This window comes from Vigna umbellata, chromosome 5 (assembly GCF_029865625.1).
Source record: "Vigna umbellata cultivar VRB3 chromosome 5, Vumbellata_1.0, whole genome shotgun sequence".
Classification (NCBI taxonomy): Eukaryota; Viridiplantae; Streptophyta; class Magnoliopsida; order Fabales; family Fabaceae; genus Vigna; species Vigna umbellata.
The window spans coordinates 50,911,436-50,983,524 of NC_142169.1; the positions used below are offsets into that span (position 1 = coordinate 50,911,436).

General features: G+C 33.9%; 5 protein-coding genes and 1 pseudogene across 6 annotated transcripts; 2 read left to right on the top strand and 4 right to left on the bottom strand.

The window, feature by feature from the left end:
* Positions 1-11,374: 11,374 nt before the first annotated feature.
* Positions 11,375-21,150, top strand: LOC124828668 (uncharacterized). Of its 2 annotated transcripts, none has more exons than XM_088116709.1 (14): positions 11,375-11,691; positions 11,852-11,922; positions 12,863-13,063; positions 13,371-13,447; positions 13,732-13,925; positions 14,046-14,224; positions 14,911-15,255; positions 15,346-15,410; positions 15,753-15,801; positions 15,909-16,062; positions 19,149-19,233; positions 19,319-19,388; positions 19,809-19,949; positions 20,557-21,150. In XM_088116709.1, the coding sequence occupies exons 1-14, from the start codon at positions 11,589-11,591 to the stop codon at positions 20,908-20,910; spliced, it is 2,088 nt and encodes a 695-aa protein (XP_087972835.1). In that variant the 5' UTR covers positions 11,375-11,588; the 3' UTR covers positions 20,911-21,150. The 2 variants fall into 2 exon arrangements, with proteins under 2 accessions (XP_087972835.1, XP_047157980.1); XM_047302024.2 differs by having other exon boundaries at positions 11,376-11,691; positions 11,846-11,922.
* Positions 21,151-29,313: 8,163 nt separating this feature from the next.
* On the top strand, positions 29,314-30,156 carry GRP5 (glycine-rich protein 5). Its single transcript, XM_047302029.2, has one exon. The coding sequence runs from the start codon at positions 29,505-29,507 to the stop codon at positions 29,988-29,990; it is 486 nt and encodes a 161-aa protein (XP_047157985.1). The 5' UTR covers positions 29,314-29,504; the 3' UTR covers positions 29,991-30,156.
* A 4,401-nt stretch (positions 30,157-34,557) lies between these two features.
* Positions 34,558-42,544, bottom strand: AT-HF (HIS HF). The gene is made up of 19 exons (XM_047302025.2): positions 42,267-42,544; positions 42,066-42,148; positions 41,884-41,978; positions 41,235-41,338; positions 39,436-39,605; positions 39,214-39,328; positions 38,584-38,639; positions 38,440-38,478; positions 38,234-38,332; positions 37,943-38,005; positions 37,808-37,870; positions 37,628-37,710; positions 37,388-37,496; positions 37,251-37,304; positions 36,571-36,658; positions 36,009-36,046; positions 35,606-35,711; positions 35,194-35,360; positions 34,558-34,801 (listed from the first exon to the last, which is right to left on the bottom strand). Exons 1-19 carry the CDS (start codon positions 42,412-42,414, stop codon positions 34,742-34,744), a joined length of 1,740 nt encoding a protein of 579 aa, XP_047157981.1. The 5' UTR covers positions 42,415-42,544; the 3' UTR covers positions 34,558-34,741.
* A 10,796-nt stretch (positions 42,545-53,340) lies between these two features.
* On the bottom strand, positions 53,341-57,226 carry LOC124828671 (Pentatricopeptide repeat (PPR) superfamily protein). The gene has a single exon (XM_047302027.2). The coding sequence runs from the start codon at positions 57,040-57,042 to the stop codon at positions 53,473-53,475; it is 3,570 nt and encodes a 1,189-aa protein (XP_047157983.1). The 5' UTR covers positions 57,043-57,226; the 3' UTR covers positions 53,341-53,472.
* Positions 57,227-59,466: 2,240 nt separating this feature from the next.
* On the bottom strand, positions 59,467-62,974 carry LOC148198541 (GDP-L-galactose phosphorylase 1-like). The gene is made up of 7 exons (XM_088116110.1): positions 62,239-62,974; positions 61,876-61,997; positions 61,402-61,461; positions 61,058-61,300; positions 60,789-60,974; positions 60,411-60,659; positions 59,467-60,068 (listed from the first exon to the last, which is right to left on the bottom strand). Exons 1-7 carry the CDS (start codon positions 62,351-62,353, stop codon positions 59,739-59,741), a joined length of 1,305 nt encoding a protein of 434 aa, XP_087972236.1. The 5' UTR covers positions 62,354-62,974; the 3' UTR covers positions 59,467-59,738.
* Positions 62,975-69,070: 6,096 nt separating this feature from the next.
* Positions 69,071-69,829, bottom strand: LOC148198542 (secreted RxLR effector protein 161 pseudogene; annotated as a pseudogene).
* Positions 69,830-72,089: the final 2,260 nt, after the last annotated feature.

The window sequence follows — 72,089 nt, forward strand, 5'->3', positions numbered from 1 at the left end:
CATAACTAATTATAAATGACGAGAAAAATACACTTTATATATATATTTTCTTAAAAAAGATGACTTCAATGGTTTGATGATTATAAATTTGGGTAAGTTGATTAAGAACGAGTGAATTATTATAATTATATATATATATATATATATATATATATATATATAATATAATATGTAAAGATTTAAAATATATATTGGTTTAAAAATAATAAGACTCAATTATTTTAATATTAATTTTTTTTAATATAAATGATTTTATAGGAACGAGTTTTATTATTTTAAAACACTAAATCTTTCTAGAAAATTATTTTTTTAGAATTCTCTGAGTTCTTTGTAAGAGTTATCATCTCTTGTTCATCTGTTTGAAGATTTGAGACAGTCTAAGTGATCATCGCGACAAGATCTTTAAGTCTAACTGATTAGTTTCTCAGATAAAGTAAGTTGGTTTTTTACTTCTTTTTTTACTCAATTTTGTTTTCTTTACATGTCAGCTCTCTTTATTTTGCATGTGAAGTTTGAGTCTTCTATAAGACTTTGCTGATTAGTGTTCCTAACGGTATACCCTGATCGTGTTTATGAGGTTCGTAGGAGCATATAAGAATTTATGTACGTTGGAGTTGTTTTAATCTTTCTAAGAGCGATTTTGTCTTCTGTCAGGTAAGGGAAGCTGACATTTGTCTTAATTTTATGTTAATAAGTATGTAAGTATGTTTGATAGAGTATGAGATGTATACTTGGTTGAATATATTACAATTTGAATGAATATTTGCCTATTGATGAATATTGTGGTGTATGATTATGATATATTGCTTGCTTGAACATGTGATGTTGTTGTCTTGAAGATATGCGTGGAATAAATCTGTTATAGAGTTGGAAGTAATGAAATGGAAGAATAATTAACTGGATTTTCGGTCTAAATTGAGGTATTGGTAGGTGAGTTTCTTAAAGAGTGATCTTGGAACTAAAATTGATGTTAGGGAGTTGTTTCTATATCATTTTAAACTTGTCTAGAACTTCAAATAATCAGAAATCTGATGTTGAGTTGATAAGTAGTTAGTATGTCAAGTTTAGGTTGCTTTTGGTCCGCTTTTAGGGGTTTTAATAGGTGAAAATCTAAAGGAGCAAGTTTAAGTTAAAAATGAAGGTTTATGGTCTATTTTTAAGTTAATTATAACTTGTTTAGACCCTTAGTTTGCAAATTTCTGGTTTATAATGTGTAGCATTGATTATAGGTGTTTTTTAGTGGTTGAGTTTATCTAATGTATCTTGTTTTTCACTAAATGAGCAAAGTAGTCTTCAATTTCATCCACAAACATGCTTTTGCATCAATCCTAGTGTCAAGGAAGTCAGTTTCGCCATTTGGATAGGTTCAAGGTGCATATAAATCAATATAGAAAGTTGTTGTTATTTGCTATGGCGTTGAGTAGTCTTATGTGACACTCAATGCTGTCAAACCCGAGAGCCTCTAGACTCCAAGACGCGGAGTGCCACTCTGGGCGCTGAGTGTCACGTAGTTAGTGAACTCTCTGACTTATGGGCATTGAGTGGTGCATTTGGGAATTGATCGTTGGTGTTCTGGTGCTGGGCTCCTTATTTGTAGTTTGGGTTTTTACTTTCTTTTCTTTTATTTCTAATGGATAGGAGGTATATTGATACTTTAAGGTTTGTTTGGTAATATATATTGAATACTATGATGGTTTATGCATGAGGTTATGTATGAAGTATGGTTTGAAAAAAGTTTCTAAGGTGAAATTCTTGATGGTTGTTCCAAGTAGAGTAATGTATTGATGTAGGGACTCAATCTTGGAAGTTATCTTGACGCTCCAATAATCACTCCATCTCAGGTAGAGAAGGAGATTATGTGGTGAGGAGTAGCAGAAAGTCCTAGTCTATGGTCTGACATTCTTTGTCCATAGACCGCTAATGGACTAATATTGTGTCGTAGGCTAAAGGGTGGCAATTTTTCTACCATTACAAGTGTATAACTTGCCATAGTCTGACATAAATACATATATTCGGATTGGTCAAGTCTAGAATTTATCTGTATCCTTAGGTTTGATTTGGTTTGAAAATAAATTGTGTTATATGATGTTTTATAATTGCATGATTTGATTCTTTTATAATATTAACTTACCCTTTTGTCTTTGTCTGTTTGTGAGTATTTGTTTTCTCTTTTACAATGATCACCTTAAATTGGATGAGCTTAGGAGGATGTTTTTCCCGTTGATCCAGCGCGGGGTAAGGGTGAAGCAGGGATGCAATTATGTTTTCGTTAATCAAGTTTAAACCTTTTCTACAAGAAATCTCTAGATTTTCTTGTTAGTTATCATCTTTGTAACATTTTATTTAGTATTTTTGTACTATTAAAATTGGATGTTACATAATCTCTAAGAAAGTTCTCATCAATAATACTATTTTAATTAAAAATTTACAAATGAACTATTTACAAGTTTATATTTTACCAAACCATGTGAGAATTCGAATCTCCAAAAATTGAATTTCTATCTTAATTTTTTAATGACAATTAACAATAAGAAAATCACTTAGAATTCGAATTTTGAAAAGATTTTGATTTTCTTTTATTTATATTATTTGTTCGAAACATTTTATGGATAAAGGGCCAAATTATATTTCAGGAAAGTCTAATTTTAACTTTCTACCAACTTTTTATGCGACGTCTTAGATGGTTGAATTTTTATTTGAATTTAGTTTCTTGAATTATAAATGAATTTTCTGTTATAATATATTAATATTATATTATTGCAAAAGTTAATGTGTGCTTTAAAACCATTAAATGGTGAGCTTTATTGTTTGGAACGTTGCCACCCAACGTTCATTTTCTTTCAAATGTTAAAAATTGTTTTAATTAAATCATTTATGGGTTTTAATTTCCTTTTATTTTATTGATTCTTTCCAGCTCTATAAATAGGGAGCTCCTCCTCCATTCCAAGACACACCAAAATTCATTCTCTCTCATTTTCTTTTTTCTGAATTTCTTTCTTCGGCTCTTTCTCTCTTCTAAAATTATTCTGGGTTATTCTTGTACTCTGTTAAAGAGTTACTTGCTAGTTCTGAGATCCTCAGACATTCTGAGAAGTTCCTGTTGTATCATGGGGGACTTGCGCAACACTCCGCGGATAAGTCCTTAAGGACAGTGACTCTACACGCCTCAGGAAATACTATTTTGTCAGCTTTTCCAACAATCTTAAGGACTTATGGCTGACATCAACAACATGCCTTCAGAGAGCCAAACCATTGCTTCCGGAACCCAGACGGTCTTCGCAAAATCTCTTCCGGACGTGTCAAAGATCGAGATTTTCTCTGGACAGAACTTCCGACGTTGGCAAGAACGCGTTTCCACCCTTTTAGACATGTATGGAGTTGTTGCTGCTCTTTCATCTCCAAAGCCCGACTCCACTATTCCTTCAAACTCAAAACTAGTTGAAGAGTGGACTTACGCGAACAAGGTATGCCGACACACTTTGCTTAGTGCACTTTCTAATGATTTGTTCGACGTGTATTGTTCCTACAAGGAAGCAAAGGATATTTGGGACTCGTTGATTCTCAAATACACTGCCGAAGATGTCGTCAGACAAAGATTCGTCATAGGAAATTACTATCGTTGGGAAATGATTGAAGACAAGGACATAAAAACTCAAATCAATGAATACCACAAGTTGCTCGAAGACATCAAAGCAGAAAACATTCTACTGCCGGATGAATTTGTTTCAGAACTTCTGATCGAGAAATTGCCGCCATCCTGGACAGATTACAAACAACAGTTGAAACACAGGCACAAGCAAATGTCTCTACCAGAACTCATTACACACATAATAATTGAAGATACCAACAGGAAGGAGTCTGCTACTACAAGGGCCAAAGCTTTATCTGCGAAAGCAAATATGGTAGAAGTAAAAACCTACTCCAAAAAGGTACGAATACAAACCTGATCACAAAAAGAAAAATAATTTTCTTAAATCTCGTCCCCATGAATCTAAACCCACTTTTAAAAAGAAAGGAAATTGCTTCGTATGTGGGAAGCCAGGCCATCATGCACCACAGTGCAGGCGTAGAGTGAGAAACGACAATCCTCCTAGGGCCAATATAGCCGAAGGAGATGACATTATTGCTGCGGTCGTTTCTCAAGTGAATCTGATGACCAATGTGAGCAAGTGGGTAGTAGACTCTGGTGCTACTAGGCATATCTGTGCGAACAGAAGTGCTTTTACCTCTTACACTAGTGTAGGGGATGGAGAAGAACACGTCTACCTCGGTGATTCCAGGACCACTCCTGTTCTGGGAAAAGGAAAAGTTCTTCTCAAACTCACATCTGGAAAGACTCTGGCCTTGAGTGATGTGCTACATGTGCCATCAATCAGAGTTAATTTAATCTCTGTAGCACTATTGGGAAAAGGTGGGGGTTAAAGTGTCATTTGAGTCTGACAAGATCATCATGACAAAAAAATAATCGTGTTCGTGGGGAAGGGATATTGTGATCAAGGGACTCTTCATTCTAAATGTTTCTGAAAATATTAATGAATCAAGTTCTTCTGCTTATATTGTTGACTCGTATGATATATGGCATGCTAGATTAGGACATGTGAATTCCTCGTATGTTTGAAATTACAACTACTAGGATTGATTAATATGCATGATAAACAGAGTAGAAAATGTGATATATGTGTAGAATCTAAATTAACTAAAGAAAACCTGTTTTTCTGTAGAACGCCAAACTGAATTGTTAGGGTTAATTCATACTGATCTAGCTGATTATGAAACAAACAATGTCTAGAGGAGGTAAAAATTATTTTGTGACTTTTATAGATGATTATTCTAGATACACCAAAGTATACTTAATCAAACATAAAGATGAAGCCTTTGATGTCTTTCTTACCTATAAAGCAGAAGTAGAAAATCAATTAAATAAGAAAATTAAGAGGATTAGATCAGATAGAGGTGGTGAGTATGTGTTATTTAATGACTATTGTGTTAAAGAAGGTATCATCCATGAAGTAACCCCACCATATTCACCTGAGTCTAATGGAGTAGTTGAGAGAAAGAATAGAACTCTTAAGGAGATGATGAATGATATGCTTATTAGTTCTAATGCACCTGATAACCTTTTGGGAGAAGCCTTGCTTACTGCGTGTTTTTTACAAAATAGAATACCTCATAAGAAAACTGGTAAAACTCCGTATGAGCTGTGGAGAGGTTATCAACCTAACCTTAAATATTTAAGATTGTGGGGGTGCCTAGCTAAGGTGATGTTACCCGATCCTAAGAAAAGGAAAATAGGCTCTAAAACCTCTGATTGTATGTTCTTAGGCTATGCTGAACATAGTGCTGCCTATAGGTTTCTAGTTCTTAATAGTGATACACTTGAAAGAAATTCTATAATGGAGACGAAAAATGCTGAGTTTTTTGAACATGTTTTTCCTTTAAAGATTAGTGAGACGTCTCAACCTATAGAAAATAATAATAATAGTGATGCCATGTGTGAGGAATTAAGAAGAAGTAAAAGACAGAGGAAGGAAACTTCATTTGGTAATGATTTCTATACCTATCTAGTTGATAATGATCCAAGTAACTTTGTAGAGGCCATTAGTGCTCATGATCCAAAACAGTGGGATAAAGCCATTAAGACTGAAATTGAATCAATTCAGAAAAATAATACTTGGACCTTAGTAGATTTGCCTAAAGGAGCAAAACCCATTGGTTGTAAGTGGATCTTTAAGAAAAAGTATCATCCTGATGGATCTATAGAGAAGTATAAGGCAAGATTAGTAGCAAAAGGTTTTACTCAAAAACCCAACATAGATTACTTTGATACGTTTGCCCCTGTGACTAGGATTTCCTCTATTCGAGTTCTGTTAGCCTTAGCAGCAATCCATAAGCTAGTGATACACCAGATGGATGTTAAAACTGCCTTTCTAAATGGTGATTTAGAAGAGGAAATTTATATGACTCAACTTGAAGGGTGTGTTGTACCTGGTCAAGAGAATAAGGTATGTAAACTTTTAAAATCTTTGTATGGATTGAAACAAGCACCAAAACAGTGGCATGAAAAACTAGATAATGTATTGTTATGGTTTTTCACCTAATGATGCTGATAAATGTGTGTACTCTAAATTTGAAAATGGTGATTGTGTCATTATATGTTTGTATGTGGATGACATGTTAATTTTTGGTACATGCAATGAGATTGTTAGCTAGAACTAAATTATTTCTAGGATCGAAACTTTGAAATGAAAGACATGGGTGAAGCCAATGTGATTTTAGGTATTAGAATCATAAGGAAGGGAGATAGTATATTACTATCCCAAGAACAATATATTGAGAAACTTCTTAAGAAGTTTAGACCAGTGAGTACCCCTTATGATGCTAACTCTAAATTAATGAAAAATAGAGGAGAATCATTATCTCAGCCTCAGTATGCCCAGATAATTGGGAGCTTACTGCACTTGATGAGCTTTTCTAGACCCGATATTGCTTATGCAGTAGGTAGACTAAGTAGGTACACTCAATGTCCAAATCAAGAACATTGGGATGCACTTTCCAGGCTTATGAGATACTTAAGAGGTTCAATGGATTATGCCATTAAATATAGTGGATTTCCGGCTGTACTAGAAGGGTATAGTGATGCTAACTGGATCTCTGATTCAGATGAGACAAAATCCACTAGTGGTTATGTATTCACACTTGGGGGTGGTGCGATTACATGGAGATCTTCCAGACAAACTATTATTGCAAGATCAACAATGGAATTTGAGTTTGTCGCTCTTGAGATGACTGGCAGTGAGGCTGAGTGGTTGAAAAACTTCTTAGCAAACATTCCACTAGGAATGAAACCAACCCCATCGGTGTCAATACATTGTGATTGCCAATCGGCAATAGCTATAGCTAAAAACAAGAATTACAATGGAAAGAATAGACATATTCAATTGAGACATAATTTGGTGAAGCAGCTGCTAAAGAGTGGAACTATTTCCATTGACTATGTGAAGTCAGAACGGAATCTAGCAGATCCTCTGACAAAACCCTTGGGAAGAAATATGATCTTAGAAACATCGAGGGGAATGGGACTTAAGCCACTTGCAAACAAACAAGTGATGGTAACCCAACCTTTGTGATTGGAGATCCCATGAATAAGGTTCATATGGGTAAAAACAAGTCACTTGTTAGTTCTGATAGCACTAAATTGATTTTAATCAATTATGTCCCTTCCTATGGTGTGTGTGAAAGTGTTAGAGACTGCAATATTGAGAGGTTAAACTTTGTCATTAAAATTCTATACGGTGATAGAATTTTGTCTGAAACAAAGTTTTAATGATTTTCATATCCCTTATGGGTGGTGTATGATTTGCAGCATACACTTGATGAAATCACCTATATGAGTGTCAAGTGGGGCCGCTTGCATGAGATCTTGGCATGATCTCTAGAGCACTCATGAATACCGGGCACGCGCATGGCCTAGTAAGCGCAAGACAGCGATAACAGCAAGGATTGTGGGGGTGTATTGTGATTGATAAACCTCTAACACACGTCAAATGTCTTTGGTTCATATAGCTTGCTATACCAACTACATTGTGTGTTAAGTTTCTAAATCTAAGACTGGTTCATATAGCTTGCTATACCAGCTCTGATGCATTACATCCTATGAGACCCAGAATAAAAGTTTCTTATTTTTCTTTAGTGTTTGAACTATTTGAGTCAAAGACTATTTTCTTTGAATTAGTTCTTGAATATAATGAATTTTCTCTGTTATAATATATTAATATTATATTATTGCAAAAGTTAATGTGTGCTTTAAAACCATTAAATGGTGAGCTTTATTGTTTGGAACGTTGCCACCCAACGTTCATTTTCTTTCAAATGTTAAAAATTGTTTTAATTAAATCATTTATGGGTTTTAATTTCCTTTTATTTTATTGATTCTTTCCAGCTCTATAAATAGGGAGCTCCTCCTCCATTCCAAGACACACCAAAATTCATTCTCTCTCATTTTCTTTTTTCTGAATTTCTTTCTTCGGCTCTTTCTCTCTTCTAAAATTATTCTGGGTTATTCTTGTACTCTGTTAAAGAGTTACTTGCTAGTTCTGAGATCCTCAGACATTCTGAGAAGTTCCTGTTGTATCATGGGGGACTTGCGCAACACTCCGCGGATAAGTCCTTAAGGACAGTGACTCTACACGCCTCAGGAAATACTATTTTGTCAGCTTTTCCAACATTTTCTCATTGCTGACCCATATAATAAACAAATTTTTTGTTGAATGGATGAAAATAATACATTTTAGAAAGTCTAATATCATTAATGATAAGTTATGGAATAAGTATTAGTGACTATATAATGAACTTTAAATTCATAGTTTTAATTATCTCAAGACTAAGAACTTCAAGCTTATGTTTGATTTTCTTATACTCTCTTAGTAGAATATTGTGAGAGTTAAATTTTGGTTATGCGTTGAATTGATGAAATAATACATTTTAGAAAGTCTCACATAATTAATGATAAGTTATGGAGTGAGTGTCAGTAACTAGGCTAAGACACTTCAAGCTTGTGTTAGATTTGCTCGAACTATTGTAGTAGAATATTGTGAGAGTTAAATTTTTGTTATGGAGAGTGTAAATGTATTTGAGATCTTAAGGTATAAAAGAGTTGTTTGTGTTGTACACTTTTTCATATAGTATTTGTTCTTGTTAGGTCCAGATGTACCTAGAAGCACATGTGTCTACTCGACTTTTTGCTCTTCAGATCAATGTGTCATCTATTACTGATGTCGATATGTTCTCTATTGGTAAGGGTTGGATGAAAGAGAGCTTGCAAAGATATTCCGATGCTTAAATAAGTTACTAGCAGTGAATGTTGAAATAAATGATTCTATTGATATACTTTATGAATAATGACTATATATAGTTTTTGCATGGGCATGTTTGTTGGGCTAGGTTTCATAGGTTTACTTAGTTTTAGGGTTTCCTAATGCTTAATTATCCTATAATTTATATTTATTTAGTTGTGATCTATCATGTTGTTTATATAATGATAAGTTATGGAGTGAGTGTAAGTAATTATATAATAGACTTTAAATTCATAGTTTTAGTCATCATGACTAAGACACTTCAAGCTTGTGTTAGATTTTCTCGTACTCTTGCAGTAGAATATTGTGAGAGATAATTTTTTGTTATGGAGAGTGTAAGTGTATTTGAGATCTTAAGGTATAAAAGAGTTGTTTATGTGTTGTACACTTTTTCATCTAGTATTTGTTTTTGCTAGGTCGAGATGTACCTAGAAACACATGTGTCTACTCGACTTCTTGCTCTTCAGGTCAATGTGTCATCTATCACTGATGTCGATATGTTCTCTGTTGATAAGTGTTGGATGAAGAGAGCTTACAAAGATATTCCGATGCTCAAATAAGTTACTAACCGTGAATGTTGAAATAAATGATTCTATTGATATACCTTATGAATAATGACTATATATAATTTTTGCATGGACATGTTTGTTGGGCTAGGTTTCATAGGTTTACTTAGTTTTAGGATTTCCTAATATGCTTAATTATCCTATAATTTATATTTATTTACTTGTGATCTATCATGTTGTTTATATAGGTATTTGAGTGTCTCATCTCTTGAGATATTGACTGATGTGTCTTCGAAATGTAGGCTGATATATTATTATTTGATTATCATTAGACAATAATAATATTTTTTCTATGATTTTAAAGTATTAACGTTATATTTTTGGGTTGATTGTTTTTACCTTTATTTAACATTCGACAAAAAAAGTTATTTTCTATTTTATATTTATTTCTTTTTAAATTATTTTATATTTAAAAATAAAAAATATATAATTTTATTAGTATTAAGTAGGTATAGAATACAAACTTGAGTATTCATATATCATCACCCTAAAAAAATTATTTATATCTTCTTTGGAAGCATTAATGCACACGTGTCTACAGTAAATTTATAATTCGATTGGGTAAGAGTATATAAGCAAAGTGGTCTTAAATTGTCCACAGTAAAAAAATGTAACTTATTATTGCTGATTAGACATTTGACACAAAATTTAACTCCTTAATTAGTAATTCTCTTAAATCAAGCAAATTACTTTTTTAGTTATAATTACGTTTATCTATAAAATATATCTTCTCATTGTCTTCTTGGACAATCTATATTCTTTATTGTAAGTAAATTCGTTATATAATATAATAATGTGGGTAAGATTAACTGACACCAAATACTGACTTTTGTAAAATTAAATATTTAATTTTTGTCATCCTAATGAAGGGTATACAATTTTATTTCAATATGTGTAAAATAATATTTACCATATAAAAAAATATATTACTCAATATATATGTATATATAATTATTAAAACAATAGAGTTCCATCCATATTTTATTGTCTGCACACAAAAGTTCACAATATTGCAAATAATTTTCATACTATTAATCAATCACAAAATATTAAACAATTTTTAAAATAAATATTATAAATCCAGTAATTATTTATTCGTACTAATAACGCTAAATTTAACATTTAATTTTACACATTCTATTATTATTTTTAAATATTAAAAAGATATAAATTTACCGTACATACTCTATTCCTAATGGCTATTGTCACTATATTCCAATAATGATAATAAAAATAAAATAAAATATAACATAATGACTTTTATATTAATAATAATGCATTAAAATTAAACTTGTTCAATCAAGAAAAGTCATTGAATAATTCCATTAGTTAAAGACTGTGTCCATGGGCTAATACAATTTCTTCTCAACATATTTGAAGTTATTTAAATGTCACTTACCACGTTGTTAATAAGTTACACAAAATTTAATCATTTTATTAATCACCGTCTTAATCAACATAATTTATAGCTAGCAAATAGCAAATCACAACAAAGAAAAATAGTATAATTATTTTTTCTCCATATATATCATTTACCATTTAACGTTTTGTGCTGCTTTATCCGATTTCGCTTTTCTATATAAATAAGCAATTAAAAGTCTCTGACTTTTTGGTGCTCAAAACCAGGATCAATAAGTAAAAACAATATCTATATTTTCCAAATATAAAAAACAAAAATATCATAAAAAATATTGCCACCATAATTATATTAAGCGAGTTTTTCAAATAATACTTCTATATATGATTATTAATATTAATTAATAATGTCGTACCATTAACATCATAAATAAATCAAAATAGTTAACAAATCTCTTAGGTAACGTATGAAAACTTTAAAATACTATTATTTTAAAATAAAATAAATATTTTATGACATTTTATGTTCCTGAATAAAAAATTGAAAGTTTTGAAAAAGTTTATGCATTAACCTGGTCATCACCATCACCACACTTTCTTCTTATTCTTGTACTTAGTCTTCTTATTCTTCTTTATCTTTATCTTTGTATTGGAGTTAGACTTGTTCTGTTTGTTTCAGAATTCACTCTACAATTTGCACTCTCTTTCTCGATCTATTTAACTATTTATCTATGCTTCTTCTTGTGTTAGCTGAGAAGAAAAAAACCGTGTTGTGTTGTGCTGTAACTTAGCGTGCGCACCCCTGGTGTAGGAAATGGAGCCCCACGCTACTTCCTTTGTGTCCAAGGCGCGCATCGCGATCCATTCCGCTGCTGCGAAGGCGGAGCGTGTTCTGTTGGACTTCAAAACCGATCGAGGTGAGTGCGTGTGGTATGTTGTTTTCTCTTTCGTTATTGCGTTGGAATGCGATTCGTTTTTTTTTTCTTTTTCTGTTTTGGAATTTTCGATTGTTCTGTTATTTTGTTTGAATTTTGCTGAATTAGCATTGACGCGGTATTTTGATCGGTGAAGATTCAGATAAGCAGTTTCACGACGAGTTAAGGAGGCGACAGGGCGATGAATCTGCTCAGAGCGAACACGAGTCCAAGGTTTGGAGATGAGTTCCCTTGCCCTAATGCGTGGATTGAGTATTTGTGTGTGTGTAATTAGTGTTTTTGGAAACATAGATTTTGAGTTTAATTTTATTTTTTTAATCTAATTTGTATATTTGCGTTTATGGGATGACATTGTGGAAATGTGTGTGGTACTGATTTATTCCACTTCTGTGGGTGCTTGATTTTTCCTCCTTAAATTATGAAATGGAACTATACTTGTTATATATATATATGTGTGTGTATATATATATGTGTATATATATATATGTGTATATATATATGTGTATATGTATATATGTATATGTATATATGTATATGTATATAGATATATGTATATGTGTATATATATATATATGTGTGTGTATATATATATATATATGTGTATATATATATATATATATATATATATATATATATATATATATATATATATATTTTGTAATTATGAAATGGGATTAGATTTATTTTGTTTTAATTGAAGCTAAAGTTTGGAATGAAAATTAAGATACTGTGTTTCTTTGGATTAGCTTATTTTAGAGGTACTTGTTGGTTGGAATTCTGATTTATTTTTGGGCTGAAAAATAAGTTAGTCCAAGTGTACACGTATACTAGGTTCTACGTTTGATATGTGGAAGTTTGTCACTTTATGTATCAAATGAAAATTTGCAATAGTTATTTGTGAAAGCATTTTAATTTTAATTACTTTTTGATAACTGTTTGAAAATAGGAAATAGAATAAAACATAAAGTGATGTTTTTGTAATTATTTGTGAAAGATAGGATCTGTTTTGTCCTGAAACCATACAGGTGTTATGGTTCTAAGTATCTCTTTGCGTTGGGATGATCGGCGCAAGATCTCTTGTTTGCTTGTGTTATGTCTGGGATGACTGTATAATTACTTGCATAACTGATACTTTTGTAATTGAATGATGTAGTTTCTCAATGAACTGAAGCATATGAAGTGGAGACCTCCGCATATAGGAACAAAGCAGGATTGGCAAGAAAGAATAAACAACATTCGAAAAGGGAGAAAAGAAGTTGAAGTAACAGATAAAGTTGGCGACATAAACATGGCCTCCGATCCATTTTATGAACATTCGTACATTCTGAATGAGCAGAATGATCTTGATGCCAAGGTAAGAAGATTTGGGTTATTCGATGATTTTATCTTCCACCTGAAGTTTCCAAGCAGTTGTCCAATATATTAGGAAAATCTGATAATGTATACCAGTTGTCAGCCACGAACATTTTCGACCGCATCACTGTCATTGCTCATAAGCTAGGAAAAAATTTAATGCATGCATGGTATATAGTTGTGACAAATTACTAGATGCTTGACAATGTCATGGTTAACTGCCCGATAACTGTTTCCAGTAAACTCAACATATTCTTAATGACGTCTGATGAAAAAACTTACTTTAGGCTTCTGAATCAATTCCCTAGGTTGAAGGCTTAGCTGCTGCGACTGAACACCTCATCCCTCCGTCGTCTGTCCTGAAGCAGTTGGCTATAGCTTTTGAGTAAGTTATGCTCACCTTTTTCTTGGCAATCCAATGATTGCTTTAAGATGGTTTGTTTTTAATATGGCTAACCTAATTTTGGAACTGAAAGCCCTATTTCTTACTCTCAGTTGTTTAATGCATTTTTTTAAGTCTAACAGTAATAGCTGTTAAAATTTTCTTCATAATGGCTAAAGCAAGAGTAGCATAAATATTAAGATTCTTGTTTTTGTTATTCAGAAAGATTTTCAGCTTAATGAATAACTATTCGAGTAGCTTCTTAAAGTTTTGGGCCTTTTAACTAGGGCTGGAAAGAGAACAAACTCAATGAAAGATTTTGTAGCTTCATCAAGAGGCTCATCACCTGCCAGAGAGAGGGCAGGCTTAAGTCTCTCTTCAATGAAGGCTTTAGTGTTGCGTGAAAAGGAGGCCAAACTTACCTCTGAGTTCAGTAGCGATGAAAAAGTTCTGTATTTGATTAATTCATTGTTTGATCCAGGTATATGAAATTTAGATTGCTCAGTGATGATATAATTTCACGAACAAACCTTTTTTATGTCTATACTTTTATTTTTTGGGTGCATTATTCTGTGATGACCTTCCACATCCTTTGTTGCAGAAGGAAGGTTCCTTAGAAGGAAGATCAACTCTGATCCAGAGGAAACTTCCATATCATCTTTGTCAAGAGATATTCATGGTGCTCCTCCTGAAAGCTTAGTTGCTAAGCTAGCTGAAGTAATTGGAAACTTCAAGACGCTCCAAGAAATGGCTCTTTTTTGGTGCAGGGTTGTTGCTGAAGTAAGTCTAACTCGATAAGAATTTCTATTTTAATATTGTGCAATTTCTTTTATTGAGGACCTAGAAGCTTAGATTTCATTTAATCTCTAGATTGTTTCTAGTTTGTATAATCTGTAAGATATTTGCTCAAATTACTGTTTGTTTGATGGCTGATGTTGTCGAGGATTGAACTATCTTAACCAGTATAATATTTTTATTCAATTTGATACGATTTTGTCCATTATTAGTAAATACATGAGCTGACATGATGCCATATTGAGAAAGAGAAAAGTAGTTTTTCTTTGTATTGATCACCTTTTTTTTTGCTTTTCCGGTGATTTTTTCCCCTTGTTGATCTTCGACTTTAGAGTTTGGTATAATGAATTGTCTTCCAACTGATACTTCCTCGATTTCCCTTTGCAAATAATTTAAAAGAACTAAAAAAGAAAAAGGATAGAAAAGCTGTAAACTACTCATACGCTTTAGTGTTTGATACTTTTAGAGTCCTTCAAAACTTATGAATTATCGTCATGTTATTTGCCTAAGTTTATAATGTTACGACTACTTGTCCATGGAACGAAATCCTACTTAAATTTCCATTCAAGAATTTGTAACCAGGACTGAAGTGCCCAGAGTAATGTCAGCAAGCTATGTTCTTTCCTAATATCAAGCTAAACGAGTGTGCATTGAATTTTTTACTTATGCAGCTGAGAAAACATTGGTCCAAAGGGAAATATTTACCTGGAGTCCCGCAAGATGACATTCCAGATCTGAAATATTGTCTTCTGTATCAAAAATTTCAAGTAATTAATTGTTGCATTTCTCGGAAAAGGCGCAATATTATTGCTACTGAATCACTAAATTCTATGATGGCGGAAGCCAATTTAAATACACTAGAACCAGCAAAGTACACGGACAATATTCCTGCAATTCCTTTATTACATGCAAGGTTAAGGACTGGAGAGCTTGTTCTTCGACTCGGGGCTGATTGCCCATCTGGAGATCTGATGTTACTTGAAACAGGCGAGCCTGCATTCTCTCCTGTGACCCAGGTTTGATAGCTATTTCTCCTGTAGTGTTACATATTTGAATTTGCTTCAGTATTAGATGTGTCATAAATAATTTTGACAATTTTCTTTTAGGAGGGACCCTTGCTTACAGAAGATTTGATCAAAGAGACAGAGGAGTTTGTGCTCCGGACAGGAAGGTGTGTAAACGATCTGGATATAATTGCTTTTGTAGTGAGCTTTCTGAGAGCTTTTATTTCCCCGGAATGAATAATTTCCTAACGTGTACTAGTGGTGTAGATGTTTACTGTGGTCTTCCTCCCCTGCCCCTCTTTCTTGATCTTGAGCTAATGGACTAGTTGATCAACAAATATTCACTAAATTTATCTTTGCTATATGTTGATGACTGTGTCTTCTTCTTATGAAAATGGCATCTTCATTTTACTGCATATATGCATCTATGATCTAATAGATTCTAGACTTATTATAGTTACTATTGGGTGGGCGTTTCTTGATAATTTTCTTTACCTTTGTATGGTCAGTGTTGGTGCTGGATGCTCTCAACTCCTTTCTGACATGCAGGCATTCAAGGTCAGACTTTCCCTTCAAGAGAACTTTCCTTACTGGTGTTTTTAATTCTTGAAATTCGTCTAATGTAATGGTCTTCTAAGTCAGTTCGGTTTGTGATAATGTTTTAGGCTGCAAATCCTGGTTGCATTTTGGAAGATTTTGTGAGATGGTACTCTCCCCCTGACTGGACTGAAAGTGAGGGAACTGAGGATAGAGACTCTTCTTATTGCGATGAGTCAATGTCTACCAGAGGTCAACTAAGTCTACGTATGCAAAAGGAAGGTAGGTGTACTAACATCTTACCCGTGGTCATTGATAATCCATCTCATTTTTGTGGTCAGTATGTATGTTATCTGGCCATATGGATCTGATTTGGCTTGGAACAAAAATAATTGATTCCTTGTATCTCATAACCAGTTGTGATAAACTTTTGGTACATTTTAAATGCCAATCATTTATGTTTATTCACTTTTGAGGTTGTAGTTTGCTGAGGTGTGTGGAAGGAATGAATAAAATCCAAACTGTATATAGTAGAAATTATTCAAGCACAGACTAGTGAGGGAATTTTTGTGATTTAGAAGATCCTATAAAGAAAAAAATAATCTCTCTCATACCCCAGGATCTATAGTGAAGCATATGTATTGTTATATGTAATCACAATATACTGTTGAGCATTTATGAATAGGGCTGAGGTCTGATTAAGCCACTGTTGAACTCTTCCTCATCTAAATGAAACAGAGGCTTCTTTAGTCAAGAAGCCGATCAACACTCTCCTCTCAAGAACACACGAAAAGACACAAAACAGTGTGTATATTATTGAGGTATGAATGAAACAATGTACAAAGAATCACACCAAGGAAGCCTCTCTCCCTTCACTGGAACAAATTTCTAGTCTATACCCAAATGAATACAAAAAATGAATAATCCCCCTGTACAGAATACACACCCTATTTATAAAGTCTCTCTTCCCCTTCCCACTAACTAACTGTCAAACAACTCTTCCCTCCTCCTAACTGCCCTCTCATTTCCTCTTCCTTCTATCCTAAACCCATTATATCCTATCACCCTATATATATCATTACACCCTGCTGCAGAACAACCTTGTCCTCAAGGTTGAAACCGGGAAGCTCGATCTCATGGCTCCTCTTCATCATCGTGTTATCATATGAAGGGAACCCACTGGCTAATACCCTCTAATTCAGGTCTGGAGGCTTGGGTTGTGGCAAATCCTCCTCAAATGACTTCCACTCTTCCTGAATTCTTTTAGCCCAACTTTTGTGAAATCCTCAAAATCTCATCTTTGACTTCATCGACTCTTATAATAACAACACTTTCGGCAGCTGTTTCATCTACTTGCAAACTCTCATGTAAAATTTCCACACTCCCCATCTATGTTACTGCTGCCCAACTCTCACATAGAATGCTTCTCCTGTTCCCTTCAACTATCTTTAGTAGAGTTGTGGCCAGATTTTTCCAAGAAAGGTTCTTGGATTTTTGATGCCAGGTCTTGAACCCCTAGACTACATTTTCTTTGCTATTTGGGTGTGCTTTTGTTGATCCTTTGGTGTTTTAAACTTCAGAAGCATTTGTTGCCCCTGTTGTTTGACCTTGGGTGTCAATCCCTTCATAAGTGGTCAACTCTTCTCTTTTCACCTACGAAAAAACTGGTTTTTCCTTACCCTTCCTAGCTCCATTATTGTCAATGGCATCCTCTTCTCCTTTTTGCTCCCAATTGCTTGAATTTTCTCCTCCACCTGAGTGTTTCTTTCCTTTCTTGATGTCTTGCAGAAGTTCCTCTCTTGCTCTGTAAACAGACTCAACTGGATTGCCTCTAACACCACTGTTATAACCCCAGGCCTCAACAATTCTTCCCCTTTCATTACTGTTTTGACATTCACACCACAACCTACCACTCTATCTCCACTAAAAACAACAACTTTTGCAACTTTACTTGGGGAAGCAAGAGTCACAACCTTCCCATCATGGTCTTCACCTGATGTATTTTCCCTACCAACATTTGTCACGTTATCCACCTTTACAGCAGTAACTTCTGCAACTTTCTCAGCTGCTGCCACACTAACGTCTCTATCACAGTTTTCGTCATTGCCTTCTTCTTCACATATATTTTCTTCTCTCCTCTCTTGCCCTCTAATTCTTGCAAAGAAATCAACACTCAAAACAACAGTTTTTGACCATCTACTCCCTGATGTGATGGTAACAACATCCCCCCATAGTATTGGACAACCCCGTCTTTTTCGCTGTTATTCGTTTCTCTTTTCTTCTCCCCATCGGTTGAATTTTCTCCTTCATCTGAAAGTTTCTTAGCTTTCTTGATGTCTAGCAGACTATCTTGCACAACATCTTGCACAACATCCCTACCTGTTTCTCCCACTTTCTTTCCTTTCCTGACAAATTTCTTACTTATTTCTGAGTCCTTTATGTGATTCTTGGATTTCTGCAGCATTTCTTTTATTTCTTGGACATTTCTTCTCCATTCTGCTGGCACCCTTTTCTGTTCGCTGGCCCACCTCTCCACAGTATCACACCTTCCTTCCAGTGCATTCATTCTTGCTTCCATCTCGCTCCTCTCCCAAGGATCCGGCAGGTCAGACCAAATTGTTAGGTTTTTTTAGTCAAGAAGCCGATCAACACTCTCGTCCTCTCAAGCAACACATGAAAAGACACAAAACAATGTGTATATTATTGATGTATGAATGAAACAATGTACAAAGAATCACACCAAGGAAGCCTCTCTCCCTCCACTGGAACAAATTTCCAGTCTATACCCAAATGAATAATCCCATTGTATAGAATACACACCTTATTTATAAAGTCTCTCTTCTCCTTCCCACTAACTAACTAACTGTCAAACAACTCTTCCCTCCTAACTGCCCTCTCATTTCCTCTTCCTTCTATCCTAAACTCATTATATCCTATCACCCTATATCCTATCAGTAGTTCTCTAAGGCTATGCAATCCTGTTTATTTTTTTGCTTCACTTCTAATTTCTCTTCTTGGACTTCTTTTTGCCTTCATGCTTATCATGATTACAAGGTTCAAAAACTTTTAGTGTTTGTGCCATGTTTTATAATTTTAAAAAGTTGTTTGATGTATAGTATTTTATACCGTCATTACATTTATATGGATTGTCACGTTTATGTCTCTCAATCTTTATAGCGTTTATAATGCTTATGTTGAATATCGTATATATTGGGTAAAAGATGGTATAGATAAGTGAATCCTGACCGTTAACGCAGTTGCATTATGACCCGTTTTGTAAGAAACATGGACATTTTTTGGGCCCCTTTATTTCTTTTTGTATGTTCTACAGAAACTTTGCTGAATTCTCCATTACATGTTGATGGCAGGTAATTTGTGGCGTGAATTATGGGAAACGTCTAAACCAGTTCCAGCTGTTAAACAGGCACCTCTCTATGATGAGGATTTGGCAGTGTAAGTCTAAATAAACCATTTTTATAACCTGGATACCCCCCTTGTGAAGCCGTCTCACTCAATTGTGATTTTTATTCATTTGTAGGGAGGGTATTCTAGATGCATTTGAGGACATCCCGCCTTCGGAGCTTTTTGAACAACTGTTTGTTTCTCTTGTTAGTTCTCTCTCACTCTCCCTTCTTTTTATCCCACGTGAGTTGTTTTTGTTATGTACAAATGATGAAAAATGGACCAACATTTAGTAGAACCTTTTTTCTGATTAAAGTAAGAAATAATTGCTTCTTATTATGGACTTGGATGGTCCCATTTGAGGTGCATGAAAAGATGAAACCATTTGCTCTTATCTTTATCATAACTTTTTGTTATAATTATTTAATTGCTCTTAACTTGTACATTATTTAAAAAAAAATGTAGTATATATCAGCTAATTGATTAAAAGAAAAATTATACAGTTCAGCTTGTGTTTCGTTGACTAGATATCAAGGGCAGATGGTAGTGAAAAAGTAAACTATTAATCAATGATTGCAACATTGGCATGCCTTTCTGATAATAATTTTCTGGTCTTAACTCTACAGCTCGGTTCAGGATTTTCAATTGCTGAAAATATGCTATCTGGTGATGTTGATATTTCAAAATCGTTAAATGACTGCAAGGACTACATAGTTACCGCTTGTCAAAGCAACAGATTCAATGAGAAACTCGATGAGCTTATTCAGGTTGGTACTCATACACTAAAGTGACTAATTTATGAAGTTTCATTGTAGCTCCTGATATCCTTGAGAGTCTCTAATATTTAAAAGGGAATTTTTGTAGTCTTCCTGTAGTACATACTCCTCCCACCCACTTCATATGGTTAATTTTTGCGTGTTATATTTTAAAATAAAAATAAAGAAAATTTCTAAACTTATAAATTAGATGCAAGAGTAGGTGGTACTGGTAATTTCTGACGCAATAAGGAGTACTGAAAATTTACCCCACAAGGGAATTGTGAAAATGTATCCGGTGAGTTAACTCGAATATTGCCACATCCATCAATTTGAAGGAGTCGTTAACTATAAAAAGGTGAAACTTCGGACTGATAAAGTTCTGTAAGACTTTACACCCTTTACTTTTAACCTAATGGGAATATTTAATTTGCCTCTTTAGTGTTTGGGTTCAATGTCTTACTCAACGCGGACCTGTTCACCAGAGGATGAAACAGTAGTTATTTGGAATGTAGACTGATAAATATTGAAAGTGGGGTTTTGATAATATTCATTGGCAACTGTTTAATAGTAACTTGAGTCCAAGAAACTAAAAAATAATAGTTACGTTCCTCTGTAGATGTATGAAATGGTGGAGAAAATGATGGTGAATCCAGATGAGGCACTGAAGATAGTAAAGGTGATGGAAGAATTAGGTATGAGTGGTAGTGTACCAAAACGCCGGATATCTACTGGTGAACCAAAGCACCGGTTAAAGCAACTTAGCCATATGTTTGGTGGCAAAGATAAACCATCGAGCAAGTGTGTATGGAAAGAAGAGGTAAACGATGAAAAAAAGCTGGTTCGACATTCTTTCTCAAGTTTCTTTGACAACAGCAAGTCATCTTTATTTTCAAAAAAGCCTCCTAAGCCTGGAAATCTATACCCCGTCGAACAACCTCTCTCTCTGGAAAGTGATTGGACAGTTGTTTAGACCAAGTTCAGCTTTTCTTCTTCTTTTCTCTCCCCTTTCCTCCTGCCGGATAACTGTAAATTAATTAATTTATTCTTTTTCCATGTCTTTATTAGTAAATAGCAAATTTTTATGTATTATGAAATGCCCCAATTATATTCCCACAGTCAATTTCTTGTTCAGCTTTGCTTGTTGGGTTGGGCTTGTACAAGGATGATCAGTCAAAATAATGAAAGTTTTATTCATTGTTGCATTTGCAAATGATGTTTGTGTTAGTTGCTGAACTGAATATAACTGTAGTTGATTCTAGAGATTAAATGGCCATTACCTTTGAATTGGATGGATGATAAACACAATGAAATTTTACTTCAACATCTTCAATTTCTTCAATTCATTTTTGTCCAAAGTAAAAACACTCTTTGTTCTGGGTTTTTGTCTCAACTATTAAGGCCATTTCAACCTTCACTCCCATAAATTTAAATTTTTGTATTTCTACAATTTGAAATATAATTTTTTTTATATTCTAAACTATACATTCTATGATGCAAAATAAAAAATGCATTTTGGATTATTTAGGATTGTTTTCTGGAATTCAAAAAATTGTATTTTAAATTATACATCATAGAATACAAAATAAAAAATACACTTTAGATTATATATTCTAAAATATAAAATTGATATGAAAGACAAATTTATGGAGGAGGCGGAAGAAATTTATGAAGGTGCAGGAAGGAACTGCGGAATACTAATATATGAGCCTGCTGACAAAAAATGTTGGAGCCCAAAAATGAAGTTTAATTCAGACTTTCTTTCTTTCGGAATGAAAGGTTAATGTGGAACGTAGAATGAAGATTCCGAATGAAAGGGAATGAGTTGATTTTTTAGGATTACAAGAGTAAATTCCTCAGATACATTTTTCTAAATTATAAGTAAAAGATACATTTTTTTTCTAAATCCTGGGTTCAAAGATGCATTTTTCCTTTTCAGATAAAGTATTTCTTTATGTTTTTTAATTGATGTCAAACAATCCTATTAATTTTTTTTATCTTACTAATAACGTTAAAGAAAGTAGTAATTTATGTTTCTACACGATTACTCAAGCTAATAGACAATTATGAATCTATAACCTTATTTGCTTGTATACAAATTTATAAACTGGGTAAAGGGTCTCGTGCTCAACCCACGGTTACAAAAGTGTTAAAGAATAGTCAGAATCCACAATAATACAACACTAAGCTTTGATTAACTCTCACTAAATCAAAACGGTTTAACTTTTCATGGATCAACATATAAACACAAAAACCCAGAAGAAATAAAACTAGAACAAAATGTAAATTAATTTTTAACAAAGTAGTCAAAATGACAAAGTCTTTCTGAACTGTTTATCTTTTTTATTATGATGAATTAGATAATAGATTTAGTATATTTTTTCAGGCACTTCAAAAAATATATTCAAACCAGTACTAAAAAGGTATTGTTAGCCAAGTTACTTTAGGTGTAGGAAGTTGTGACCTACACTAAAGAGGTCTTCAATCGAGGTCCAAAATACAAAATAGAATTACAATGTTACAAATTAAAATTCATAAACAAACTAAAAATATTCCAAAGGTTCATTCACAAAATAAAACAAAAATAAAATTAGTGTTTATAAAAATGCAGTTATCTTTGACTATTGTGTTTTTCTTTTTCTGTTAATCTAAAACTAACTTCATCCCTTTCAAGAGTTTAAAATTTTGTATCCTATGAATATAAATAAGACATAATAAAATAAATGAGAAGATAAAAATAAGTAATTTCACACACACACTAACACACACTAACACTAACACCCTAACACACTCACACACTACAAGAAATATAGATTAAATTAAACATTATTTTATAAATTAAAAATTATTAATATCTAAAATAATCTTTATTACTAATACAAAATTATAATTGATTTGATAATTACAGTCTAAATTGATCTTTTATATTATTTATCAAAGTTTTATAATAAATAATCATAAATAGTTAAAACCTTGATATATAATATTAGAAATCAATTTAAACTTTAATTCAGAAACCTTGATTTCTCTACTTAGTATTATTAATTTGAAGGGAAATAATAACCAGCTAAAAAAATTTAAAACCATAACCGATAGATTTAAGGATTAGAGCTTTGCCTAAATCACATTCTTAAGCATAATTAGAATATTATGTGTTTAAAATTGATTGTTAGCTATGATATAAGATACTGATAGTATTTGCATAATTAAAATAATATGAAAGCATCATTCGAAGATATTTGTTAATGACTTATAACATTATAAGAATGATTTCAGTTGAAGACAAATATTTTAGTTTTATTGTGTTAATACTAAAAAAGCTTCCATATGTCTTCATTAATTAGTTGTTGTCATAAGTATTAAAATGGATTTAACTCAGTGAGATAACTTGGTTAATTATACATGTTTGAGTGTTAGATTGAAAGTGAGTTTACTAATAATCCACCAACAATAATTTAACTTTTTTTAAAGAAATGTTTGGTTAATTATACATGTTTGGTTAATTATACTAATTATTCACTACTTAATTGATAATTTAACTTTTTTTAAAGAAATGTTATTCAATAATATTTGAATAGTTTTGAAAATTAATTTATTTATTCGTCCAACTATATACTCTAATTTCAACTAGTACTTTTACACTAATTTTGATTAAAATAGATAAACATTTCAATTGTAAATTAATTATAAAACAAATTAGAAAAATAAAACATTCTTAGAGTTGACTTACTTTTATAGCCTAGTATTGTATTCATTCTTTTAAAATATAAAAATAGAGAGTTTTGAATAAATAAATATTTTAAATTAAATAATAAAATATTCTTTACAATAACTCCCAAACAAAATTTAATAAAGATTCATGTCACACTAACAGTTTGACAATTAGGTGATATCATATTTGATAACATATATAATTTAATTAAAATAATGAATCATTACTTTTATTAGATTAACTTAACTGTTTTTATATATTTTCAAAGTACACGTATTACAATTTAAGGTGCTGATTTGTGTCATAGATACAAAATTTTATAAATAATCAAATTGTAATGAGATATTTTAATGAAAAAAAATTAATTAATTAATTAAATAAATTATAATTTAATAGAAAAAAATTTCTTAAAATAAGATGCTCTAAAATATGTATTTGAAAAAAAAGAGTTAAGTGTGCAAGCAAAAGATTTAAACGACCATTTGTTTTTATTGTTTTACATTTCTTCTAAACAAGCAAATCGCGGCCTCTTTTTAATAATAAAATATTAAATTACATATGAATCTTTGCTATTTAATAAAATAACAATATATTTACTATGTAAATATTTGTAAAATGATTATATAAATGGTCATTAATGTAGTCAAGAGAAACGACAACGGTTATTTTTGCTGATAGACACCAGTTCCTGAACCGAGACATATTCAGGCGAGATAAAAAGTGGTAGACTTTATGCCTCGGTTCAGAACCGAAGCATAAAATGGTAAGATTATACCTCGCTATGAACCAGAGTCGTTTGTCCCCTCTACTGCATCGGTTGAAGCCTGAACCGAGGCAGTAGGGTCCTTTTTTTTTATTTTTTTTTCTTCTTTAGCCAGTCATATTGAATCTCTGGAATTTATGTGGATAAGTTTCGCAAACAGAGATCCTTCAAATTCCTGAGCACAAAATCACTTAAGTCAAATTTCAAAACAGAGGAAACTATTGTTCAAAACAACATTGGTTACAAATAAGCAGTTTCTGAGAAAAACGGTTAAAAAAATCAGCACGTACAAGGCCACAACTCTCCCATTTGAGCACTCAACTCCAAACCAATTACAAGGGTCAAAAGATGAATCATCATCCACCCAATTTGACAAAGCACCAAAAGGGTCACCGATTATTCTCTGCCTGAACTTCAAAAGATCATTACCTGCTCACAGAAACCACATTTCACGTTTCAGCATCATCCAAATTCCTCAAACCCAAAAATCCCACCACTAGTGAAGTACCTTCTTCATTCAAAGAACAACACAAACCCAAACTTTGAAACAAGAAAAAAATCGTCACAAGGCCGCCGTCCCCACGCCGTTTGTCCTCGCGCCATTCGTCCTCGCGTCGTTCGCTTCCTCCTCCGCCACCTCAATCACCGCTGCCTCCGCCACCTCAATCGCTGTTGCGTCCGTCGCTTCTCCTCCTCCGTTGCGCCCTCCACATCCGCCTCCGCCACGCCGATATTCTCCTCCAGCCGCCGCATCTCACCGGAGATTGTCCACTCCTCGTCCACTGCCGTCGTCGTTGCCTTAGTCATTGACACGCTGCTGCTATTCACTTTCTCCTCCGTCACGCGTCGCTCTTCCTCCGCCGTCGCCGACTACGCGGTTTGCCTCTCCAAGTTCCACCACCAGATTTGGGGTTGGCAGTGGTGTGGTTTAGTTGTGGGAGGAACTGAGTGAAGAAGTGAGTAGTAGGGTTTGAGCAGTAGGAGAAATGAGCAGTAGGGTGCAGTGCAGGTCAGGCAAAAAAGGTAGGATTTGACAGAATCTTAGGCCTCGGTTCTGCATTAACTCAGGCATAAACCTATTTCAACACCGGTTCTGTTTAGAACTGAAGCACTATATCACGTGTTAGGCCAAAATGCAGTTTTGCAGAGGGTCAAGTGACTTTTATTACATTGTATTAAGCATCAATTATGCTTTGAACCGAGGTAATATGCACTACATGCTTCGGTTCTTCACAAACCGGGGCATATAAGTTCGTTTAAAATACAAGATTACCACCGCTTTCGGATATGTTTCGGTTTTTCTTTGACCGAAGCCTATTAGGCGAGTTAAAAAGCCTATTTTTTACTAGTGGGTATGAGATGGAGTACATCATTATTCAATTAATATAGAATCTCATTTTTTAAAAGAAAAGAGACAAATAAGAGAAAAATAATATTATATACACAAAGTCATGATCGATCTCACACAAACTTTTGTTCAGATATGTAACATCCCAAAAATATAGCTGCAAACTATATTTAAGAGTACTTACATTTACAATAAAAATAGAACAGTTACAGAAAATAAAGTTTAACTTACAGTTATCCTAAAATAACCATAAATTAAAAACTTTACAGAAACCTACACTGAGAGGACCCAAAAGGGCAAACCGATCGGTTATACAAGAAGTGTATTAACCGAACGATCCTATACTAAATACCAAAACAAAGTCAAGACCGAACGATTTTACTCTTAGCGGAGACCATCATCTTATGCCAGCGCCTGCTCCAGAGAAACTTATGCACCTTCTGCTCACACCCACAGGGTGATCATTGCAAAGATAAGGACGACTGAGCAGACAACATGACAAGACAGGAAAATAAGGGTAAGCTAGTGTAATTTAATTAACTATGTAAACATTCATTTCATACAAACACATAAAACAATCATACTTCTACAGAAATCACACCAACATATTATAACCGACCACTTTCACTTTGACTGTCCGAACTGTATGAATTATGTAGCTACGACGTTCTTGCACTCATGGAAAGGTAGTCTGGAAAATTATCAGAATTACCATAGCTGGAAACCTAAGCCGCCACACAAGGTTAGCCCTTCATCCCTCACTGTAGCTGAAAACCCAAGTCTACACATGAGTTTAGTCCGATAGATGGAACCCCAAGCTATACGCAACCAGGCCTCTTGCTATTCTCACCATATGCGTCAACATTCTCTACTTGAGACTCGGAGACCATTAGAATGTCAGGATGAACGACAACTTAATCTGACCATATTCATACTTTACAATTCCATAACCATTTCTGAGATATTCCTCCTTGGAACACTCGTTCATATCCATATAATACAAATCACATGATACTTCTTCATATTCATACTATTCCATTCATATCACATTTTAAATACCATACATCATTAACAACATCTTTCCTCATCCATAACACCTTTAAATAACTTCAAACCGAACATTAAAACAACATCACCATGGAGCATAACTGACTTGGAAAATATCAACACTTATTATGAACAAAACCTGACGGTAGAACACCTCCTATCTGCGAACCTGACCGTACAGGATATGGTTTCCCTATGGTGAACCTGACCGAACAGGATATTGTTTCCCTATGGTGAACATGACCGAACGATCATGTAAAGAGTGAAACTCAAGCATGAGCCGAACACTATTAGCTTGATCTGAGTATTATTGAATTAGACCGAACACTTATTGATTAATGTCGACCACTAGTAGACCATACCGAACACTATTATCTTAGACTAATCACTATAGGCTTAGGCCGAACGCTATAACCAGGCTAAACACTTTAGTTGAACCAAATACTTATTGTGAGATAAAACATTTTCTCATTATTCAAAGACCATAATCGAACTGTATTTACTAGACCGAATCCAAAGAATTGATTGAATATTATAGAACATCTATAATTGGACATAATCAAATACTAAAGCTTATAAACAAAATCTAAGAGCTTAAATCGAATACTATGAGCTTAGACTGAACACTCTTAGTTTCAATTTCAATTACATAATTTTGGTAATATGATGAGACTGAGTGCTTAGTGCATCACCGAGCACTACTGAAACCGAGTGTTGGCATCTGACCGAGCACTACCAAGACAGTTCAAGATCGAGCGGTCAATAACAGTTATAGCTTATGACAGACCGAACGTTGTTTATAAACAAAAGCTATGTCTAGACCGAATGCTACAATTCATTAAAAATGAATACTAAACCGAACGGTCATTAACTGAGAATCCACAATAGCATAACTCAGTTAAGACCAAACACTAGATAAAAGTCGAACAGTCAATTAAAGACCTTCAACAACTACATAATTATGCAGAATAGCTACAGAATTAAGATCGACACTAAACCCTACCAATTTCACTCGACCACTGTTCCATAATCATACAGATACACAATCATCATAAATACAACATCAATTATTCCACACCAACAGTACCGAACACCCAATTCATCCAATTTTACATTCATACAACTTTATCCCAATCAATTTCATACACATGTATATCTATCAAACAACATCTTCATCATCAATTATCTAGCTTCCCTTACCTCTTAATCGGACCGAACAACTTCAACAACTACAGACTCGATCACTACCAGAAATTCCTATAAACGCCTACAGTTCACCGATTGGTGAGAAAAGACCACCCAAAAGACCAAAAATGTGATCAGAATTGAGAAAAGAACACTGATGAACACATGCAACCAGAAACTTGGCTTGCATGTGTTTAAAAGTTACAAAATCTAACAATAATTTAAGAAAACAAGACTTACCAACTCTAAACCAAACTCTGATCGGTGGAGATTGAAGATCTTGACTCCCAAATTGCTTATATGGTGGCTGTTTGAGGAAAAGATGAAAGGAGATGAAGAATTTCTAGAGAGAAGAAGGAAAAAAGATAGATGTTTGAGTTTTAGAGAGATGTGGATTTATAAAAAATGAAATGAGCTGTGGTTTAGAAAATTTTATAAAATGTTAAATCTCTTTTGGTCGAGACATCTGTCTTTTCCTTTCAGATATCATTTTCAGGGTTTTAAAAGATCCAGTTTCAAAATCTCCATATATGAAGCTTCTGGGTGTACATAAATATTTTTCACATAAAAAAACAGCATGTTACACCAATAGTTTCTTTTTTTTTACAACAAATTATTTTCATAAGTTTCTTCAACTTTACAATCATTTTTTCTCTCAACAAGAGCCAAAACTGTGATAAATCCTGAATCACCAATTTTCACAAAGGTATGATCTAAACAAGAAAAAGTGAAATTGAAAATCTAAAGAGACGTTCCAACATTCCCCAAAATGTCATCTCAATAATATTTTTTCCTGAAACTGTAATTTCCTTTTAAGGTTTCTCAAAAAGTAAAAGCCACTCTACCCTCTCTTTGGGGGTAAAAAAGGTCAATCCATGACCTCATATAATCTCAACCACATTTTCTAGTTGAGACTTTGAAACCCTAAAAATTGATATTATAATCGAAGTTACTAGAAAGCTATAATATATAATTCATAGAAGTTGAGGTGAGAGAGTTGTATTGAATGGATAAAGAATGAATGTTGAAATTGAAAAGGTGGATGTTGCAGGGAGGCCCATGCAGAAACAGATGAAAAGAAGACTCTGAGCAACGTGAATGTCCTTCTCTCACAAACCAGTGGGTCCCTTGAGATGCCTCAGTGGTTCAGCTTTTTTCTCCTTTTTTCAAACACTGCCAGTTGCAAGCATTTATGAACAACAACGCGTTTGCATGGTTAAGAAGATGATCCAATTTAAAGCATCTTCTGCAATAATTCATCTCCATTTTCAATATATCAAAAGAAAAAACATTCATAAAACTAACTAAACTACATTGAAAGTTATTGTTTTCCGCATGATAATGATAATGGTATGTAATAATAATGATTATGATGATGATTTGGATGATAAAATTGTTTTGAAGTAGCCTTTGGCTTAGGGGCATTGCTATATAAACCCTACTTCCTTCACTCGTAGTCCTCACCGATACCCATCTTGTTTGCAAGTGATTGCTTCGTTTGGCCAGCACAAGATGGTTTCTAGGGTTCTTCTTTTTGCGCTTCTTGGTGCGCTTGTTTGCACCATTGATGCAAGGAAGCTTGGGAGTGAGAAGGGTGGTTTTAGGGATGAGAAGAACTTCTTTCACCGTCCGGGATTTGGAGGAGGTCTAGGAGGAGGAGGTGGAGGTGGTTTTGGTGGTGGTGGAGGAGGAGGGTTAGGTGGTGGCTCCGGAGGAGGGTTTGGTGCTGGTGGTGGTGCTGGTGCTGGTGGTGGAGCCGGAGGAGGGTTCGGGGGCGGTGGTGGTGGAGGATTTGGCGGTGGCGGTGGAGCCGGTGGAGGAGCTGGATTTGGAGGAGGGTCTGGATTTGGAGGTGGTGCTGGTGCTGGTGGCGGCCTCGGAGGAGGTGGTGGAGGAGGGTTTGGAGGTGGCGGCGGTGCTGGCGGTGGACTTGGGAGTGGACTTGGCGCCGGAGGTGGATTTGGCGGAGGAGCTGGTGGCGGAGGTGGATTTCCTTGAAAGTTTGCATGCACACATACATGGCTAGTCTTGTTATCTTTGGCATTAATAACATAAAATGTAACTTTAATATATGTTTACGTTCAATATTGTTGTCGTTAGTTTCGGGCATTTATCTGTCAAATGGAAATAACTCCTATATCGAATATTAATAACTTTTGTTTAATCAGTGGTTGTCTTTGTCTTCTCCACACTTCTACTTCTTCTACTTTTATTTTCTTCATGAAGGAACCAAACACAGTGCTGAAATTGCATGCATATGTCCCAATCATAAGAGAAAATTAAAACGAAATCCATTCTATATATATATATATATATATATATATATATATATATCACAACGTCTTTATCGAACATAATTTCAGTATATTATTATTCCTAAATAGAACTTAAGTAACCTTAATTCTTACACTGTATGAGATTAGACTTTTGAACGTACACAGAAAAATAGGAAAATTTAAAAAAAATGGAATTTTATTATTAAATTACAAAAATTGGATAATTAACTTAATTTACATATTTATGGTAAGTTGTCTTAATGACTTCTCAATTAAAATGATGATAAGTTCTAACAACTTATTTATAAAATTTTAAAAAATATGAAATCATAATGATTTATATTTTTTGTAAATATGTTAAACGAGTGGTGTCAATTTTCAATTGAAATAAAGTTGTCTTGACTCATTAAGATTTCAATTGTGTATATTTTGGTCTAATTGTATCAAATTGATCAGGGACTTAATTAACACGTTGTAAGTTCAAATTCCTTTTAATGAAGTTAGAGTGTAGGCTAGATTGAAGTCCACATGAATCAAGATGACTTTTGTTCAATTAAAAGTTATCATACTCTTAATGATTTTCATATTTATAAAGAAATCGTCATGAATTATAATAATTTTACATTTTCAAAATTTTATAAAATGTTACGAATTTAATTGAAAAGTTATTATTAGTTCACCTATCTAAAATTTTTAAATTTTTAGTAAAATACTTATTTTTTTTAATTTACTGGGTCTAACTCCCCTTTTTTAAATATTTATAGAAAAATATTTTAAAACACAATGGTTGTTAAAACATGAAAGTTTTTTGTTACATTCTTTGGAAATTTCGAGACCGTATGATTATATTTGTAAATTATATGCTCATCCATTGCGAATATTATTTCCATATATGTGTTCAATTGATACTAAGTAATTTAAAAAAAAAATAACAATAGAGATAAATAATAGAAGAATGTATAGTAAAAATGTACAACTATTGTAAATGATAGTGTCATATGAGATACACAAGTTTTTTTCTTATTGAGATAGAAGCCATTTAAATTGTGAGAGTGTATTTTTTAAAGATGAGTACCCAACAATATATTTCTTAACTTTTTAATAAGGGTGTATTTAGATTTCTTCACAAATTTCTTGAAGGTAAAAATGTAAACAGAGAAATTAAAATTAATTTTTAATTTGTGTATAGAAATTAATTTTAATTTATGGAAAATTTGCATTTAGAAAAAAAATTCTCGAGAGTATGAAATTGATTCCTTTGAAAATAGAGGAAGAGTAAATGTGGTCATTAAAGGCAACTAACTGAATGGACCGTTTTCTTTGACTTTAATGTTATAATGTTTCTCTACTTTTGAAAACAAAAATAAAGTTACATCTACTTTTTAACATTTATTTTTCTAATATGTCTTCATCTTAAACTTTCAACATAAAATTTCAATTTTAATACCAAAAAACATTTATGTCCAATCTTTTGCGGATTTTACAATACAAAAATGCTGCTTCAAATCTTTTTATCATATAGATTGTGTTCTAATAATTTAGATTTTCTCTTGAATTTTTCTGTTTCTCTATTTGTGTTGTGCTTTTTAAATACACTGAGAATAACTTATTATAAAGTTTTAAAATATATATATATATATATTTTAAAATTACTGTGTTTTTAATGTTCATAGGGCAGGACTAAAAAGTCATTGTGTAGCATTATATTTTCGAGTTGGTATTTTAACTATTTTAAAATGTTTCAAATCGAACAAAATTGTAAATCGATAATTATTTTGTTGGCCAGTTTATTCGTCATTCCATTAGTAAAAACGTACTTGAACTTTCAACTATATATTAATAGATAATATGAAAATATTTTTCATTATATAAATAAAATTATTAATATAAACCATTAAATCATGTTTTAATAGTCAACACTTTATATATATATACACACACACACACAAAAATATCCAATTTAATAGTTTGTTGTGCATACGAATATATTTAATCATGAATATTTAAGTCATTTTCGTATATAACTTACCCTTAACTTTAATTGATTAAGAGGGATCTAATCGAAGAATCAACATCATGCTGAATATGAAAAATACAAAAATTAAAAAAAAAAAGTCCTAATTAAATTATGAACAAGATGTCTTCTACTAAAACAAATAATGTATTTGTTAATTTTTGTTGAAGTAATTTCAAAACCAAATTAAGTGTAATTTTACTCTCATGATAAAATAGATAAGATAAAGTTTGATCATAAGTCATGATCTGATAACATAGGATATGTCCGATCATTGGGTCTTAAAGTTTGAAATAAAATGACTAAGTTGTTTAATATATCAGATTATAATTTACCTGTAGACTGAACTATTCTAATATATAAATAAATTTACACTAATTCTAGAAAAATATTTGGTTATTAAAACACTATAAAATTTAACAAAATAGTAAAAGAGTTTATTTTCTAATACGAAATACTCTCAAGTTTTTGTTTTTAAGTACTCTAAATTTATAATCTTAGAATTTTGTTTTTTTAATACTCCATATTTTTAGACTCAATAAAATTATATTTCTATCACACTCAATGATAAGATTATTGTATCATTTAGGAACTGAGATAAAATGCAATTTAAATATGTTTCAATTCCAAATAACACTAATCTAAAAAACAAAACTAAAATTCTCTAACTTAAAGTCACCACACTTTAAATTAAAATAGAAATTATAAGTATTTCTCTTCACATTTTGAAAAAGCCTAAAAGCATGGAAATAAAGTTATGAGAAGAAAGGTGATATTGAATCTTAAAAAATATTTGTTGGAAGCAGATGAGAAAGATTGAACAGAAAAACGTGAAAAAGTTAAATGTGGAGCCATATTTATGAAAACCATAATTCCAAGGCATCAAAATGACCTAACCATCATAAATATTCAGAATCAACATTTATATAATTGCAATTCAATAACTCACCACCGAAATTGTAGGATATAACCAACAAAATCTTTCAACCTACCCACTTAAATATAATTCAAATTAACTCATCTTTTTAATACAAAAACTCAATTAATATAATTACTTTTTCAAAACGAAAATATTATAATTGTTTTTTGTGTCATTTTCCAACTAGATTTAGAATGTTTATCTTTACTCATTTGTGTAATGACTTTTTTTAATGCGTGGAAATAAAACTCCAAATCTTATTAGAGAACTTCGCAAAAAAGTATTATGATTATACATTTTAAAATGATATTTTTTAATAAGACGAAAGTAATAATGATTGTTTTTAATTTACACAACCTTGTTATTTCGTGGTTTTGTTGGTTTTCGAGTCCAAATTTTCATATTTAGTAAGAAATGCTACAATGTTTCTTACAAAACTTGTGTAAGTTTCACGATACATTCGTAGAAAAAATCTTATCAAATATAAACTTTTCAATAATATATTAAAATGGAGTTGCATCTGTTATCTAATAAAATATTAATTAATTTTTAAACATTGGGTCTTCCTTTATTATTTAATATTTCTTCTAGATATTCATTTATTAATGAATGAAAGATATTTTACGTATTATTATATTTTATGTAATTAATAACGAAAGATAAATAATGTGTAATGGTAATGATGATTGTGTATCCAAACGTGACTCTAAGTCCCACATTGAATAAAAATAAAAAATCTCCGTACATTCCTTCAAAAATTTAACCCAGTTACTGTGGGATAACTCAGAATTGTCTTTAGAGAATAATCAGAGTAATTAATGAAAATAAAGATTAAGACTTGGAAGCTTCAGAGTTAAAATCAATAAACATAATTATACCAAATCTAAATATACTAAATCATCATGCTTAATAAAAGTTTAGTTAACTCTTTCATGAATTCAAAAATTTTAGGGAGATTCGTTGAAACTACAGATATGTGGCAACATTTTCCTATTAACTGCATAGAGTAGGTTAGACAAATTTCTTTATAAATATTTGTGAGACAAAAAAAAATTATTTGAACAAATTAAAATCAACTTATACAAAAATTAGAATAAAAACTCTGAAAAACTGTAAAAAATAACTACAAATTAATCACTGAAAATAGATGATTGCTGAAGTGAATGATGTTACTTCTTTCGACAGAAGAAGACACTCTTAAGAGGACATAATAAATTGCGTTCATACACAAAATTGACATTAGCTTTATCTTGTATATATATAATTTTGTCTTTCTTATTTCCACTTTATTTCTTTTAAATAAGAGACAGTGATCTGTTATAGTCAGAGAAATGAAACAAAGATGTAAAACAAATGTTCAGAAAAAGTGGTGCACATGGTAAATCTATTTATCGTAAAATATTACAAATGTCTCAGTGAAATTTTTTTGATGAGCCAAAATGTTGAGATTTGGAGAGTTTAGATACAGAAAGTGATAAGATACAGAGTTTGTTTATTAAGAAGTGCATCTAAAAAAATTTAGCCCTAAATGCATATATGATTAGATTCGGACTTCAATGCCTTCCTTCAACAAATGCTCTTTTACAGTCTGAATAGGCACCTGCAATTAATGGAGATCTCAATTTCACTGCCTCAATACCATCATTATTACATCAATCAAAACCAACTTATCTAACAATTAGTCTAATAAAACGGGCCAACCCAACCCAACCCGGTTTAAGTTTGACCCAATATTGGCTCATACAAAATGGGTCGGATTGGGTTGTCAAATGAAAACAGGTTGAGGTTTACAAACTTAGAGATCAAGGAGACAAGGTAACAAGGTTTTCTGAAACCAAAAAAGCCCTTTTTAGTTGTGGTATTTTTCTTTTTAAGATAGAGTTAAAAAAATTATATCATGAAAGTTGAACTTATCCAAGCACACATCATAGAACACAGTTAATCAAAATCATTCCAATCAGGTCTAAGAAAATAATGAAACAGAAGTAATACCTCTTTCCTGTGAAAAATGCCAGCAGCAAGTGCTGCTGATGCATTTGTTTTATTGAACACCTCAGAAAAGTGTGCAGGAGCGCCAGCACCACTACTTGCAATCACAGGGATACTTACTGCGTCTGATATCAACTTAATTAAATCTACATCAAATCCTTTCCCTTGACCTGAAAACATTACAGAAAATTAGAATCAAAGTAACAATTTGTGGTCAACTTCTCTAACAAACAACAAAAGTGCTATCCCACTAAATGAGGTCAATTTCATGAATTACATAACATCATTTGGCTTGGTTAAAGATAAAATGCTGGAAGAAAAAATAAACTGCAGTTGAAGAAGAAAAATAGACTGCAATTCATAAAGAAAAAATATAGTAAAATATTGTTGAAGAAGGATGCAAAACTATATATACCATCACAATCGATGCAATTAAGTAGTATTTCTCCAGCGCCAAGCTCTTCAACTGCTTTTGCTAGTTCATAGGCACCAATTGGTCGGCCTTCTCGCCCTCCATTAACCTGATAATAAACATAAGTATTGAGATTAGAAAAGACTTCAGACAGTAGTAAATAGTCAAATAGCTATATTCCATTCTTTCTAAGAAATTCCAAGAACTTCATCCGTGAATATAAATCTCATGACAATCACTGACTAAAAAATATTTGGATGAACGGAAAGTGATATTGTATTCCCCCTCTATAGTGTTATCCACTATTTGTTTTAGAATGCTTAATGAAAAGAAAACTTAAAGGATAAGAGATCTAGCTCAGTGGACATGATACAAAAAATTAAGCAAAGATAGAAAATAAACTTACTGTACATTGATACCATGCATACTCTTCTCCATTTGGACCTGAAACCAACATAAAATGGTTTCAGAATACTTTAAAATTTAATGTATTTCACATAAAAGTGCATATTATCTGTTTTAAATCCAAAAATCTCTCTCAACTTGTTTATTTTAACCACATCAGAAATAGAAACAAGATACACTACTACAGTCTTGAGCAAATTTCCTCCCCAACCCCCAATACCCTAATAAATACTGTATACAGCTCAATTTGTTAAAATCAAGCTGTGGAAACTCACAACAGAATCTAATAACATATCCATATTATTTAAATGATACAAATAATAGTTACATCAAAGAAAAATGGGTGAGAAGGAGGGGACAACAGAGTACAAATATGACAAGTCTCTACTTCAAAATCAAACAATCAGTAGGGATAATTTTAAGACCACCTTAAAAGGATCAGATCTGTCTCTTGCATATTTGACCACAGAAAAAATGTCACACATAGATATAATAGTAAGAATATAGATAATTCAGAGCAATACAATATAAAATAAAGGAAAAGAAAGCAGCAAGGTCTTCACCTAGATTTGAAACCCTTACGGTCTTCAATTGCACATCATTAGGATCCTTTACATACACTCTACGGGGATCGATACTAACAACCACTGCCTGCAAATTGAAAATCAACAATTGAGTACAATACTTCTAGTTTTTATGATGTGATTATGCCCAAGATAGTTGATTACCTATAGCTGCATCAAATACATTATTACTGCTCGTTTTACATGAAGACATGTAGCATAAAATATTTAAAATTTACTATTTCCTATCTTACAAGTTAGAACATGATTTTCAAAACTTTAGTAATTTATCATATTCTAAAGACAGGTTCAAAATAAAATTATTCCGAACATCTAAACAACAGAATATAACTCACTAGGCATAGGCATTGTGATCATGTATATTATACTCAATGTATTACATTACCATTATAATTAGGAGAAACTAGATGTAAAAGCCAGATTAGTTAAATATCTCCTCTGTGAATAATATATCATTATTGATATAAACACCGCTACTATTCATTCCAAAATTTGATCAGCAATTTAATACATTACATTGAAAAACATGATAAGCATTCAGAAAAATTATGCTATAAAATGGGGTAAAAAGGGGCCTACAGTTATATGTATGTTCAGGGATTCTACAGTACACACAGGAACATGCATAGGAACAAACATGAAATCAGCTGTTGACTAACCTGATTCCCGTAAACTCTTGATATCTGCTCCAAGCTAGTCTTTCCAGTTTTTACCTAAATGTGACAACCATAGAAACGTCAGAAATGACATATATTAGTGCATATTAATAGACACAAACATGGGTTGAGTTCTATACTCCGGTTCTTAAATATTCTTCTGCAGCATAAACTGCATCACTTCCAATGGAAATCTTATCAGCCCCAGACCTAAAGTATTCTGAAGCAACTTCCAAACTAGAATAGTACCTAAGAATATAATTAACCGAATGAAAAAGTCTTGAAAGTTCTGAGTGAACACAGTGATAAAACTATCCGACTGGATAATTTTAATTGAAAAAAAATGTTCCAAGAAAGTCAATATATATCAGTAATAATACCTTCCGGTTGAATCTGTGAAATCTCTAATTCCTCCACCGACAGTTAACGGTACAAAAACATTTTCTGATGTGTATCGTAGTACCTATGAAACATAGGGAGCATGAAACCACAGTGGATAGTGGATAAAATATAGTCTAGCACCAACTAAAAAAATTTCCATTTTGGTAGATTTCACAAACCTGAAGCATAGGTAAATCACCAAGAGGGAAGTCCCGAAATCCAGTAATGTTTAGAAAGCTGACCTGCACCCAATCTTTAAGTTTAATAAGAAAGAACCTGTTTCATAAAATAGAACAAAATTATTAAAAGCATACCTCATCAGCTCCATCTTTATAGTACTGTCCAGCAAGATCAACTGGCTTGCCAAGATTCCTTACCTAACAATTAAAATAGCTTCATAAGATAATACACATACAGGTTTATCCTTTAATACTAAATATCAACAAGGCAACAGCAAAAAACTAAAGTTTAGATGGTTCTTATTCAATAATCAACTACACCTACGAGAAGTTTGTATCATATAGATGTGCATTGTCTTGGCATATCCTCTATTTGAATTTTATGCAAACTCGTAAAACCAAAAAAATAAGTATTATATCTGATACCTCGTTCTCATTTGTATGTTCTCTTACATCATACTGATCTCCTTTGGTTACAACAAGGTCCCCTTTATCGTTTGCTCTCACATCGAGACAAGCAATCACCTTAATAAACAATGTTTTGTAAGGAAATCAACAGAATAAATGCACCCAGGAGGCAGCCAAAAATGCATATTAATTAATTTAAACATGACAGTTTCCAGGACTATTACCCTCTTTGCAAGTTTTGAAGCTTTGACTTCCCCAGGCTTCTGTCTTCAAGTGAACATTACAAATGGTTAGTTACCATGTGTCAAAACAAAATTATTATAACAGTTACGAAACAGAAGAAGTGCACAGAATGGTATCAAGGCCACCTTTGTCATGTTTGACTTCGGATTCAAGAATCTTCTCAAAATAGAGAGGCCAACATCTGAGAATAATATTTCAGGAATCAGAGCAGGAATATGATAGCCCAAGAATGGGAAAAAGAAAAAAAGAATAGCATGTTGTTTTACCAATAAAAACAAATATATCACAAAAGAGTCACCGTATTCCCCCAAAAGAAGAGTAAAATTTGGAGCAATTCAGATTTCACAAAAGTATTCTACCAAAATCCACTAAAGATTCAAAATGCAAATCCTATAAAAAAACAGAAAGTCAATTTTCAATCTGAACGGAATTAATTAGTTTCCGATTTCTACCTTCAGAAAAAAGTACTTTCCTATTTCTTTTCAGTCTTTTCATTTCAATTTTTTTTGTTAATCAATTGGAAACTAAGACCATCCTTCAATTCTTCCTCTAAAGGAACAAGGTTGTAAAATGGCAACTAAGTTCATTACTTCATATTTCAAAATAACGTTGATTCAGAAATGTCAATTCTTTGCATGACCAGAGTTACAAGCTAATGAAGAATATAAATTTCAACAAAGATGACAGACTCCATGATTTAGGGCTCTCTATATTAGAGAGAGAAATAAAGGATTGGAAAGGAAGATAAAACTTGCCTCCACTCTTCTCTGGGTGGAATTGAACTGCATGAACATTTCCTCTTCTAATAGATGCTATAAATTTGTCACCATAGTCACATGTGGAGGATATCCACTCACTGTTGTCATCTGACTAATAAAAAAAAAAAACACATTACTTAAACACTTTCATGAAAATACGAAGTAATAATATGACAGCGAAAGCAACCAGGAGATTTTTAAAGAAAAGTGGAACCATACAGGCATGGCACGATAAGAGTGCACAAAATAGACATGGTGATTTCCAACATCATCCAAAATTCCTGAGTCCTTCGTGATTTGTAAAGCATTCCAGCCAATATGTGGTACTCTAAAACCATTTGATGAGTCAAATCGCCCAACAGTTCCAGGTATCAAGCCAAGACCTTTTACTGATTCACAAGCGCATTTGTCCATTCAATACATCAATGAAAGCGTGAATAAAAACATAGATTGGTCTTGTAGTGCACAGGAAAGTAAGCTTTCTGTTAAATCAGAGACCATTGTCTCTAAATGTCACAAAAGCTTGCTGAAAATTACTAAGGCTACAGATTCAAATAAATGACTCAATTCACTGAGCTGTCTGAGTCTAGATTGATTCCTTGTTACCTAGTTATCCATGTTATTATGAAAACAACATTCATGACTAAACAAAAATATCTGAGGATGATGTACACTGTCCTTGCAAGTTCATAGCAAAACAACTTTATGGGTGTATATATATACTAAGACAGTCAATATTTCAATATGGTACTCAATAAAATACCACTTGCAGAAGAATAAAATAAATTAAACACTAAAGAACTTAATGTCCTCACTTCCCCTTCCATCCAAAGCTTCACTCCCAATCACACGCTTAAGAAAATGAACAACAACAATACAGCCAAACAAAAGCATTAAAAGTATTAGACTCCATCTAAAAACAAAATTTGATTGGAACTCTTATACAATGGATTTTAAGATTAACTCAACTACACAATTTGTAAGACGATGATTGCATCAACTTGTAATGCTATAATTTACTTATATCTTTAACTTGACATGGATCTTCAACACACCCCCTTATCACTTAACATCTCCTGCTTAGGACTAAATACTTGTGGATGGTTTGATAACAAGCTCATAGTGAGTAGTACAATAAGTCCAACAAACCTCGCTAGGATAAGTTTTGATTTATATTAGGAAGTAAACATTAAGTATAACTCAATTTCACAAAAATCAACTAGTAAAATAAGGTTTGTACTCACTTATATACTTCCAGAAGTTGTCTTTAGTCTTCTTCTGCCCATTTTAATCAGACTGACTATTGAATTCATAAGGGTGTCAAATAAAGACTATTTTAGCTCATGCACTGCTGGCACTTCATTGCCCAACTTTTACTACTGAATCACCATAGAGAATCATAGACCATATAGTTGTCCATTATAATTCAACCTCCAAACCAGACTAACTTTTGTCTTACTAAACTTACTTTCCATGAACTTTTCCTCACTCTTATTTTAACCAAGAAAAAAGACATTGTTTCTGTAGCTTCTATTCACATCTCAAGCATCTCTTCTCACAAACTTATCCGCTCAAAAAATCACATACTGGAAGACTATTACAACCAGTGTTAATTATAAGAAATTCTTACACTACACAGTACACAATAAAAATAAGACATGACAATCATTGGTTCTCATCATCTAGGGCTTCATAAGCTCTAAAAATCATGCATTGAAACACTATTTCCACCAGAGTTAATTATGAGAATATATTACATTACCCAGTACACAATAAAAATAAGATATGAATGCAAAAGATTCTCGTCTCAATAGCAGTAGACTAACAAATAAATGAAAATTGTGCATTTATTTTCTTTAAATGAAGGTTAATATTGCTTAATTTAATTTCACATCTACATGGATGGCAACCTTGGCATCCATTTATGCTATAGTACAATAATATAATAATATTAAACTTAAAACAAGTGTTCAAAATTGAAGAGTAAAAATAAAAACTAAAGATGTCTTCCAACTAACCTGGTCCATTCTCCTCACTAGATTCAAAAAGTAGCTGAAGTCCTAGACAAATCCCCAAAAATGGACGATCTTTTTCAATATATGAACATAATGCTTCATCCATTCTGAAAAATAAGTATGAACAAAATAAAACATTTGACTCAAACTAAAATTCCCAGGGCAATCATTCAAAGATCAAAATTAAAATTGCTTCACAAGAACTTCAAATATATACATGGCAATGCCTAGTTTAAAATCCAAACCAAAAAATTCACCAAAACAAAAGACATTATGCAATTCAAAAAGGCACCTCAGACATACAAAATGTGTTTATTGTAATCATTACAGCAAAAGTCTAAAACAACAAAAACATATGCCTTCCAACTTAACATCCGCAAAATTTTAACCAACACTCTTCTATCAGTATACATTAGTCCTAAACTCCAATATGGTGTATTAATACTAGTCTTGATTCAACCCCTTTTCAGTGCATATTGTAAATTTTAATAAAGAAAAAGAGAATAAAGATCAACCCCAGTATTGTCCTGTGATATCCTTTAATACCCCACCACTATAACCCAGCAGAAATATCTCACAAGCATAGCACTACAACTACTAAACCACTAAAGAAAAACACTTAAAAGGTAAACAAATTAAAATAAATGAATACCCAGTTTTGCTTAACACCTCCATGGCGGCAGCAAATGCTCCAACCCCAGGAAAAACTAACCGACTTGCATTCAAAATATCTTGCGGGGTTTGTACCTAGTAAAAAAAAAAACTTAAGATTCAAAACCTCTCACTCACAAACAATTAAAAAAATCTCATTATGTTATGATGCAAAAAGCTCACATCTTTGATTTCAAACCCGAGGAATCTGATTGCATTCCTGACACTCCGAACATTGCCAGCACCGTAATCAAGCAAAGTCACAACTGAAAAATCAAGAGAATCAGAGAGATTGTTGTGGAACTGAACAAAGACCCAGAAAAGAAAAAACAAAAAGGAGAATATTTTTGCAAAAGGGTGTCTTCGAAAGCAGAGATAACAAACCAGAATCCCCAGAAGAGGAGGCACGAACTGAGAAGTTTCTGTGTTTGGTATTGCCGAAACAGGATAATCTCGGAGATGAGAGTGGCGCTTTGCGAAGAGAGAGGAGAGAGGAAGAGGAAGCAGAATAAGCAAAAGACGGCGCCTCCATTGTTGTTGTTGCTGATTTTCTTCCAAGGCAGACTCAGAAGCGCGACACTGTGTAGTGTTGTATTTTGAGCAATCAAGATGACGGCTTCGTTTGCTGGTCTCAGTCTTTAATATGTTCCAGTGACGAGACAAACTATTTCACACAAATTATCATGCTTTTTTAGATACAAAATCTAATATATTCATAATTGGTACAAGTATTTAACAAAATAATATACTTTTTTTTTTGTGTTGCAAATTTTTACTATAATTTCCTTTTTAATATTTGCTATTTTATTTTAGGCTTACTTGAAAAGCTTAGAATAGCTAAAAATGTTCTATTTTTCTTAAACCACTAACTTAAGATATATCGTCAAAGAATTTATCAGATTGTATGGGAACATGTTTATCTTGCAAGTATTTATTCTTTTCAATATTTTCCTATTGGATCTATTTTCATTCTTTATCCAACAACATAATGATGCGAATCGAGCTTTAATGAGTTCTAATATGCAACGTCAAGCAGTTCCGCTTTCTGAGTCCGAAAAATGCATTGTTGGAACTGGATTGGAATGCCAAGTAGCTTTAGATTCAGGGGTTTCCGCTTGTAGTTATAGAGTGAGTAGTGCAGACAACAAAAGATTAGGAAACCCCTAAAACTTAATATCATGTGGTATATCTTCTATCAATTGGGCACCCAACCCAGTCTGCATCACAATATCCTTTTACTCGAGTATTTCCCTTGTTCTCATACAACAATCATTATCATGGGTTCCCTTTTAAATATCTAAGAATGCAAATCACTACACTTCAATGATCTACTGTGGATTTTGCATAAATTGGCTCACAACTCCCACCGGATAAGAAAGACCAGGTCTTGTTATAGTAAGATAGATGAGTTTTCCAACCAGTCTTCTATATTTCTCTAGGTCTGAGAAAAGTTCACATTGGTCTCTCATTAAATTTTGATTTGAGTCCATAGGACTATCAATGGGCTTGTAATTTGTAAGGCATGTTTCCTCCAAAATATCAAGAGTATAGTTTCTTTATGAAATGATGACACCTTTTTTTGATTATGCCAATTCAATACCAAAGAAATATTTTAGACAACCCAGATCTTTGGTCTGAAAGTGGTTGAACAAATGATTCTTTAAGGGTTAAATATGATTTTAGTCCCTGAACTATTGGCCGTTTCTGGTTTTCGTCCCTCTTTCAAAGTAAGGTACAATTTGGTCCTCATTATTTTCGAAACGTTCGTTTTAGTCCTCGGAACTTTGGTTTTAGTCCTCATTTTGTTGCTAAATGAGGACCAAATTTTTAAACGGTGTTAGTTTTCGAGGACTAAAACGAACGTTTTCGAAAAGAATGAGGACCAAATTGTACCTTACTTTGAAAGAGGGACGAAAACCAGAAACGACCAATAGTTTAGGTACTAAAAACATATTTAACTCATTCTTTAATTAGGAAATTATAGTGACATTGTTTCCTATAATAACAATATCATCAACGTAAACCATAAGATAAACACATTTGTCAGAAGAAGGCTGACCATAAAACACTGAATGATTCGTCTCACATCGTTTCAATCCAAAATTCTGCATAACATGAATAAATTTACCAAACCAAACTCGAGGTGATTGCTTCAAGCCACAGAGGGAACGATGTAATTTACAAATTAACCCAGACTCCCCGTGAACAACAAACCTAAGAGGTTGTTCCATGTATATCTCCTTTTATAGATCACCATGAAGAAAGACATTTTGTAATTTCCAACTAGTAAATGGGCCATTGAAGAATGACATCCATAGCAAGCAAAATACGAACAATATTGGTTTTAGCCACATGAGAAAAAATATCACAATAGTCGAGGCCATAAACTTGAGTATATCCCTTAGCTACTAGGCGAGCTTTGAGACGATCCATTGCACCAATAAGGCCAACCTTAATAGCAGAAACCTATCTAAAACTGACAAGCTTCTTACCAGGAGGAAGAGGGACAAGGTCCCAAGTTCCATTGTGTTCAAGTGCCTGCATTTCATCAATCATTGCTTGTTGCCATCCAGAATGACCAAGTGTCACATGAACATTATTAGGAACCTTAATGGAAGATAAGGAGGAAATAAAAAGGAGAAATTTGGAGGAGACATACGATGATAACTAAGAAAATTATAAACAGGATAAGAGTTACGAGTGGAGCGAATACCTTTCTGAAGGGAAATAGGCCAAGTATGATCTGAGTCGAGAGAAGAGGAGGAGGATGAAAGATCCATGGTCTGGGAATCTGACAGAGGAGGATCTGAGTTTTGAGGATCTTCAATGATTTGAATTTGAGATTGTATCTGACGTTGATATGTAAGAAGAGGTGGCAGAACAATGTCATTTACATTTTAAGTTTGAGGTAAAGAAGCATGAATAACCAATGGGTCACATGATGGTAGAGGAAGGATTTTTTGACAGATGAACGATCCTCCATGGGGGAATATAAAAAAGGTGTATCCTCAAATAATGTGACACTAGCAACATATAATACCTTTTGGATGACGGAGAATAACATTCATACCCTTTTTGAATCGAGAGTATTCCAAAAAGACACTTAATAACTTTTGAAAAACGTTTATCAAGACCCAGAGAAACATTATCAACAAAACAAGTACATCCAAATACACGTGGAAAGACATGATATAAAGGGTCGTTTGAAAAAATGACAAAGTGAGGAACTTTATTCTCAAGAGAGGAAGGAGACATCATATTGTTCAAAAAACGGATATTAGGGACTGCATCACTCCAATGATGAAGATGAACATTAGTATTCAACATCAAGGAGTGTGTAGTTTCAATAAGATGTCTATTCTTTCTATCTAGAATGTCATTGTGTTGTGGAGTGTAGAGACATGTTGACTGGTGTAAAATTCCTTGTGAAGATAAGAATGACAAAAACGGTGCAGAAAAATATTCCTTAGCATTATCACTTCTAAGGATTTTAATTGTCTTTCCAAATTGGTTCTTAATTTCATTAAAAAAAGATATAAATATGGATAAAAGTTCAGATCTCTCTTTTATTAAATAAACCAAAGTATATCGAGAGAATCATAAATGAAAATTACAAATAATTAAAACAAAAAGAAGTAACGCGATTTGGTCCCCAAATATTAGAGTGAATAGTTGAAAAGAAAAAATTACATCTCATCTCAGACTTTTTAAGGTAGGAAGATCTAACATGTTTTCTTAACTGACAAGACTCACAATGTAAGACTTGAATATGTTTGAGACTCGAAACTATCATCTTCAACTTGGACAAACTTGGGTGACCCAAACAATAATGCAAAAAGTTTTGGGGATGAAGATGCAAAATAGGAAACTAAAGAGCTATGTTTTAGGAAATTAAGTCTTCATGACTCATGTTCTTCTCCAATCAGACGACCCATACAATGTTCCTGTATAACAAAGGAATTAACAGTAAATGTTACAAAACAATTTAAGGAATGATTCAATTGGCTTAAAGAGATTAATTTGTAAGGACAATAAGAAATATACAAAACATAATTTAAATTTAGTGAAGGAGATAAGGAAACTTTGCCAATTCCTTGAGATGCCACTTTGAATCCATTGACAACGATGAAATGAGGAATTTTCGGAGAGGACATGGAAGAAAATGAAGAAATATTACTAGAAATGTGATCTGAGGCACTTGAGTCAAGAATCCAAGGATTATGACTTTCCACAAATTGAGAGATGTATGCAGTTGACGCATTTAACATTGGGGAGGATTGGCTGGGATTGGAAGGTCTTTCAAACTTGTACCTTAAAAATTCTTAGTACTCTTCATTCAAAATTCTAGATTTTGGATTATCAAATTTAAAAGCATGAGCATATTTGTCTAGAAATCCTTATAAGGCATAATATTTTTCTTGGGTATAGCCTATTTCCTTATGCTATGTGTATTGAGGACATACTGCAACTGCCACGTCCTCCTCGGTTGCTCCTAGCTTCTCCTCTTCCTTGTGGTGCTACCATAGTTGATGTTTCAATACCATCAATTGAATTTTATCTTTTACCAATGTAGATATCCGAAGAAGTCGAGTAACTAAATTATCCATTAATGGGAGTTGATCATCAGCTAAAACTTGATCATGAATATGATCAAAATCTAAGTGTAGACTTCTTAGAATTAGGACCATGTAAACTTTATTGAGTTTTTTGTTGATATCTTCTAAAGAATCAGCCACAAAAATAAAAATCTTTCCTATGTAAACTCTTATACTGCACCACAAGTCTTTCCTATATGAGCGACCATATCATGATTGGCTTGTTTAAGAGAAGTTATTTTTTGAGTTGCATCAAAAAGATGTAACACATCATTAGCAAAGATATCTTGCGCTCTTTTTCCAAAAGGAGGAGTACCTCTTGTAAGGTCTTAAAATTTTTAAGACATGTGCTCAACAGATTGTCAAAAACAATGCATAATTAAAAATCGAGCTTCTGCCACTAAGATTTCTCTTCATCGGGTACAATAGAAACATCTTGTTCAAGATGATTATGGTATCTTGACCGAGAAACCATAACTCCACGGAAGAAGACAAAGATAAATAGTTTTTCCAATTGAGTTTTGTAAAAGTAATGATAGGAGTAATAGATAAAGAGGATGTTCTAAAACCATAAGTCATTAAAAAAAACTGACAAAGGACAAAAACAAAAGACTTGAGAATAAAAATCCTAAATATGAGCCACAATCAACGAACAAAAAAACAGGAACCACAACACACTTAAAAGACTGCGACAAGATGACCGATCAGTGACGCGATGAGATTCTGAACTGAGACGACACGTGACGAACATTAAAAAGATAAAAATAAAGTGCATGAATTAAAATTAATTGTGGGAGAGGATCTGATACAGGCCAAATATCTGTTGGGCCAAACAATATATTGGACAAAGAAACAAAAGACCAAAAGAAATGGGGACAAATTTATAGTAGGAGAAAACAAAATAAAGGGGCTGAGGTGGACAGAATTAGTTAGAGAGAGAGAATTGGAGGATCCTAGGAAGATTTACTTTTTCGTTATTACCTTTATATTGTCAGGGCAATGTGTGTGGGGAGGGGAATTTCGGTTGTTGAATGAAATATAGAATGGAGAGTACCGTTTTGGTCTCTTAAGGAGCCTAGCTCTGGACAGTAGGATATTCCTTCTGTTTTTGGCCTTGATTTCAATGAAACAGGATCTATGATCCTTTCTTATATTATCTTTTCCTCTTATTTCATTACTTGTTCTGTGGTTTCCTAACATTTCTAGTCCGACCTGCCGGATAACTTCATTAGAGGGTGAATGGTTAACACTCGAGCAGACAGCAGAAAACAAGGAGAACCAGTGGTTTCAGGAAAAATGGAGGAGAGGGCAGGGTATGTAGAAGAAGAAGTTATTCGAATGAAAGCGATCATGGAAGAGTTGTGTCTACAAGCAACTCAAAATCATTCAGCACTAGAAGAGATGAGAAAAGAAGCTGCAGAAAATCAAACAAAAATGATGGATTTGATGACGAGGAGTTTTGAAAAGAGAATATATGAAGAGAGTGAAGGTTCTGTGGGAAACAAAAAAATAGAGACTAAGGAAAATACCAAGGGTGGAGCGAGTCTTACAGCCCTAGAAGGGGATGCTTTGGCAGAGTTTCAACAATCAGTAAAAAGGATTGAGTTACAGAATTCACGGGCGATGATCCTGCAGGGTGGATTTCGAGAGCGGAGATTTACTTCAAAGCCCAAGAGACCAGCGATATGGTGAAAGTACATCTGGCTCGTTTGTGCATGGAAGGAGGGACAATCCACTTTTTCAACTCGTTGTTAAACGATTATGAGGTATTGTCATGGGATAATTTGAAGAGGGAGTTGCTTGAACGTTACGGAGGAATGGGGGAAGGGAGTGTATATGACCAATTGACGATGCTGAATCAAACAGGGAACATGGATGAATATATTGGACGATTTGAACGCTTGATCGCCCAAATTCCTAAGCTCCACGATGAACTATTTTTCATATTTTACCCATGGGCTCAAGGAGGAGGTCCGAGCTAAGGTGCGAAGCTTACATATCGCAAACCCTCTAACCAGGGGACGTTTGATGAACATTGCTCGTGTTGTTGACCTGGAGGTGTCAGGGCGAAGCAGAGGGTGGCATAGGCGGAACGAAGCACAAGCAATAGGAGGTGAAAATTCGGGTCATAAAACTGGATCCAACATAATAGGGCGAGTGGGTCAAAAAGGGTATGGATCTAATGGTTGGAGTAATGGGTCAGGCCCAAACTGGAAGAGTGGTGCAAATGATAAGGGATCAGGGGGAGCACGTGATAGGGGCGTGCGTCACTTATCTTATTAGGATTTGGTGGATAGGAAAAAGAAAGGGTTGTGTTTCAAGTGTGGTGGGCCATATGGGCCAAATCATCAATGCCTAATTGAACAATTAAGGGCCATAGTAGCTGAGAATGAGATTGAGATTGAATTTGAAGATGAAGAAGGAACCCAGAAAAGTGACGACGAGGGCGAAACAGAGGAAGTCGATGGAGTATGTAGTGCCATCAGTCTCTTCGTGCTGGAGAAAGAGACTCGAGATGCGCCCAGAACGATGAAACTAAAAGGGATGATCAAAGGAGTGCCTCTTCTCATTTTGATAGATTCCGGAGTGTCTCACAACTTCATTTCCAGAAGGTTAGTGAAAGCAATGGAATTGGAGTGGAAAAATACGCGGAGAATGCGTATATTGATGAGAGATGGGCATCAAACAGAAATAGCTAGGGTTGGTCGGGGGTTAAAGATTGTTCTTGAGACAGGGGAGTTCGTAGTGGATGCGTTTTTATTCGAACTCGAGGATATTGATCTTATCCTTGGCATGGCATGGTTGGAGTCGTTGGGAGAGATGTGGGTAGATTGGAAGAAGCAAATCATGAAGCTTAATTTGGCCCAAGGAATTAAAGTATTGCGAGGGACAAAGCAAAGTGACTCCTTGAGTGCTAGTCTTTGCAAGTTTGAAATCGAAGGGGAGGCCAAGAAGGAAGAGGAAACTAATCAAACTCTGTTGGAAAAATTAAAACAGACGATGGGTCAATATGAAGATGTGTTCAAGGACCAGAAGGTCTACCTCCAAAACGCCAAACGGAGCATTGCATCAACTTGCTCCCCAGAAGTGCACCAGTTAACGTGAGACCTTACCGGTATCCGTTTCACCAGAAAAATGAGATAGAGAATCAGGTTCGTTCCTTGCTGGTAGTGGGACATGTTCAACATAGTCAAAGTGCTTTCTCGAGTCCGGTAATCCTGGTGAAAAAGAAAAACAAGCATTGGCGAATGTGTGTAGATTATAGAGCTTTGAACAAGGTGACGATACCTAACAAATTCCCAATCCCATTAATTGAAGAGCTCTTGGACGAGTTGCATGGAGCTAAGTATTTTTCAAAATTAGATCTCACTTCCGGGTATCATCAAGTCAGGATGAGGGAACAAGACATAGAGAAGACGGCCTTCCGAACCCATGAGGGACATTACGAGTACTTAGTAATGCCCTTCGGACTCATGAACGCACCTTCAACATTTCAAGCTTTAATGAATGAAGTTTTTAAGAAGATGTTGAGAAAGGGAGTCCTGATATTTTTCGATGACATATTGATATATGGAAAGGATTGGGAAGAGCATCTAACAAATCTCACTAAGGTATTATAGTTGTTAAGGGAGAATGTGTTATTTGCAAATAAAGAGAAATGTAGTTTTGGGAGAAGTAGTGTTAACTACCTGGGACATGTGATATCAGAAAAAGGAGCTTTTGTAGATCCTGAGAAGGTAAGAAGTGTGGTTGACTAGCCTGTGCCGAAGAATGTAAAAGGGGTGAGGGGATTCTTAGGCCTCACAGGTTATTATAGGAAATTTGTGAAGAATTATGGAAATGTGGCGCGCCGCCCCTTAATTGAATTGACGAAGAAAGATAACTTTAGTTGGAATGAAAATGCCCACAAAGCTTTTGATGAGTTGAAGAGATTGATAACAACTGCTCCATGTCTTTGTTTGCCCAACTTTGAGAAGGAATTTGAACTTGAGTGTGATGCATCAGGTACTGGGGTTGGGGCCATTTTGATGCAGGACAGGCAACCAATCGCCTACTATAGCAAGGCTCTAAGCCCCAAGAATCTGTCTAAATCAGCGTATGAGAAAGAATTGATGGCCATAATTCTATCCATCCAACATTGGAGACCATATTTGCTAGGGCGAAAATTTAAGGTTTTTTCTGATCAGAGAAGCCTCAAACAAATGTTGCAGCAGTGCATTACAACAGGGAGCCAGCAGAATTGGGTAGCAAAGTTATTGAGGTATAACTTCGAAATAGTGTACAAGCCGGGTTGTGAGAATAAAGGTGTTGATGCACTGCCGCGGAGTAAGGACGCTGCAGCTTTAAGAAAACTGGTCACAGAGCCAATTTGGATGGATTATCCTGCAATAGTTGATGAGACGTATAAGGATGAGGAGCTGGTGGAGATTATTACAGCATTGAAAGAGGGAAGAGTTGAGGGTAAGTATGCAGGATTCAGCTATCAACAAGGTGTACTGCAATATAAAGGCAGGTTAGTAATTTCATCTCAATCACCTTGGATTCCTGAATTGTTGAAAGAGTTGCATGCATCTCCCCAATCCGGACATTCTGGTTTCTACCGAACATATAGAAGGGCTATTGCGAACTTATACTGGAAAGGGATGAAGGGGGATATCATGAAATTTGTTCAAGAATGTGACACATGTCAACGTCAGAAATATATAATTGCTGTCCTAGGAGGATTGTTACAACCCATGCCAATTTCGGAAGAAGTTTGGGAGGACATAAGCTTAGACTTTATTACAAACTTACCAAAATCAAAGGGGTTTGATACGGTGTTGGTGGTTGTTGATAGACTTACAAAATATAGCCATTTCATTCCAGTAAAACATCCTTTTACTGCTAAGAGTATCGCTGAGATTTTTATCAGAGAAGTGGTTCGTTTACATGGGGTACCTAAATCAGTGGTAAGTGACAAAGATCCTACATTCATAAGTGCTTTTTGGAGGGAATTTTTCAGGCTATAGGGGACTAAGTTAAGGATGAGTTCAGCGTATCACCCACAAACCGATGGTCAAACGGAAGTGACCAATCGATGCCTGGAGACATACCTACGTTGTTTCATCACTGATCAACCGAAAGTGTGGATTAATTGGCTACCGTGGGCAGAATTGTGGTTGAACACCACTTACCATGAATCTATAGGAACTACACCCTTTGAGGCAGTTTATGGGAGGCCTCCTCCAAGGATTATCCCAGTTGTAAGAGGAGAGGTGAAAGTAGAGGCAGTTCAGCGTGAATTAATTTATAGAGATGAAGCTATTCGTCAACTGAAGGGACACTTGGTTCGTTCCCAGGATCGTATGAAGGCACAAGCAAACAAACATCGGAAGGAGAGAAGTTTTGAGATAGGGGACATGGTGTTTCTCAAACTGAAACCTCATAGGCAACACTCGATTATTTCGCGCATTAGTCCTGAGCTTAGTGCAAGGTACTACGGACCTTTTGAAGTCATTGAAAGGGTTGGAGAAGTAGCTTATCGGTTGCAGTTACCACCCAATTCAAAAATACACCCTGTGTTTCATGTTTCGTTGCTCAAGAAGGCCATTGGGGAGTATAAAACAGCAGAAGGACTGCCCACAGGGCTAGAAGAGGACCAATAAGAGGTATGGTTACCCCAGAACGTGCTGGCTACTAGAAGCATACTCAAGGGGGGAGAAAGGGTTAACCAATGGTTGGTGCATTGGCTAGGAAAAATAGCAGAAGAAGCAACGTGGGAGGTTGAGATGTCAATGAAGGTCCAATTTCCAACTTTTAGTCTTGAGGACAAGACTATCTTTCAAGAGGACGGTATTGATACAACCCAAATATCTGTTGGGCCAAACAATATATTGGACAAAGAAACAAAAGAGCAAAAGAAATGGGGACAAGTTTATAGCAGGAGAAAACAAAATAAGGGGGCTGAGGTGGACAAAATTAGTTAGAGAGAGAGAATTGGAGGATCCTAGGAAGATTTACTTTTTCGTTATTACCTTTATATTGTCAGGGCAGTGTGTGTGGGGAGGGAAATTTCGGTTGTTGAATGAAATATAGAATGGAGAGTACCGTTTTGGTCTCTTAAGGAGCTTAGCTCTGGACAGTAGGATATTCCTTCTGTTTTTAGTCTTGATTTCAATGAAACAGGATCTATGATCCTTTCTTATATTATCTTTTCCTCTTATTTCATTACTTGTTTTGTGGTTTCCTAACAGGATCACTCCTCTCATTTTATTTTCCTAAACATCAATTTCTGTTTTTCTAAGAATAGTTTAGTCTTATTTCAAAACGCTATTACTTAAATATATTCTTAAACATAACTTTATAATTTAAATATCAAATGTTGACAAGTATTAGATTGAATGTTTCATTTTTTAGGTAAAATATTGTTTAACATGACTGTTTGCAACAGTCACGCGTCTTAATTTGGATTTTAATTTCAAATTTAGAATTTTACCTTGTATCTCATTGGAAAAAAAAGTGTTATAATCTTTTAATCAATATTAAAAGTATGATATTTGTCTGTGTCAAAAAATATATATTACATTTATCTTTACCAGAAAAGGTATTACATTTTTTTTTCTATCTTGATAAAATTTATTAAAGAAACACAATAAAGACTTTTTTGGATCAAGTGTAGTAAAAAAATTGAAAATGAATTTTCAAAGGGAATGTCTTGAGTGGTATCTCCCATAATGAATTTGTTATTTTCCAAGAAGAAATACAGAACTAAGACATGTTACATAGAAACTAAAGAAGTGTGTATTTTGAAGTTTACATGAAGTTGCAAATCCAAATTCAGAAAGATGATAAAGTCACTTTACAATTGGATTAGTACACTCAAAGAGATGACCAAACAGATCCTATTTACCTTTAATAAACAATGTTTTCTATAATAATTTTCCCAAAAGCTGAAGTCCAAAAATGACAGTGTCTAAAAGATACAACCAACAAAATACCCCTTTCACAACAGAAGGTCATTTCTTTTGAAGAAAACCACTTTTGGAAAGAAGTCTTGATAAAAAACCCTTGCCACCATTATCAGTGTCTTTTGCTTTGGTACTGTTTAAGTTGCTTATGAGAGACCAATGTGTTTCAAAATCAGGCTGGTAGCCATTTTCCTGCATGGCTTGCATGAGCTCTGATGCCTTCCTGAGATTTTTAACCATGTGATAACTCTTAATTACAGTGCAATACATTTTTCTGGTTGGAGTTTCACCTCCATGACTCATGTCCACTAGGAACTGTTCTGCCAATTCTGTGTTGCCATCTTGGCAGGATCTTTGGACAAGCATTTCCACTGTCTCAATTCTTGGTTTGAGATTCCAGTTCAACATCTCAGAGTAAAAATTCATGGCTATGTCCAATTTATTCTGTGCACAATATCCAATAATGAGAAAATCATAACTGGTGGAAGTTGGAATGTTATTTTTCCTCAGCATTGTGTTCATAAGATGAACTGCTTTGTTCAGTCTTCCATGCTGGCAAAAACACTTGATAAGGTAATCATAATTGATATTATCAGGAGTCAGAGATTCCTCTCCCATCCTGTCCAAAAAGGTTTCTGCATTTTGTATTTTACCACTCAACAGAAGGCTTTCAACAATAGATGTTTGAATTGCAGAATCATGTATCCAGCCTCTTAATCTCATTTCTTGACTCAATTTCAGGGCTTTCTGAAGATCCCCAGCATCACACAGGCTGCTTATTACCTTCCTCAAATTGTGATTACTTGGTTTGAACCCCTTTGAAATCATAATGGCAAGATAACTCAGAGAATGAGATAAATCTTTACATTGCAAGAAACCATAGACAAGAAAGTTCAGACCAACTTCATCAAGCACAACTTTCTTCTCTTCCATTTCAGCTAGTATCTTGTTAACAGCTAAACTATTTCCAGCTGATAAAAGATAGAATATGAGAATGTTGTATATGATATGGCCATCAAGTGCACATTGTGCAAGCATAAGGTTCTTTAAGCTCAGAGCAAACCAGACTCTACCTTTCCTGCAAACTGATCGCACCATATTCCTGTAACTTGTGAGGGGTAGCACCCAACTCTTTCTTATTGCAACAGCAAGTAGTTCCCTAACTTTTCTCAAGTCATTAGCTTGGCAGTGACCCTGAATAAGCATGTTACACAGTTCTTCGTCTGGACTAAACCCTTTAGATAACATATCACGGAACATGGCTTCAGCTTTCCCTATGCTCCCCATATTACAAAATCCACGCATCAATGCACAATCTATAGCATGAGAAAATGAATGATGCTCTTTCAAGAGTATATCTTTTAATGCAATAGCTTTGTCAAATCTTTGAGCCTTGCATAATTGAGGGATTAACAAGACTGAAATATCCAAACAAGGTGTCAAACATCTATTTAGCATATCATCCAATACGGTAAAGGCAAGAGAAAAGTTTCCCTCATTACATAAGCCCCTAATAAGATTATTATAACCAGCGTCATCCAAGATGAAACGAGGTTGTAATTGTTTTAAAGTTACAAGTACAATGTCTGTAAGACCCTTACCAGAAAGTACTTCCACAAACACATGGCATATATCTGACTTTAAGTAAGGGTGTGATAAAAGCATGATTTCAAGAAACCGTGATGCTTCCTTAAGCATTTTCTGATGGCACATAAGAACAAGAAGAGATTTAAAATCCTCCAAACCTGGTGACCATTTATTTCTACAGGCGACATCCCAATAAAAATTGAAGTCTTTCATGTTTCCCTTCTTACACAAAGTCATTAATATGGCAGTATATGTCTCATTGGTGACCTGAAATTTGTTTTGAAGCATTTCATCCAGTGTAGTTTTCGCTTTGGACAGTAAGCCTTTCTTGTTGTATGCCTGTACAACTAAATTGAGAGTTTCTGGATCAAGTTTATGGGCATACCGTGGCATTTGCTCTAAAAGATGGGTCATTGACGTGGTTTGCGACCGGGATGAACAAAGTTGTCTCACTAACTTTGAGAATTCGGGTAGCAACAATTCTTGTCCCCAACAAAGCATTTCCTCAACCAAAATCAATGCCTTTTTCAGGTTACCATTGCTACATTCCTTCCCCACAAATGAATTGAAGTTGGGTACCATGGATTCTTCAAGATCCAAAGTTAAGTGTTTCTCATACTCATCAACATCTGCATCCAAATAAAGTCCATTTCCAACATCATCAAAGAACTCCGTTTTCGAAAGTCCCCCATCATTGTCTCGTTTCAACTTCACACTCAAAGGGTCAAAGCCCAAAATCAGAAAAGCCTTGGAAATCGGATTCTCCATCAAAGAGAGCTTAATCAATCCACGGATCTCCATCTCATGAACCAAACTTTTCACTTTATCAAACTGTCTGCACTTACAATACCCTGCCATAAGAACTCTGAAAGTCGAAACATCAGGCAGTGTCCCCCTTTCAATCATCTCATCAACAATGTCACGTGCAAGATCCTCCATACCTACCTTAAACAACCCACTTATAAGAGCATTGTAAGAATACATATGTGGCACAAAGCCTTTTGATAGCATAGCTGATAAACAACTCAATGCATTTCCCATCTTCCCTTCTCGACAACTCCAACCAATCAATATCCCGTAGGTTACTTCATCAAGACTAAAACCTAAACTCTCTAGCTCTTGCAAAAACAATCCTGCCCTTTCTACACCATAACTCTTACACAATGAATTCATAACTCTATTAGCAGCCTTCACACTAGGGACACGCTTTATTTCAACAAAGAAACTAACCAAATCTTTTAAGTCCCTCCTCTCACAGTATCCAAACGCAATTTCATCAAAAACCAAACTACTAACCTCACAATTAAGTACCACCACCTTCTTCACCAAGTTCCTTGCTTCCTGAATCCTCCCACCAACGCAAAGCTGCACCATAACCATCTCCAATGCCCTCAATTCATCACCACTCAAAGGTACACCCAAATCCACCAAATCAAAAGCCACCCTATATGCAAGACTCATCCTCTTCACTTTCACCAAAAGATCAACCAAGACACGGTAACAATCCCTCGAGGGAACCTTCCCTCTACCCTTCATAAAATCATACACAAAGACACCCTTCTCCCATTCTCTCGCACCAGCATACCCTTTGATGAGATCGTCAAAAATTTCATTATTTTCCAACGCGAAAAGCAACTCCTCGGCTTCTTTGAACAACCCCACTTGAACGAGAAGCGAGGCCATGATCTCGTGAGACTGTGAATGGTGCTTGAAGTCGAAACCCGCGTTCGTGTGAGCACCCCATTTGAAAATCTCCCACAAGGACCGAACCTTTTCGAGTGTTACGCGATGGGATTGGAGACCCTGCAAGAGATGCAGCACGTGCGAGGGGCCCAGCGCGGGGAGCCTCCAGCACGTGCGAGTGGCTTCGGGAATCGCGAGGGAGAGCTCCAAGAGGTGGGGTTTGAGAAAAGTGTTGCTGCCGAGAAAGTAAAGATTCGGTGACTGAACGGACAGAAGAGTGGTGGGAGCACGCGAGAGAGAAGAAAAAAGGTGGCGGCGGCGGCGAAGAGTGGAGGAAGAGAGGAGCATTCAATAACACAACTGCTCGCCACTGGTTGTGGCGGTGGAAGCGGCGGTGACAAGGTTGTAGAAGAGATATTGCTTATGATGTTACCAAGACATTTTAATTACAATTTGAATTTGTTTTACAGAATGATTGCGTGTGAAAAGGTCCTCAAATGTTGTAAGAACACCTTTGTATCAATAGAGTAAAGACTTAGAGTAAATAAAAATTCAATTCGTAAGTTATATTCACATTCAAAATGCAAAATATAAATGCAGTTTGTTCTTAAACATAAAATGTCCACCTTAAAGAGGAAATTTTTTCTACACTGAAAGATAAGTGCATATAATATACTGAAATAACATACTTCATTTTCTTATGTTAGAATTCGGTTTAGTCTTGTGTATGTTCTAATTATAACGGAAAACAAAAGAAAATTTGGTTTTTAAGATATTTTAATTTTTCTTATAAAATAAACATTAGATACATAACCATTTATGTAGTGTAACAACCGTAACAAAGTATAACATCAATTCTTCTCACAATGTTTTTGTACTTAAAAGAATACGAAACAAAACAAACACATAATTACTTCCATGTATCGATTATATGACCAAAAAAGCATGCTTTCATGGTAACATAGATATGATACTTCTGCATGGAACATTTAGTAAAGAATAAAACAAGATTCATAATCAATTAAATATGTCCCTTTCACCATACATGTGGGAGATGAGAAAGTAGGAATCATGTTAGGTGGCTGCAAGCATTGTGTTTGGTGGCTTTGGAAGGAATGGAGCATGTTCTTATGCATAGCCACAAACACCAAACGAGCACTGCACCCCACCAGGACATCTATGTCCACACTTGCCACAGTTGAAAATGCTGAAGTTTATGTTGCTACACAAACCTCTACAACATTGCCAATTGAAGGGACACTTAGTCCCACACAACCCACAATTGTTTTTATCAGAACTCACATCCACACAAAGATCCTTACAACACACACTTTTTGGTGCAAACTTTCCTTTACGGCACACCCATGGTCTCCTACGACAACCTGAACCTCTTCCTCTTACATTATTTTTCACCCATGCTGAAGTTGTTGATGGAACACTAGTAGATGCATTTTGGTACACAATGCTTGCTGTTGATTTTCCCTCCATTGGGATCAAACCCAACAAAGTAATAATTGTTACAATTGCCAAAACTTTTATTGACATTATCTTCTTCCTCTTGTGTGATAGAAGGACTTGGATTCAAGAAGGTATATATGTCAAGAACATTGGTAGTGGTGCATTAAACATTTGTTTTTTCTTCTAGCATGTTAATAGTGATTTTGATCTCAGTAAAATAAACATTTGATTTTTCTTCTAGCAGATATAAAGGGTATTTGGGATGCTCATCGTGCTTTTCTTATGTAGGTGGGCACGTACAATAATATATGGTGGAGATTCACGTTATCTATTGTGTAGGGAAAATGTTTTTGGCTTTTTAACAAATACCTTAGGTTTAACGTGAGTTTTCTTGTAGATCAGTCATTAAAATTGTGTAGTGTTCTATACGAATTTAGGTCACGTTGTATGGGATCCCAATTCACGTGGGAAGGGCTATGTCTATCAAGTTAAGAAGGATGGGAAATAAAGAAACAGATACTGGCATGAACTGTCATACAACTTTTTGGTCTCTATCAACAAATTAGGTCTACCAAGTAGTCATGAAAGAAAGGGTACTTTAAACGTGAAAGCAAATTTAGTGGCATAAAGATATCTCTATGGAAAGAATAGGGAAAAGGGGTAGATTTATATATGATTTTAAAATTAGGATACTTGCAAAATTACAAAAATTCCACTTGGAAAAAAAGGTATATGCTTTCACTTAATAAAAACCCCATCTTTCACCTATATTATTGAGTAAATATAAGAAAATAAAATAAAATTTAGGGTTAAATATGTTTTTAGTCCCTAAACTATTGGCCGTTTCTGGTTTTCGTCCCTCTTCCAAAGTAAGGTACAATTTGGTCCTCATTCTTTAGAAAAACGTTCGTTTTAGTCCTCAAAATTTTGTTTTTAGTCCTCGTTTTAGTCCTCAAAACGTTCGTTTTTTCGATTAAAACGAACGTTTTTTAAAGATTGAGGACTAAATTGTACCTTACTTTGGAAGAGGGACGAAAACCAGAAATGGTCAATAGTTTAGGGACTAAAAACATATTTAACCCTAAAATTTATTATAAATCTTCAAATAATGAAAGTACCATCACTTTAGTTACTAAATTTTCTTTTATTTTCTCCCTTGTAAAAGAATTAAAAACTCATCTCCCTTTCTACTTCTTTTTCCTCTCTCATCAACAAAAACTGTAACTTGTTCAATAAATGCTAATGTCAAACGGCATTATGCAGCAAAACCAAAAGTGCAATTACAACAATAAAAAATGATAAAGGCTGTTCAAGTTACATAAAACCATAAAGTATGTCACATTATTCAACCACAAATACTAACCACTGAATATGGTCACATTGTATTTTTCTTACACAGACTACGAAGGACAATCAAGCACCATACTGCAAGTTCATAACTAATAAAATCATAATTTTTCAGGTCCATAAAACATGCACATAACAATTCAAACTCAAGTAACTGCTATCACCACACAGTAGAAGGGTGCTACACATAATTGAACTGAACCGTAATTTAGTGCATAATCAGTTCCATCAGAGCCATGTTACTGGAGAACAAGGCATTGCTGTGAACCAGCCACCATGCCAGACTGGGTGCCTGAGCTAACAGAATCAACTTCCTCAGCACATTGAGGCTTGACACTCAAGTCAACAGATGCAATGGCCTTTAAAACAAGAGCAGTGACTTCCTCGTACCTCTCTTCAGAGAGGGAGACCTCGGCAAGAAGCCTCCAGGCATTGGCTTCAGATGCCTCATCGTAGTCCTTCTTCCTCTTCAACACCATGTGCCCACTAATTTCCCATACAGCAGGATTCACCTGGGTCTCCAGAAGCTCAGCACTCACTTCTCCAAGAGCTTGTTTCTCTGCATAGCACTGTTTCACCATTTGCAATCCAGTAAGTTGCCATACACTTTAAGATTAAACAGATTTCAGGACACTAACCTTTTTGTCTATTGTTGTTCCTATAAAAAAATTTATTCATGGTTTTAACCCTGAAATTACTCTTGTAGCTCTTATAAAATTGCAAACTTTAGGTATTGGTCCCTCTCATATTTGAAAGATATTCATTCTACCCGTCATTTAAGAACATCAAGTTATTTAAGAACATCAGCTAATTGTGAGGAGGAAGAGATGAAACATATTTAAGCCAACATATTAACTAAGCAACCAAGTAATGTGACTTTTGGGGACGAACGGAGTTAAGGACCAATTTACCTGTGGCAAGAGAAAGATTTGCCTTCCACAGTCTGAAATAAGTACATTGTAGGGTACGTTGTTGTGTTGAAGGCAGATGCAGGCTTCTGAAACAGCATTTGCTAAACTCTCTAGTGTATGACCACCCTCGAAAACAAGGCCCCTGACTGGATAGTTTAATAGTTTAGATACTTTCACTCCATCACTTAATTTGGTAATTTTCTTGGTAGGGGCCTTCTCAATGGGAAAAGGCATAGCCAAGTAATACGCCTGAATTTGTCAAAATCACAATGTCAATATGATGAATACTGCTAAAACACTAGATAACACATTGAACAACCCAAAAATCAACATGGAGAATGTTGTCGTCACCTAAAGTTGATTACTGATAAACAGTACCTGAAAGTGAAGATGGTTAATGGTTGCAAATGCACCCAAGCTGTTGTAACCCAACCTAAAATATGGATTCCCAGCTTCAACTGCCATTTGAAGCGCAAGCAAGAAGCTTGCATGGTCAATCCTTTGAGGTAAACACTCAAAAATCCGGGGAATCAGCAGCACATGCCCATATTCAATAGGACTCACCTGTTAAAAAGTTACAGACAGGTTAAACAATTGTTTTTACTAAACTTTCAATGACAGACTGCAAAAAAAGCTACAAAACTTACATTGATGGCAACAAAACTAGGAGAATTCTCAACATCAATTGGAGCATTTGGAGAGAATTGAGCTTCTCCATTGTCGCTAGCCTCCAACTGAAACAAGACCTCTTCTTGCCCAACTTTAGTGAAGTTAAACTTGGTTTCATCAAAGGGCTGGAGGACTTTATCGACACGGAACTCAGTTGGTCTCTTCTTGAGGTGGCGACCCTCATTAAGCTGAGCAATGAAACCATACTCCCCAGGAATAATCTAACCCAATAACCAAAACATCAAACAATATGCATGCAAAAACAAAAACAAGCAAAACACAACTTGAAAGTGAATCAAACCAAATGGTACACAAATCAAACCTTGGTCTCACAGGCTGTGACATCATAACGGAAAAGCCCTCTCTGCATGCGTTCTTCCCACTACACCACCAAACTCAAAATACTTAAAAAAAAATCATGAAACAACTACATACAAGAAAAAGAAAAACAACATAAAAAAAAAAAAAACATCGAGCCTTAGATAAAACAAAAACGCATAACATAATGACACAACTACAACAAAAATAAAACATCGAGCCTTAATAAAAGGCATAACATAATGACACACCTACACTCCTAGCCACAGTAAAAATGGAACACCAAACCTTTTACGCATACCATAACGACATATCTACACAGATTCAAACATCAATTCTTAAAATCCTCAAATCACATAACATTGCGTACGACACACCTACACGTACAAGAAAAACACCAAAATTGAAAAAACTCAAAAACACACAACATAAAGACACACCGACTTGTACAAACAAAACAACCAGAATTCATAAATACCTCCCCAAGGATAAGCGAGTCCAGAAACGCCACAGAGCAATGCTCCTTGCATCCAAGCAAAGGCAACTCCTTTTCAGCGACCTTGTCCACCCTCTTCAAAGCATAAAAAGGCAACCTCGCACCTGTCCCCAAAACACCACAAAAAACACAAATGAGCAAAATCCAAAATCCGTCAAACAGATAACACCATGGTTTTAAATTGCAGCCACAGTCACAGTTTCATCACAATCCTTAAGATTGCAGATAAAGGCAACCCGAAATCCCTAACTTCACGACTAAAATTCAAGATGATGGACCCTATTAGAAAGCCTTGCATCAAACGTCCAAACCAGAAAACCCAAAACGTAAAAACGAAATACCAACCTTGAATGCAACAACTTTTGAGGCAGTTCCGATCACATCCTCCTTCAGGAGCCTCACCTCCCTCCTCCTTCTGATAATTGGAAACCACAGTGGGAACCCTCTTGATGCTCAACATTCTTGACCTCACCTAAACTAACAACTAACAAAGAAAAACAACAACAAAAGCAACAAAAGGAAACGAGAAACCCCTTATTGAAAACTTTTGAAGGCGCTGCTTATATTACGTCTATCCCTACTAAATAATCCTAACAATCAAGGGCTGAACCACCGCCGGCGAGGAAGAGGAGGTCAGATGGGCTACCACCTTCGGAAGGGAGAGCGCCACGCCCGCCGTGTGGAGGGTTGCTCTCTCTCACACAACCCTTGCGACGGCCACAACGGGCATGTGAGAGCGAGTGGCGAACTCGTTGAATAGCCGTGATGTCTACAAAGCTACAACCCCGGGTTTTAACCCCACACACCCCCAAAATCCGAAATCAAAATCGATCCCTCTTCTCTTTCTACTCCTTCTCTCCTTTCTCTCGTTTCGCGTTAAACGGAGGAAAAGGTGACAGATTTGAAGACCCAATGAACCGAATTGCAAAACCCAAAAGGGAATTGGAGGGAAGTTGAGAGGGGGCGGTGGTTTTGGTGGTTGTGATGACGAAGGGGATCAGGGTTGTGCTTTGATTATATAGGGAGATAGAGAGAGAAAGATAAGAGATGAGAAAGTGTAATCGAGTGCAATTGTGGTGGTTGTGGTTTTGAATGAACCTTTTTGATTGGGTATATACCCAATTATCATAAAATGAAGGTTATTAACTTATTATCCCACACTCTTATTTTAGAAAATTCATACTTGTTTAATTAATAAATAAATAATGATTCTTCTACAGAAAAAATATATATTTTCCATCAGAAAAGCTATTATTGGAAAATTTTTATATTTCTCCTTTTGAATTAATTATTTTAAAACATTGGGTACTTTTTCAAACTTATGATTAAAACGTTAATTAACTTTTAAAAAATTTCTAATAGTAAATTTGTTTTTTAATACTCATTTAGTGTTGGAATCTAATCATTATTAGACAATTTTGGATTTTAAATATAGAAAGAAGTTACTTAGTTCTTATTTGACAATATAGATATAGTTGATGATTGTATAGTTTATTAATTAACTATTTTACTCTTTCTGCAATTGATTCTTAATATTAGAAAATATAACCACTTATGACTGATATTTAGATAAATGCTTTGAATACTAATGTGGTGTTGGTTATTGATTTTTTTTTTTCAAATAAAGCTATTTTAAAAAAAATACATAATTGAATATTTTTATAATTTAAGTACATAAATAGACTCGTTTACTTGTGAGCATTTGGAAAGTTCAATTCTAATATGTAAACAATGATTATTCGTATTAAAGATTTATATTGATCACTATTTAAGGAAGACCACTGTTTATAAATCAGAATTTGATTTTTCAGAAATTAAATTCTCAACTAATGAATGTAAATAAAGTTTTGAAGAGTTTATTTATATTATATTTTTAAGAAATAAGTTTATTTAGGACAAAATTATGGTTGGTTATAGCAAGTTTGTTTGTTTGTTTAGGTTTTAAAATTTTGATTTTTCTGAGTAAAAATTATGTGTTTGTTTATTGTCAAAAGTTACTTTTTAAATATTTTTTCACATATATTTCTTTTCATGAGAAGTAACGCTAAAATATTTTTTATAAAAAATACTTCAATTCTTTTAAAAATAAATCTATCCAAGCATGTTAATAATTTTAATAAATAATTTTTAAGTAGTACCTGAAGACTATATTATATTTCATTGTGGAACAAAATCAAATTAAGCTATAATACGAATTCCAATGACAAAAGTTACATTATGGTAGAAAATCATTATGAATGTAAAATAAATATGTATTCTGTAGGTCTTATTTAATGTTTTGAATTAATTTTTTTAAATTGATTAAATATGAATACGATATTAAGTAATATTATTTTTTTAAAATTAATATATTTGTTTATTCATTTTTATATGAAATTGTTAAGATATTTTAAATTAATTACTATTTAATTTTAAAAATTATTCAGAAATTATTTATTTATTATCATTTAACATTAGAAAAAAACTCACACATAGATATATAAACTCGTGCTAACCATCTCATGAATTTTGATATAAGATAGACTAACAAACCAAAATTCAGCAATCAAGCATATGCCATTACGATTCTTTATTTTATATTCATCTCTAATCATTATCTTATAGAAAAAATGAATTAAGATATTAACCGAATGGAATAGACCTCTTCATTTAAATATTAAAAAAAGCATTCATATGGATAGATTTAAATATAAACAAACTTTATTTTGTTTGAAATATTTGAAATTTGAAAATAATATTTAGCAACAATGACTAAATATAATTAGAGTAAAGTTAAGCAGTGTATATATTAAAATAAAAATAAGAATTTTGTAAATAATACTTATTTTAGTCATTTTAATTTAAAAGAATTAATGTATTTAGCAAACAATGAGAAGTTGTTTTTATTAAATAATTATTGGATTTTGAGGAAAACCCATGATTTAGGATTTTGAAAGGAGAAGGAAAAACAATAAAAAGTAGTCAATGGTGGGAGAAGAATATCCATGGCTGCCTCTTTTATGCCTTTATAGTTTAAAAATAGGTAATGGTGGTTGCTAGTGTCCAATAATTACTTATTCAAACTAATTCCTAATTGGTTTGTTATAAAGGCTTTTTAGCCTCCCCTAAAAGAAAATATAATATGATTTGATTAGTGATATAATTAGTCTATCTTAATCCATGATATATATACGCTTTATAAAAAAAATATATAAAATTTTTTTAAATTTTTTAAATTTTTTCTTTCAACAAATCCTTTAAGCTATAAATATCAGACTTCGTGTTTTCTTTCTCAATCACCAAACCTTTTTCATTAACCATGAACCTAGATGCCGAGCCAAGTTTCAATTCTATTAATGAATTGAAAAGAAAGCTTATAACATCCCTACTTAGTAATCATATTATACTATTTATCTCAAAACACACACACATATATTTCAATAAATTTTTCAAAATAAAAATGCATAAAATTGGTAAGCTAGTTATTTATAAAATTGGTGATGCTTCCTTCATTTGCTTTTATATATTAAATTGTTATTGTAATTGAAAACAATACAAACACAAAATTGGTAAGCTAGTTATATATAAAATGTCATACATTTGATTTTAATAATTTTTCATCACATATATTTGGTCAAAGAATATCATTCACAATAATCATAATAATCAAGTGTCTATATCAATCACAATTAATTTAAACAATATTACCCATTTACTAAATAAGCATTATTTATTATATTTATTACACATATTTTACATTTTCTTGACTTGAAGGTCAAAGCTTCTAACATGTGTTCATTTTCAAATGTAATTTAATATTTTAGAGCAATTATAAAATACAATAATTTTCTTATTTTATTAAAATATTTATAATTTTTTAATTTTTTATTTACACATTAATATATATATATATATATATATATATATATATATATATATATATATATAAATACTTCAAAAAATATAAATAATAAGAAGAATTAATATTTTGTTAAACTTTCATTGCCACCACAGAATAAATACCAAAATATTTTTAAAATATGACATTGGATTAGTAATATTATTATCATTGTCTTACTAACGAGGACACATGTCTATTTTTTACTATAATTAAAAATTACGTTGTTAAAGCTAATTATTATAACTAGACGTGTCAATTTAAAATATTAGTTTCAGAAAGGAAGGTCAGTTTTGCAATGTAAATTGTAAAATTTTAGAAAATGGTATTTTAAAAATGGTGGTAGTCTAAAAATAGTGAGATTCGATTATTTTAATATTAAATTATTTTATTATAAATAGTTTTGATATAAACAAGTTTTATTCTTTTAAAACTTATCATTTCTCTAAAAATCACTCATTAAGGCTTTGTTCTCTTGGGATGAAATGGGGGAGATGATTTGGGTGGATTTGAGGGTAATTTTGTAGTTGTTTTTTTAGTGGATTTGTGGGTAATTGAGAGTGGATTTGGAAGTAAAGTTTGTGAGAATTAATGTAGGATTTGATTGATGTGATAGATTTAAAAAAATAGTTTATTTGTTAAAAATGAAAGATTACCAAAATACCCCTAGTTATAAATATAATATAAAATGTTATTTAGTAATGTTATATTTATTTGTAAAAATATTTATAAAGGGACAAAAAATATAAACAATTTTTAAATTAATTATTATTAAATTATATAAATTATAATCCAGTATAATTGTTAGGAGTACTTGAATATCTTTGCCATGTCTTATTAAACTACAAAATAATGCACTTATCACGACCATTGCATCTGGTATTGACTTATATTGTTATTTCATTTACTCTGTTATAGAGTTGAAACATAAAATTGTAAGTCATTAACAGTAGAATTTAACAACCCTGTGTGCATGTGTATGCATGGTCCAGCTTGTATTACCTTTCAATATGCAAGAACCTTTTAATTGCCAAAGTTCCACAGTCAAGTCTTAAGTTTTTTTTATTATAAATGGCATCATTGTATTTTAACATCTCAGTTAGGCCGGCACCTTAAAATACATCTATCATTTGTCATCACATGACAAATATTATTAAAAGAAAATGAGAAAAAAACAAAAAACATTGGAGGTCAAAAAATACAAGACTAAAGTTGAGATATATGAATTAATTTTATTTTTTTTCAAAAGTTTGTTTTATTTTACTTTCTTTATAAAGCTTCGTAAGAAGTTTAGTCAATTTGACCTATCTGCAACATATAAACATTAGTTTAATATGAACCTCGCGTTAGCACATTGGTAGGAGAATTCACAAGCTCCCTTCCAAAAATGATTCTAGAAGAAACATCTGCTGCAAACTTAAGTTTCTTCTCCAATTCAGGCCCAGATCCAAGCCCAATAATATCCACTGATCTAAGTGCCGATTTCTTAGACTCAGACTTGTACCTGTTATCTTCAAAAGTTCCCAGCAGAGTCTACCTTCGCCGCGTTTAAGTCTCTCGGTGAGGCTGTTGCTTCTGCCGCTAAGTCCGCCCAGGCTGGCCACGTTGCCGTCTCGCTTGCCTCTCCAGACATGTTTTCCGCGGAGTCTAAACTTAACACAGCTTCTGCAATACAAGGAAAGATTACTGCATTAACACCCATTCTAACATTACTCTTCTTAACCACTCAGAACCACTCACCACTACCATACCTCTTCACTCCGTTTAATCATCTCCTCCTCAGTGGCGTCCAAGAACAACCGTCGTGCAACCCAGAACCTGCTCCCCGAGGCCGGCCAAGCACCCAACAATGCTGCATCATCAAGACTGTAACCGGTTAACGTTACCCGTAACCGATTACACCACCGCATGTAATTTGTTCATACACACGTAACCGATTACGTCTGTTGTAACCGGTTACAACCCTCCAACTGCACTGTTCATCATCTTCTTCACCTCTCACGCAATTTCTTTCATCTTCTTCTTTAACCCTTTGCTTCTTCTTCCCATGACCACGGACTTTGTCATTCTTCCTCCCAGTCTAAAGCCTTCCTAATGCAAACCAACACATACATGATAATAGCTTCAACTTACCTCACCGCTTCCTGTTCCTCGTCTCAACAAATGGCAGATACCTTTCAACACCAGCAACCACTCTCAACATTATCTCAAAGCTCTCAGACTAGCAACCAATTTATTATGCTTCTCATCCCTCAATAAATAAAACCACACCTAATGGAGCTTTAATATTCAACACTTCACTTTCACTCTATCTATGTGCAGGAATCTTTGCTGTTCATTGCCTGCAAGGTAACATCAACTGAGGCACACGAATATTTCAAACACCACGCCAAAGGCCAAGCCATGCAATCTCGTGCTCCAACAGTGAAAGAAGTAAATTTCGACCAACGTACACGCGCATGGCATTTAAATAATAACTCAAGGGCACACTTGACTTTTCATCAACAATCCACGCAAATCTCTTCATTTTTGCGAGTGATGAAAACGGACTGTATCCCGCAAATCCGTCCGCAATGATCCGTGCATTTCACCTCAAACGAATAGCACCATTTTGGGAAATCCTCGTTCTCAAATTCGCATGAACAGTACAATCTGTTCATGCGAACACAGTCTAAGAGTTCTCTACTTTTACTTTAAGAGTTCTAACTCTTGAGTCATCTCTTTGACGATAAAGAGGTGTCTAATCGATCACGACGACGAGGTCTACATTTCTAGTCGATCACTTTTTGTTATAGAGCAAGTAAGTTTCAATTTATTTTCCTCTCTTGTTCCTAATATGTTTTTAGAAGAAATAAGGGTCGTTGCATGTGTGAGCATGCTTTTCCTACTCATTCTTGGTTAATCTAGAGTTCTAAGGATCCTGTTTGCTTCCAATTTGGTGTTTCATAGGTTCGCCTAGAAATTCCCTACATCTCAAGCAATCGGCGGGACGTTTTTAAAGTTGGGCAATTTCTTATGAGGTAAAGGAAGCTAAAACCTTTGCTTTAGTTTGTACTTTTATTATAAATTGATTATCTCTAGGAATAATAAATGATTTTGAGAAATTGTTTTGTTTGTGCGTGTTGAATATAGTGAAAAACTATATTTGGGATTAATCTCCCTTGTGTTACACACATAGGGTTCTCTATTTATAATAGAAGAAATATGGGCTAAGCCCAAAATACAAATAAGAAATAATAACAAACTAACTAAAAGATAAAGATAAAAGATAAATAAATATAATATATCTAACACTCCCCCTCAAGCTGGTGCATACAAATTGTATGTACCAAGCTTGTTACAAATATAATCAATTCTTACTTCCCGTAAAGACTTAGTGAAAATATCTACTAATTGATCACTTGAATTGACGAATTCAATCTTGATATCTCTAGATATAATCTTCTCTTGAATGAAATGATAATCAATTTCAATGTGTTTGGTCCTCTCATGAAAGACAGGATTAGAATTAATATTAAAAGCAGCCTGATTGTCACATATAAGTGTCATTTGCGTGACATCTCCAAATTGTAACTCTCTAAGCAATTGCTTAAGCCAAACAAGTTCAGAAGTGGCTGAAGTCATAGCTCTATATTCTGCTTTTGCACTAGATGTTGCCACAACACTCTGTTTCTTGCTTTTTCAAGAGATCAAGTTACCACCAATGGAGACACAATATCTGGATGTAGATCTTCTATCAGAAGGAGATCCTGCCCAATCAACATCAGAATAACAAACCACTCTTGTATGGTTACTAAAACCATATAACAACCCTTTTCCAGGAGATCCTTTAATGTAATTTAATATACGAATAATTGCATTCCAATGATCTTCACATGGGGAATTAAGGAATTGGCTTACCACACTAACTGCAAAGGAAATATCAGGATGAGTAACTGTAAGATAATTCAATTTTCCAACTAGTCTTCTATATTTCTCGGGATCTGAGATAGGCTCCCCCTGTTTTGGTAGAAGTTTAGTATTAGGATCCATGGGTGTGTCCGTAGGCTTTGAATTCATCAACCCACTTTCCTCCAAAATATCTAGTGCATATTTCCTTTGAGATATAACAATACAATCATTGGATTGTGCCACCTCAATACCCAAGAAATATCTAAGTTTGCCAAGATCTTTGGTCTGAAAATGGTTACAAAGATGTTGTTTCATCTGAGAGATGCCATGACTATCACTGTCGGTAAGAACAATGTCATCAACATATACTACCAAGTAGACAGACGTTGAGTACCATTGGTGTATAATAATTTAGCGTGTTCCCAGATTTCAAAACATGTTTCGTAGGAACGAAAAATTTGTTTTAAAGAGGAATGAAGGGTACCCTTGAGAACAATGCATAATTGAGCATCAACTTTTAACCAATGGGTAACTGCAACAGAATCGATAGTTGTCACATTCTGAGTAATATGATCAAGATACCCTTGACTCTTAAGCCAAAGTGTAACGTCTGATGCCCAAGTCGCATAATTAGTACCATCTAACTTATCAATAGATAAATGCACATTGACATAGTTAGCATATATGGACGGGTTAGAAGCCATGAACAAGCAAGAAAGTACAAAACCTAGAACTCAAAAGAGGCCCAATCAATGTGGTCAGCGATGGAGACAACGACACTAACGTCGACAACGACAACTCTAACAGCGACGGCGGTTGTAGTGGGCAGGATGTAACATCCCAATATCTCACACTGGATAATTCATAATTTATATATTGTAACATTACATTTACGGTAACATTCCGTAATCTCACACTTAAAGATTTACAGCTGTTATATATCTATACATATTTTAAACTCAGATTTCAACTATAAACTTCTAAATATAACTCGAATTCTTCTAACTTATTCTTCAATCTCTTTCTTCATTGGTACTGGATCATACGACATTCCTTCATCTACTCCCGTATAACGAATTATACGATCATCGTACATACCCAAACACAAACAACACAAACAAGTAGGGTGAGCTAACATGCAACAGTTCATTTATAAAACATGCATAATTGCTTTGATACTAACATCATATAATAATTATGTCATACACCCTCAAACCATCATACCATAATTCCTATCATACACTCGTTCCAAAATACCCAAAAGACACTCATTCCACAATACCCAAAAAGACACTCATCCCACAATACCCAAAAAGACACTCATCCCACAATACCCAAAAAGACACTCATCCCACAATACCCAAAAAGACACTCATCCGGATGATACGTTGATGAGCGGTCACGGGAGGTTATGCACTTGTGATGACTTCTACTTCTTCTTACAAATACACTTCCAAAATACTTCATACCATTCACAAGGTTAGTCCCCTCACTATGTCCAAAACCGGCACATAGACCAGGACCTCCTGCTCCTCTCACCACATAATTCATCCTTCTCTACTTGAGACTGGATGATTATTAGAGTATCAGGATAACCTCCAACTACAGGACCCTCAACATCAACATATACACAATTACCACATCAATACAGAATCTCTCCACGAGACTCATAAAATGCTCACATTCCTCAACTCACATTCTACTATTACGAAATCTCCCCATAATACTCATATCATGTTCGGATGCATAAATTCAAATCCAATATAATAAATTACAATCATCACAATTAAAATTCACAATTTCGTATCTACCACAATAACATAAATTCATTCCAACGAGATATATTGCATAATAATTTAACAGTACATAATCTGTTCAACAAGAATTAAGTTAAAAGTTTGTCGAGTAGACTTCCAGGAAAGAGAGGTGCGTCACAATGGACAACTTAAGTACCAAGTCTTTCCTTAGCCAAAGTGTTCCTCAACTAGTTTTAACAAATTTCTTATTTACAGATTCAAAATAACAGCATATAATATTGACACAGAAATTCAAGATAAATAAATAGTAAGCATTAACAGTATTCACACAAAATTTCAAGACATGAATAGTAATAAAACAGTACTATATCATAACATAAAAGCTTAGAAAGGTTAGCTCCCCTACCTCTATTCCAGACTTCTCTTGCTCTGAATTTGCTTCTCCGAAAACTCTTCAGAACCTCTACTCTAAAATTTCTTCCTACTCCAAAAACTTCCTAATTTCTTTTCTTCTCCTAATTTCTCTCTACTTCTTGGTGCAAAAACTCCATTCCTCTGATCTCTATTTATAGGTAAAAATTTTTACTATTCATTAATTTTTTAATATTATTTATTATTTTAATATTATTTTAAAAATAATATTTTAATGAACAACTTGATCAATCTGATCA

Excerpts from the sequence above, each read along its gene's own strand:
- AT-HF (XM_047302025.2), bottom strand. The coding sequence starts at position 42,414 with ATGGAGGCGCCGTCTTTTGCTTATTCTGCTTCCTCTTCCTCTCTCCTC. Across the intron at positions 41,979-42,065 it reads TCGGGTTTGAAATCAAAGAT|GTACAAACCCCGCAAGATAT; the intron begins GTGAGCTTTTTG and ends TTTTTTTACTAG. Across the intron at positions 37,305-37,387 it reads AAGAATATTTAAGAACCGGA|GTAAAAACTGGAAAGACTAG; the intron begins GTATAGAACTCA and ends TGTCACATTTAG.
- LOC124828671 (XM_047302027.2), bottom strand. The coding sequence starts at position 57,042 with ATGCTCCTCTCTTCCTCCACTCTTCGCCGCCGCCGCCACCTTTTTTCT.
- GRP5 (XM_047302029.2), top strand. The coding sequence starts at position 29,505 with ATGGTTTCTAGGGTTCTTCTTTTTGCGCTTCTTGGTGCGCTTGTTTGC.
- LOC124828668 (XM_047302024.2), top strand. The coding sequence starts at position 11,589 with ATGGAGCCCCACGCTACTTCCTTTGTGTCCAAGGCGCGCATCGCGATC. Across the intron at positions 11,692-11,845 it reads GGACTTCAAAACCGATCGAG|ATTCAGATAAGCAGTTTCAC; the intron begins GTGAGTGCGTGT and ends TGATCGGTGAAG. Across the intron at positions 11,923-12,862 it reads AGAGCGAACACGAGTCCAAG|TTTCTCAATGAACTGAAGCA; the intron begins GTTTGGAGATGA and ends TGAATGATGTAG.
- LOC148198541 (XM_088116110.1), bottom strand. The coding sequence starts at position 62,353 with ATGTTGAGCATCAAGAGGGTTCCCACTGTGGTTTCCAATTATCAGAAG. Across the intron at positions 61,462-61,875 it reads ACTCGCTTATCCTTGGGGAG|TGGGAAGAACGCATGCAGAG; the intron begins GTATTTATGAAT and ends TTGGTGGTGTAG. Across the intron at positions 60,069-60,410 it reads AAATCTTTCTCTTGCCACAG|TGCTATGCAGAGAAACAAGC; the intron begins GTAAATTGGTCC and ends ATGGTGAAACAG.